Source organism: Mobula birostris, chromosome 27 (genome assembly GCF_030028105.1).
Source record: "Mobula birostris isolate sMobBir1 chromosome 27, sMobBir1.hap1, whole genome shotgun sequence".
Lineage (NCBI taxonomy): Eukaryota > Metazoa > Chordata > Chondrichthyes > Myliobatiformes > Myliobatidae > Mobula > Mobula birostris.
In genome coordinates, this window is record NC_092396.1 from 31,359,010 (window position 1) to 31,426,595 (window position 67,586).

The window sequence follows — 67,586 nt, forward strand, 5'->3', positions numbered from 1 at the left end:
TATCATTTCTTAGTTTAGTCCAAAGTAAATAATGGTACATGCTTATTGAAAACACTTAATAGATGGAGGTGGTGGAACGGTGCCAATGTTGATGTATCTTTGGCCCGAGGTTGCTATCTTCTTCTTGATCCATGGACTCGCACACTGTTTCAAGTTTGCTCTGGTCCCCAGCTCTTCACCCAAATGTTGACCTTCTTACTAGTGAAGGTTGGGGAGTATTTGACATGAGCAGGAGGAGGGGAAATTGGGTGTGCTGCGGAAGATTTCAATCTAGTTCATTTCAGCCTTTTGTACTCACAGTTTTACAGTGGAATCATCATTGGATCAATGCAACAGGTTAAATTTTATACAACACCGCTAATGCAAGGTGTCTTATGGAGCTTGAGTGACATGTACTCGTGTCATTTATCACAAAAAAAGGCCGTGCACCAACAAGCAAACAACAATTTTACACTGATCCTGTACTGTCTTCATTTTATTTTCATCCCCTTGCCTAGACTCTACAACTCAGCTATACAGTAGGGCCAATTTGGACTGCCAACTAATCTATAACACACGTTTGAGATCCTGGGACAAAATGCAAATAGTGACAGGAGGAAAATGCAAGCTTCACACAAACAGCACCAGAGGCCAGGATCAACCCCTGGTCACTGGAACTGTGAGGCTACAGCTTATACCAGCCCCTGTGACGCACAGAGCCGCAAGTGTGTGCGCAAATAGGACTACTTTGTGGAGCACCTAAGACTGCAAAGAGAGAGGGCAGAGTGACAGACGAGGGGAGTGAGAAGGGAGAGTGAAGGGGGTTGGTGAGGGGGTGCTGTAGTGTGGGGTGGGGGAGAGAACAGGGGAAGGAAAGAGGAAGAGGGGAGAGGATGGAGAGAGTGGGGAGAGGGGAGGAGGGAAAGGGGGAGGAGGGAAAGAGGGGAGGCAGGAAAGAGGGAAGAAGGAAAGAGGGGAGGAAGGAGAAGGGCATGGGAGAGAGGGGTTGGGAGAGAGTGAGAAGACCAAATCTTGGGCATCTGTGTTCAAAGTGACTCCATCAGTTCACTTACACAATGTGTAACACTATCAATTCCAGCAATGATTTGCGTTTAATCACATTGGTGATTCATCACATGCCATTGTAGGTGTTGTGCAATTTTAGAATCTCTAGCTAAATTTTATTGATCTAACCTCACAGAACTTTTGCTACTTAGGAAGCTGGTGACATCAGATGGCAGGTGCAACATGGACATCAAAAGAAGAATAGGGATGGCAAAAGACACCTTTACGAGAATGAAGAGTATACTCACCAATACTAAACTAGGCATGACAACCCGCCTTAGAGTACTAAATGTTATGTTTATCCAGTTATGTTATATGGCTCAGAATGTTGGACAATATCTAGTAACATGAGGAAACGAAGTGAAGCAGCAGAGATGTGGTTTTTCAGAAGGATGCAAAGAATATCATGGACGAAACGAATATCTAACGAGGATGCCATGAACAGAGCAAACACAAAAAGAGAAATAATGTATGAGATCATGAAAAGGCAACGTAACTTCATTGACCTTGCAATTAGGAAAGAAGAGTTAGAATGCACGGTAATTATGGGAAAGATTGAAGGGAAGAAAGCAAGAGGAAGACAAAGACAAATAATGATGGAGATAGCCATGGCAGTCAAAGCTCAAACTGGGCATGGCACCTGATAATGATAATGAACCTCACATTGGTTCTTGAACAAAACACAGAAATCAGGAATGCAAACAAGGGAAAATCTGCAGATGCTGCAGATCCAAGGCAACAGACACAAAATGCTGAAGGAACTCAGAAGGCCAGGCAGCATCTGTGGAAAAGAGTAAATAGTCGATGTTTTAGTCTAAGATCCTTCATCAGGACTGGAAAGGAATGGGATAAGTCAGCATAAGGAAGTTGGGGGAAGGGACGAAGTAGTACAAGGTAGCAGGTGATACGTGAATCGTAAACACAAAATACTCTGCAGATGCTGGGGTCAAAGCAACACTTACAACACGCTGGAGGATCTCAGCAGGTCGGGCAGAATCCATGGAAACGATGAGCCGACGTTTTGGGCCGGAACTCTTCATCAGGACTGAGGAGGGAAGGGACAGAGACCCTATAAAGAAGGTGGGGGGAGGATGGGAAGGAGAAGGCTGGTAGGTTCCAGGTGAAAAACCAGTAAGGGGAAAGATAAAGGGGTGGGGGAGGGGAAGCAGGGAGGTGATAGGCAGGAAAGGTGAAGAAAGAATAGGGGAAAGCACAATGGGTAGTAGAAGGAGGTGGAACCATGAGGGAGGTGGTAGGCAGCTGGGGGAGGGGCAGAGTGACATAAAGCCTCATCAAGGCAGTAGAGGAGGCCATGTATGGACATATCTGAATCGGAACGTGAAGCAGAGTTGAAGTGGGTGGCTACCGGGAGATCCTGTCTGTTGTGATGGACGGAGTGGAGGCGCTCGATGAAGCGGTCCCCCAATCTGCGTCGGGTTTCGCCGATGTAGAGGCGGCCGCACCGGGAGCACCGGATGCAATAGATGACCCCAACAGACTCACAAGTGAAGTGTTGCCTCACTTGGAAGGACTGTTTGGGGCCTTGAATGGTGGCAAGAGAGGTGGTGTAGGGACAGGTGTAGCACTTGCCCTTACAGGGATAAGTGCCGTGTGGGAGATCCGTGGGGAGGGACGTGTGGATCAGGGAGTCTCGGAGGGACCGATCCCTGCGGAAAGCAGAGAGGGGTGGAGGGGGAAAGATGTGCTTAGTGGTGGGGCCCTGTCGAAGGAAGCGGAAGTTGCAGAGGATAATGTGCTGGATCCGGAGGCTGGCGGGGTGGTAGGTGAGGACAAGGGGAACTCTGTCCCTGTTGTGGTGGCAGGAGGATGGGGTGAGGACCAAAGTGCGGGAAATGGAGGAGATGCAGGTGAGGGCATCATTCACCTGGAACCTACCAGTCTTCTCCTTCCCACCCTCCCTCCACCTTCTTTATAGGGCCTCTGCCCCTTCCCTCTACAGTCCTGACAAAGGGTTCCAGCCCGAAATGTCGACTCATCATTTCCACAGATGCTGCCCAACCTGCTGAGTTCCTCCAGTGTGTTGTAGGTGATACGTGAAACTGGGAGGGGAGACGGGGTGAAGAGCTGGGAAATTGATTGGGGAAAGCAATAAAGGACTGGAGGAGGGGGAATCTGATAGTGATAGGAGAGGATTGAAGGCCAAGGAAGAAAGAAAATGGGGAGGAGCACCAGAGGGAGATGATGGGCAGGTAAGGAGATAAGACGAGGGAAGATAATGGGAATGAGAAATGGTGGGAGGGTCCAATTACCAGAAGTTCAAGTAATCGATGTTCATGCCATCAGGGTGGAGGCTACTCAGGCGAAATACAAGTTGTACCAATACTCTTCCAACCTGAGTATGGCCTCATTGCGGCAGTAGAGCAGGATTGACATGTTGGAATGGGAATTGAAGTGGAATTGAAATGGGTGACTACAGGGAGATCCCGCTGGTGGACTGAGTGTGGGTGCCTGATTCACCGACATACAGGAGGCCACACCAGGAGCACCGCATAGGAATTCAACACCAGATTCAGTTCAGAGGAAATGTGGAGGAGTAAATCATGTTTTCAAGAGCAAATTGGATAGACACTCAGGGAAATATAATTTGCTGGCCTATGGGGAAGAGCAGGGCAATGCAACCAAGCGATTTCTTGACAAGCATAAGCTTGACCTGAGTGCGGAAAACAAATTTGTGTTCAGCCCCACGACTCCTTGTCAGCCAAGATCCCCCATCTGTGCCTTTCTCATCTGCTTGTGTCTGACCCACTTCTCTCTCTTCTCCCCACCACCATTGGATGGAAGATGCAGGGGATCTGGGTCCTATGCCACCAGGTTCAGGAATAGTTGTGGCCCTACAGTCATCGGGCTCACGGGCCAGTTTCCCTCGGCTCAGTGCTGAACTGACTCTTCAGCCTGCGGACTCACTTTCGGGGATTCTGCAGCTCATTATCTCAGAATTGCTTATTCACTTTTATTATTTGCACAGTTCGTCCTCTTTTACGCATTGGATATGTATTGTTCTTTGACTTTATTGTGGATTCGGTTGCATTTCTTTGCTTTGCTGTAGGTGCCTTAGATACTTATATAATAACTTTAATTTGATGGCTTGAATGATGTCCTGCAGTCCATCAGGGTTCTATAATTTTACTTCGAGAACAAAGAAATATTGAAGTTGCCAAATTGATATGTTCATGATACGTACAGCAGTTGCAGGTGAAGACACTGAAATTCTAGCAGGGTCCGCCCGTCACTTAGCAGAGAACCATCAGAAATGTGGCCACCCAAGCCTGACTGAGTGGGAAAGGGTTCAAACACTAGGAGGCACTAACCGAGGCAATGGAGAATTCAGAGCAGTAGTTCACTCAGAAGCTCATAGATACTTTAAAATACTGAGTCAGTGAGCTCAAGATGCAGATAAAGGAAGCAATAGATCAGAATTCCAGTTACATGTCATACTCATTCACCAACCCATGATATCAAGGGAAGATCATCAACAGCAACACAGCAAACTTCACTTTAGATGAGTTTATAGACAAAGGCCCAACAGGAAGGGATGGGTAATCTATCCACAAGAATTAAAGTGTGAATCACAGAATCTTTTCCTGATTCTAAAAATTCTTAAGTGCTTAATATGGCAGTGTCCAGTCAGACTAAATTCCCACTGACTTTCTTCCTACTTCTTTTGTTTAAAAAGTGTTTCATGATGAGATCATTGGGAGGATATGGTTGGAATGAGTTGTTAGGCTTGATGGTGTTTATTTCTGAAATCTCTTTTAACTTTTCTTTGGAATAGTTTCTTTAAGTGGCAAAGGCTAATTATTACCAAGCGGTGGGGGTATGAAGCAGGGACTGAAGTGTCAATATGCGAGGGGTGCACGACCCTGGCCTCCAGCCCAGCATCACCATGAAGCTCAACATATGTCCTGCTGAATTACTTCAGCAAATCTCTGCCTTGGCTCCAGTCTCTCAACCCCCAATCACCCCACCACTGCTATCTATAGCTAAGTGTGGAATCAAGCCTTAATGATCTGTATTTTTAATTATTTTTTTGTGAGTTTCACTTGCAAGGCCAGTATTTATGGCTTGTTACTGGCAGTTTGAGAGGGTAGTGGTAAATCAGATTCATGAACTATTATAGTTTGTAACATTAGAAATAGATGCCACTCAATAAGTCTATAGTCTACCTGCTGAACTGTGTCTATGCCCACCCGGACAAGCCAGCAAGCACTGTGAGGGTCATGTTTTTTGACTTCTCCAGTGCGTTCAACACCATCCGCCCTGCACTGCTGGGGAAGAAGCTGACAGTGATGCAGGTGGATGCTTCCCTGCTGTCATGGATTCTTGATTACCTGACTGGCAGACCACAGTACGTGTGCTTGCAATACTGTGTGTCCGACAGAGTGATCAGCAGCACTGGGACTCCACAGGGGACTGTCTTGTCTCCCTTTCTCTTCACCATTTACACCTCGGACTTCAATTACCGCACAGAGTCTTGTCATCTTCAGAAGTTTTCAGATGACTCTGCCATAGTTGGATGCATCAGCAAGGGAGATGAGGCTGAGTACAAGGCTACGGTAGGAAACTTTGTCACATGGTGTGAGCAGAATTATCTGCAGCTTAATGTGAAAAAGACTAAGGAGCTGGTGGTAGACCTGAGGAGAGCTAAGGTCCCGATGACCCCTGTTTCCATCCGGGGGTCAGTGTGGACATGGTGGAGGATTACAAATACCTGAGGATACAAATTGACAATAAACTGGACTGGTCAAAGAACACTGAGGCTCTCTACAAGAAGGGTCAGAGCCATCTCTATTTCCTGAGGAGACTGAGGTCCTTTAACACCTGCCGGACGATGCTGAGGATGTTCTACCAGTATGTGGTGGCCAGTGCTATCATGTTTGCTGTTGTGTGCTGGGGCAGCAGGCTGAGGGTAGCAGACACCAACAGAATCAACAAACTCATTCATAAGGCCAGTGATATTGTGGGGATGGTACTGGACTCTCTCACAGTGGTGTCTGAAAAGAGGATGCTGTCTAAGTTGCATACCATCTTGGACAATGTCTCCCATCCACTACATAATGTACTGGGTGGGCACAGGAGTACATTCAGCCAGAGATTCATTCCACCGAGATGCAACACAGAGCGTTATAGGAAGTCATTCCTGCCTGTGGCCATCAAACTTTACAACTCCTCCCTTGGAGGGTCAGACACCCTGAGGCAATAGGCTGATCCTGGACTTATTTCATAATTTACATATTACTATTTAACTATTTATGGTTTTATTACTATTTATTATTTATGGTGCAACTGTAATGAAAACCAATCACCCCCAGGATCAATGAAGTATGACTATTGCTGATCTTTCCCCTGCTCAGATCCCATTATCTCTTGATTATCTCAATGCCCAAAGATGTATCACTCTCAACATTCAAGTGAAGGTATTCCTACAGTCCAAATGATGAAGATACAGCAAAGTATTTCCAAGTCATGATCTTGTGCAACTTGGAAGGAAAGCTACAGGAGGTGGTATTCTCTCGTACCTGCTGTATTTTATTCTTGGTGGTGGATAATCATGGATTTGACAGTAAACACTATACATTCTGTAATTTCTGCACACTGTAGAAAGTGGTGTAGGTGGTGAATGCTTTAGATCATGGACCAAGCTGTCGATCTTCTGAGTGTTGTTGAAGCTCCTCTCATTCAGGTAAACGGGGAGTATTCCATCACATACTCAACTTGCGCCTTGTCAATGGGCTTTAGAAAGAGAGTGAGTAGCAAAATACACAGCCTCTGACCTGCTCTTGGCAGCATGGTATTTGTGTATTTGGTCCATTTGAGTTCTGGCCAATGGTAGTCGTAGGATGTTGATAGTCGGGAACTTGGCGATGTTATTGCTATTATGTAACAAAGACTTCCTCTCATGGAAGATCAGTAGCTAGCACTTGTAGCATGAATGTTACTTGTTACTTACCTGACCCAGGCAGCTGTTGTCTAGGTCCTGAATGCAAGTACAGGTCTTCTTGCACTGCTGATTGCAAAGTAAATTGAAAATTGGCCAATAACCAATGAACATTCTTACACCTGACCCTACCATGGAGGTAATTGATAAAATAGCCAAGGATTCCTATGCCCAGATGAATCCCCTGAGAAAGACCAGTAGTTATGTCTGTACTCCAACAACCACCTATGTTTGGGTCAGGTATAACTCCAACCTCCATTTTCTCTTTGATTTCAGGTTTTACCAGTTCTCTCTGATGTCTGTAATGCCCTCAGTCAATTTCTGCCAGGGTACTCTCACCTTTGCTTGGGACTACTCAAAGCTATGTTGAGATCTGGAGCCAAATGGTCATAATGAAATATAGCTGGGTATCAGTAAGCACATAATTGGAGAATGCTAATAAGTGCTGCTCGTACAAAACCATAACGACTAATACTGTACATTACTGATCAGCATCTTTTTTGGAACAGGAAAACTATAAGTAAATTTTAATTAGGAGGAAGGAATATAAATCAACCAAGATTTCTGCTCTTGACTGTTTCACATTGACTCAAATTGAATAGAGCATTCCCACACATGTAATGGATGGTGACTGCAGTAGTCTGGGCTGTCAGCTCCCTCCAGGGTTGAAACATTCAGTATCCTAAGATCGTACTTGAAACACATGCACTTTAAGGCAGAGGATATCTGGTAATGTTTTGGGGTCATTTAACTCAGCAGGTAACACTGTTTTCTGGAGGAGAGAAATGGCGTTGGAGTGTTTCTCCTACGATCCATGCTCCCTCCCCCAAGAAATTATTAAGGCTCATGGTTTATGCAATATTAGTCAATGCCTGGGTTTTAAGATCATACAAGATTGAACAGCTAGCAGGAAAGAAAAAGGAAAAAAATGATGAAGAAAAATATGTAGCAAATCCTCAGCATTTTCCAAACCGCAGATGTTATTGTTTGGCAGATAAACATGACAGCCAGTTGGAATGCAGCATAGTCCAATTAATAGTAAATGCATAAAAGATCAGTTAATTGGTCTGAATAAGTCTTGGATGAGAGATAGAGAACACCAGAACACACTGCTCTTTCCTTGAAAGAAAGCCATGGAAATGTAATTAAGTTTACAAATGGGCTGTGCCGAGGCCAAGTCACAATCTAGTCATAAGTTTAATCATTCTCTGTGGCATTTTTTTCCCCAACAGCAGGGAAATCTCCAGGTGGTATCTTCAATTTAATGTTACTAAGAATATGTTTAGCTTTTGTTAACAAGAATGTTACTAAGAATATGTTTAGCTTTTGTTAACAAGTATTTTACCAAAGCATAAGTGCAGTATATTTGAAATTCATACAGTTGGTAAACTTACTGATCTCCATACCACTGTTGCAATAATTTCTCAATCCATTCAGCTGAAGAGTTTACCATTACCTGACATACAAGACCCAGTGAAATACAGGAGCAGAATTAGGCCATTCGGCCCACTGTCTGCTCGGCCATTCTATCATGGCTGATATTTTTTCAATCCCATTTTCCTGCCTTCTCCCCATAACCCCTAACCCCCTTACAATCAAGAACCTTTCAATCTTTGCCTTAAAATATACCTAATGACTTGACCTCCACAGCCAACCGTGGCCCAAATTCCAGATTGTAACCCACTGGCTGAACAAATTCCGCCTTATCTCAGTTCCCTTTATTCTGAGACTATACCTTGACTTCTAAACTCTCCCACTAATGGAAACATCTTCTCCACAACCATCCAACTCAGGGTTTTCAGTATTGAGATTTCAGTGAGATCTCTCCTCACCTAGTGCAACAGCCACGAAGTCAACATTTCACTTTACACATCGGCCATTGATTAAAAGCAACAACTGAAGAACTGCAGATGCTAGAACCTCAAAATAAAAACAGAAAATGCTGCAGACATTCAGCAGGTAAGACAGCATCTGTAAGGGAAGTAAACTGCTCAGTGACTGCTCAGAGATGGAAAAGTGAGAAAACATGCGTATCAAGTTGTAGAGAAGAAAATGGGGAAAGGAGAAAGGACATACCCATGTTGGGGAAGAGACTGAACATGTCCAGGTGAGAAAATTCTTAATGCCTTTTTAGTCATTGGCCCATACTCAATAAACAACAGTGGTGTTGACTCAGAGAAAGAGGAATATCGGTAGTTGATAGAAACAAATATGTTGGAAAGATGCTACTAAATTGGAAAAAAGGTCAGACGAAATGTATGAAGATGGTGCTGGGACTATTGGAACTGAGTTTATTGAGAGAGGTTAAGCTGGCTGAGAGCTTATTCATTGGAGAGCAGGAAACTATGGGATGATCTTAAAGAAGTGTATAAGACCATAAATAGTATACTTTATTCATATAACATAGAACAGTAAGAGTGAAAGGGGGATAATTTAATAGGAACCAGAGAGGCAACTTGATTTACCCAGCTAACAAAACTGTTGAAAGTTTTGAATGCAACTGAATTTCTCTAGTGTTCAAAAAAAATTGAATACAAGCTACTTGAACAAAAAATAGAAATGACATTATTTTTTATCCTTTTGCTACCTACCTTCCTCTCCATTCAGGTGAACAGAGATGCTGCTCTTTCACAAGGTCCAGCACATTTCTTAACTTTTCCCAAATGGAACAAGATTTGCATATGCTGTTTGCCCTATTTCACACATTATACCTACTAGTACTTTTGGTGACAGGTGTTAAGTGCTTTGAGTAATGTAGGATTTGTGAAAGGTAGTTTATTAATTCTTATGTTTAATGACTTCATGTTAATTTTACTGGAATGGGATGTGCCAGGGCAAAGATGCAAAGTAAACGGAATCCTGCATCTAAGACAGATGGGAGTTTAACTGCCAATAAAGTGGGGTCCCATCTTTAGTTCAGCAGAGAAAAGCACTTTAATCTTTTAGTTCTAATCTTCTGTAGTGTTGGGTGGGGGTGGAATCACTGAATCTGTAGAGCAGCCAAGTTAATGTAACAGGTGACAGCGTTATAAATAATTGGATGATGGGATGAAAGAAATAAGGCAATAACTCATGGTCTGTATCAAGTCATATTAACAACTAATGAATTTTTAGGACATGGGGCCAGAGCACTTCAGGGAACTAAAATTGAATTAGATCACAAAACCACAAGCAAAGAGTCAGAGTACTAAATTCACTGGTGTGGGAGTGTGTTCAGTACCTCAGTATCTACTGACATCTGGTGGATACTTTGTCCACTGTATTTTCACCAATTAAAAATGGTGAACAGCATTTTGCATGGCTTGATGTTATGAGGTTCTCAGTAAAGAACACCTGCAACTATCACTGTTGGCTTATCTCAGTCTGGGCTACCTTAACTGGCCTCTGCTCCATACAGTGACACCATGTCACAATTTCAAAGCATTTTGAGGTGCTGAGGTTGTTAAAAATCCCACAGGCTCTTTCTTTCATCGTCCCTGAACACCGGATTCTGTAGACAGACATAACTGGCTCAGCCAGTGACGACAAAATCTGAAATTTCAGTAGCATGAAAAGACACTAAACCGGCATAGAGGACTAGATACACTAGTTTCCGATGAAAATCACCTCAGGCAGTTGCTCTGATGACTTGCTTCCACTCCAGTTTTGTGGGATCTGCAGTAGCTAGTGAGGCTGACATGAGAACCAGATTCTTCCTCAGATGGAGTGGGAGATTCCTGGAGGGACAGGTGTGTAGCTTGCAAGGTGATGTACTCCTTCTGTCAATAAAGCTTTGTGGGCCCTTGATGCACTGACACAAGATTCTCAATATGATCCCTAATTTGTTGTGCCTGTTTTGTACTACTGCCACAAAACAACAAACCTCATGATTAACATCAATGATAATACACCCAGTTCCAACTGTGCATTAATGCTCCATTATGACTTGTGATCTGAAGATTTAAAGGAATTGGTGGCGATGCTATTTTTTTTCCCTCAAGTACCCTTGAATGTGTGTTTCTTTCCAGTAATCACTCCCCATAACACACATTCCATTTTGAACACCGACTCATGAATCCAGTATCAGGCATTTGATCAGTGGCCTGCTCACTGTAGCCAGCTGACTATAAACCGGGCTTTCAGTGCTGGGAACGCTAGCCTAGGACTATTACATTGATTCACCTATCCTTCCTGTGAATTAGGGATGTTATGGAGACACTATTGATGACGTCTCTTCAGGTATCCATTGCCGATGTCTCAGAAAAACATAGGAGGCAGGGATAACAGCTGTGTTGTTGAAAACTGTGTTTGGTGCCAGGTCTGTTTTCTTGACCCTCATATATCCTTAGCATAGCAGTTAGTGAGATGCTACCACAGCTGGGGCCGTGAAAAGTTTGGAGTTCAATTCTGGCAACGTCTAAGAAAATTAGCACATTCTTAACAGGTACACATGGGATTCCTCTGAGGCTTTGCTTTCCTCCCCTGGTCCAAAGTTGTATCATTTGTAGGTTAATTGGTTATTGGAAATTATCCTTTGATTAGGCCAAGTTTAAATCAATGGGTTGCTGGGCAGTGCAACTCGGTGGGCCTGTATCTCTCCATAAATATCCTTTTCCACATGTTCAAGCACATTGATGGCGGTCGCAAATTTCAGTCAAGAGTATACAACATAATAACAAGCTCTCCTCATCCATGTTGACCAAGTTGTCTTTCTAGGCTACTCCTTTTGTCAATATTTAGCTGATATCCCCACTAACATTTCTTATCCATGTACCTGCCCAAGTGGCTTTTTTTTAAAAAAGGGCAATGTTAATGTAACCAGACTCTACTACCTCCTCTGGCAAGTTATTGCATTTATACACCACATTCTGAGTCAGAAACATGCCTCTTAGGTCTCCTTTAAACTCCTTAGCCTCAACTTGAACCCATGCCCTTAACTTCCATTGCCCTGGGAAGACTGTAACCATCTAATATCTATGCCTCTCATGATTCTATAAACCTCTACAAGATAACCCTTCAGGCTTCTTCACACCAGAGAAAACTGCCCCAGTTTATTTTTTCCCCCTTGTAGCTCATACCCTCCTTTCCTGGCAGCATACTCGTGAATCTATGCTGCACCCTCTCTGGCTTAATGATATCCTCCCCACAGCCTCAAACAGAACTGCACACAATATGCTAGATGCCATTTCATCACTTGCATATCCCAACTCTTGCCGTCAGTGCCCCATCTGCTGCAAGTATGACTCATGCCACTTTCAGGAAACAAATACCTGTAACCCCTATTTCTCTGATGCCCCACACTTGCCACTATCCTGTCATTTAGCACCTGTCCTGCACTGCTTTAAATTCTGAAAAATACATTACTTCACACCTATCCAAGTTAAATTTCATCATTTAGCCTTTGACCCACTTTCCCCATTGGTACAGATCCTGTTGTACACACAATGTCTGCCTTCACAAAGGATATTTATTATTTTATTTTTTGCATGGCTTGATGTCCTTTGCAGTCTTTCATTTACTATATTATAGTTATTATTCTATTATGGATTTATTGAATACACCCACTAGATGAATCTCAGGGTTGTATATGGTGTCATATGTACTTTAATAAATTTACTTTGAACGTATCAGATGAATCAGGATCTTGAATAATGCTGATTTCTGAAACAATAAGAGAGCAAGAATTTTTTTTTAATAAATAAGCCTCTGAGTCACCTTGAGAAACAGAAAATAAATATTCAAATTGTGCACACACAAGGTGAAGAGAAACTAAGGAACAATTGAAATGTTCTAACTGATCATATAGAACGTTTATTTACAAATGTATGTACTCAAACAACAATCTATAATTTAGGAATGATGATAGATGGAGTTGGAGCTTTATTCAAATACAGGGTGCTGCACTTTGGGCTGTAAGAGGAAGGTATAGTTAATAGCAGGATCCTTAACAAAACTGAAATACAGAGGAACCTTGGGTGTTGTGCAAGCCCATAGCTCACTTGATGGTGGCTACACAAGCAAATGCGCCAATTAAGACAGGCTGTTGGCCTTCACTGATCAGGAAATTGTGAGAGTAAGGATATCAGATTGCTGCTATACAAAAGTTCGGTTAGACCACACTTGAAGTATTGTGTGCTCTTCTGGGCACACCATTATAGGAAGAATATGGTGGAGCTTCTTCAGGTTTTCCAAAGAGATTTTCCAAGATGCTGCTTGGATTAGAGGGTAAGAATAGAGAGAGTTGGATAAACTCGGCTGTTTCCTCTGAAGCATGAGGCTGAGGGTTGCTATGAGGGCAGAATCTTTCTCCCAAGGTAGAAATGTTAAATACTAGCTTGTAAAGCATTTTTCTTTCCTCCTTAAAAAGTGGTAGGTACCTGGAACAGGTAGTGGTGAAAGCAGTTTGACAGTAGAAGGGGAATGGAGGGATAAAGATCCCATACAGGCAGAAGAGATTGTTTGGAGTAGACATTGTGGTTGCAAGGGCTCATTCCTGTATTGTACTGTTCTATGTTCTACAATGAGAAGGTCCTAGAGAGAGAGTGCTTAGTGAAAAATGAATGAGGGATTATATCCACAGTAAAAGTGAATTCCATGGAGTTTTTATCATTGCCAGTTAATCATTAATACTCAAGGCTATAGAAGGGATAGGAAATACAGTATTATACAGTACTAAGAGCTAAAATGTCAAAGTAGGGTATCAGTACTGCAGAAATTTAATTAACTTATTCAATTAACTTATTGCTAGTGTTGTATACATTTTCCACTTATTACTACATTACAGTGCTTGATAATGTTTGCACCTTGCTTCTAGACATGAGCAGTTGATGTTGACATGGAATATGATACATAATTGAGAAATACAGCAAGTTTTTTCATGTCTAAGCCTTTTCATAAATTTGCTTTAAATGATATGCTTATACAATGGAACACAATTAGAACTCTCTATGAATTGGTTTAGTATCACTAACACAAGTCATGAAATTTGTTGTTTTGCAGCAGCACATTGCAATACATAATGAAAACTAAGTTAGAAATAGTATATATAAAAAATAATAAGTAACACTGAAAGAGAAAATAAATTCCAGCATTTGCCTGGGATATGCTTGGCTTGTTAAATTTGTCATTGCGTTCCGCAATCTTCAACTGATGCCACGGCTTGCTCAGAAATAACATTAACTGATAAACCAAACCACCCAAAAAAACCTCAAGTGACTTCAGCATCAGAATTTGTATTCAGATTTTTCAACTTTTTCCTCCAACTTCAGTGAGTTAGCTTGGGCTTCAGTGTGCTTGAAAACATCATAGGTTTCACTAACTGGCTTGGCTTGCTTCCTTTGAAACCTTCTGAACTTTCCTTCAGGAGAAAGAATTCTCCAACGTAATGGACAACACGACTTCAAGTCCTCCTCAAATTTTGACTTCCTACAGAATTCTGTTAAATTGATCTTTGGTAGCATTTTTTAAAAAAATTAATCGACCTACATAGTTCACCAACTTCCCAGTGGAATCCTTCCCTGGACCTTTTTCATATTTTGGAGGATTTCTTCAAGCAAGTTGCATCAACTGGGAGGCAAATATGGAAACATTCTCAAATAGAATGTCTAATGCTAAAGGGCGTTTACAGAGAGAATAAGAAATTAATTCTTATTCCTTCCATCAAATATTTATTAATAGCACAACAAACATGATAAAACCAGTACAAGAACATTTCCCTGACCATCCAGGTATCATTTATTATTGCACTAGTAGATATGCAATGCCCCTGGAAGGTACCTGCTTTTGTATTTTACCAGTACTTTACCTGGTGCCTGTTACATTGGCATTTCCAAGGACAGCAAGATGATCCTCACTTACTTACAACCTTATTGGTGTTTCCTCATCCGGACCTGCAAACATAACTCTGGAGGACAATACCACTGAATGGTCGATTTGTTTGAGGAACAAACCATGCTCTAACATGGAAGAAAGTGAAAGAAACTTGCTCAAGGTGTTTGTTCCCTTCCACCCCAGCCCCCATGCCACAAGATTCTTTTGGCTATCATTACCAAAGCTAGAAACAGGAGACCTAATCATCCAAAAACTTCCAGGTTCCATTATATGAAGATAGATAATGGAGATGGAAATGATAAATTTTAGCCTTTGAGTAGCACAGATCTAAAAATTGTTGCAATTTATAAACATTTCAAACTAAACCACTTGCACAAAACCTTGTTCAAGTGCTACTTTCAGTTTTGAAGAAAATAGCCAATTGTGATAGCCTTGCTCATACCCACAGCAGCAACAAAAATTCCATTAAAGCTATGAGCTTTTATAGCAGGTTACAATTTGAATTCCTTCATCAGGGTATTCTTATTTTCACCTTTCACTGGTTTTAACTCCAATTTCTGGTCACGTAGAAGTACAACACTTCCATTTTTATCCACCCGCCCCCCCCACGAAGCCATGTCAGATGGGGGGGGGGGTGAAAATGCACACAGATGGATTTGGAAATTTTCAGAAAGTGAAGGATAAAGCAGTATTGCCATTTCGAGTGCTCTGGTTAAATGGAAACTAGACAGCAAAACTTTTGCTATAGATTAAACAAGAGACACTGAGGACTGGGGACATGCTGTCTGGAGCAAAGCAGGTTAAAACCAAGTTTGATAGGAGGATAGAAGAGCATAACTAGCTTAGATAGGTAAAGAGGAAATCTGATCCCTCTAGCAGTCAGTTAAAGAACCAGGAATATAGATTTAAAATATTAGCTTCTAATACCTCCATTATCTTTGTCTTGGGAAAAAAAAAACAATTGCTTAATACCATTTTCCTAGAAAACTTGCTTTCATATGTACAATGTGAACTTTATGCTATGTCATGTTAAATGCAAAAAGCAATTTCCTTTTATAAAAATCAGTCTCAATGTAGAAGTGTTTTCCCAACCTTTTAGCAACATTGAGCGATTAGATTTTTTTTGTGAGCTATGGGGTTACTAGTTAGAGTTGGTAATGGACAGGCAAGAGTTTTAAAAGACCTAAACCAAGCATTTTGTGCAAGGTCCCCAGAAAGTTTTTACAACCACTGAAGCTATTCCAAATGATTATTACTGTTATAATAATACAAATGAAACAACTTGTCTCCATACAAGATGACTGGGAAGAAAAATCAGCCAGAAGACCATGCTCTTCTTCAAAGAATCTGATCCATTTTCAATGGGGTAGAAAAGCTATCTTATCCCACTTGCAATTATTATTTTTTTTTAAAAAAGCAAAGTTATTAATGCAGTTCTCTACTCCTAATCACTGCCTAAGCTGTTGTGCAGTTCTTGAATTTGCTTACGGAATTCCAACAGTCACATTTTTTTTGTATGCAAGTTTCCAAAGATACTATAAATGCCTGCTGCAATCAGAGGCCCAGGCTGAACTCGCCACCAAGTGCCGAGGTGTGAAAATCCATGCAGGAAGATTTAAATTTTATAATATTGCCTTCTGCTAATACAGCAACTTGTTCTGGAATTACACTGATGTACACAATAGATGCCATATACAGAAAAATACCCCAAGGGTTAACTCAATGTAATCAGGGTAGATCACCAGCCTTTCCTGTTATCATTCAATAAAGTTATAGCCTATTTTTCACTTCAGTGCCACATTCTTACATTAATTGCATATCCCTCTATTCTACTGAATAAACCAAAAGGCTCATTTGAATCTACTAGCAACTATTGTTTAAAATCTCCAGTGAATAGACCACTTTAAAGATAGAACTTTCTGGATGAAGAATTTTCTACCCCAGAAACATCCTACTCTTTGTGATGAGAACTAATGTTCAGAGCCCCATCGAAGGAAATTATTAACCCATATCTACCCTATCAAGCCATGTAAGAATTCTGTATACTTCACCAGATTCCTGCATTCTTCTGAACTCGTGGCCAATTCTGCTTAATCTTCTCCGAAGACAAACCCACCATAGAAATCATTCTGATGAACTACTTTTACTCTCTTGTATCGCTTTGATTATCCACTGTTCAGTGTTGTCTGGTTCCTATACAATTCCGATAAGGTACCTTCATTCTTCCACTATTTCAGGATTCAAGATTAGTTTACTAGCTACCTTCATCACTTTAGCAAAGTTAACTTGATAACAAATACCTAGGCCCCTCTGAACACCACCAAAGCATTTCAAATTTGTTTAAAAACTACTTTTCTATACTTCTGATGTTTAAAAAACAGAAAAGTATTCCTTCCCGTACTTAGCTACATCACCAAAACTGGCTGATTGAAGAGCTGGAACCCCATCAAATTCCCACAGAGGACTGACCAGTTTTCAGTCTGTTAATCAATCCTGAGGTTCTCAATTCTCTGCTATAATTTTGCTTGTTTACCACATCCATTAATACACTCCTCTGCTAGTTACAACTCCAACGTTTCTCGAACAATTTCCCTTTAATAACCCCATGCCAACGTTGCCTAATCCAATTACTTTCCAAGGAACACACAATGCTGGAGAAACCAGGTTAGGCAGCACCTATGGAGTGAAGTGAGCAGCTGATGTTTTGAGCCAAGCTTTCATCAGGACTAAAGTTAAAGGGAAGGAGCCAGAATAAAGGTGGGAGAAGCACAAGCTCACAGGTGATAAGTGAATCTAGGTTAGGAGAAAAAAAAATGAGAAGCTGAGAGGAAGAAGCAAAGGTGGGGGGGGGAAGAAAGAGGAGGGAAATCCAATAGTAGAAGATGACTACTGAATAAAGGTGGAGAACCAAAAGGAGAAAGGTGATTATGGCTGGTCAGGTGGTGGCAGAGGGGAAAGAGTAAGGGCATAAAGGTACCCAAGGGATAAGAGAAAACAAGAGGTGGGAAGAGGGGATTGGTTACTGCAAGTTACAGAACTAGATGGTGATGTTGTCAGCCTGGAGATAGCTAAAATGGAATGTGAGGTGTTGGTCTTCCAATCTGCATATCCATCTTCAACATGGCAGTAAAGAAGGCAGTGGACAGAGATGCCAGTGTGGGGATAGGAAATGGAATTAAAATGGCTGGCCACTGAGGTGGCTGTAGCAAAAGTGCTGCATGTAGCCATCCCCCAATCCATACCGGGTATCACCAGTGCAGAGGAGGACATACTGGGAGCACTGGATGCAATTAGTGACACTGATAGATTCACATGCAAAGTGCTGCCTCTTGAAAGGACTGTTTGGTGGTGAGGGAGGGAGGTGTACATCACACCTAGCACAGTTACAGGGTTAAGTGCCTGGAAGGGGATTGGTGGTAACGGATGAGCAGATACCTTAAGGATACAGGGTATCCTTACACTACATTACTTAGGCTACATTTTTAAATATTTTGTTAAAGTAAGTCCAGTTTATTTTTTCCCCCAAAGTGACATGAAATAGCTTCAAGAGCATTTGTAAGAGTGAACATTTAATGCATGACTAAGTTGCAGATTCAGACTTGTTGGTTCATTGGGACATTGGGGACCTAGCACTTGTTTAGTCATGGCTGGGGTTGGCTGTACATTTGCACTTATTAAAGTTCCAAGTTTAATTCTAGATCTGCATGTGCAGTCTTGCCTGCAAGCTGCTTGTGGTTTGAACAGGATGCTTTTATTTTGCACACAACCGAGAACTGAGCTACATCATAGCAATCAAGCTAGCTAGCCACATTGGCAAGTTCTAAAGAACTGATCATTGGGGCTTGGCACCCGTGGTGTGCCAAATGTAGCAAGGGTATCATAATGTCTCCCAAAAATGGGAATAGAGTGCAAGGTACAAGGTTAAACAGCACAGAACTTCTAAATATCAGGGTTCAAAAAAATGGAAGAAATGCAACCTGCTCCTGCCAATGGATTTGGTAGCGTAACTTTTCCTCCATTGCACCAGGGAAAGAAAAGTCAACCTGTAAGCAGTTTGGAACCTTTGTCAATCCTTCAACTTCTCAGCAACAAGTACGCCTGCAATCAGGCATTTTACACTAAACCCTTAGAAACGTACCAGGTTGTGACTGGAGCAGAGGATTTCCAGCTGTCTTTGCAGCTTTATAGAACCCAGGTAACTAAGGGCTTGTGGGTAGGCTAGAACTAGAGCCAGACCCAATAGTCAATATAAAGTGAAAATTGAGCCCAATTACATGTTGGAAAAGACATTTATAAATCAGATCCAAGAAACTATTTGTATATCAATTTAAGTAGCATGGTATTGATTTCAACCAACCTTTTGGGGTCCTGCACAATATTTGCCTCTAAACCTCTCACCCTCCTGCAACAGACAAAATGTTGGAGGAACTCAGCAGGTCAGGCAGCATCTAGGGAAATGAATAAACAGTCGACATTCTAGGCCAAGATCGTTCTTCAGGACTGGAAAGGAAGGGGGAAGACCCTCCTGTTAAAATTATCCATATCTACCTGTCATCCATCTGTCACTTAGGCACAATAGTGTATACTGGAGAAATCCTGAAGTCTTGTTGTTTGCAATAATACAAAATATTATGGGAGAGGAAATAGAACTTCATCTCCATCCACCAATAAACTAGAGAAAAGTAATTAAATTGCACCCTTTGTTTCACTAGTGGAATCTGCTGTTCCAGTTCCCAAGGACTAGGAACAAGATTATTTAGAAACACTTATCGAAGAACCATTAAAGTGGCATGGCAAGTAGAACTGCTGCCTTAGCTTCAAACAATGGTTCAATCTTAACTCTGCTGCTGGGTACTATTGGGTGGGGAGGAAGGATCAAGGCAGAAAAAGGAGCAATAGACCAACAGCTGGCTGAGGATCTAAGCAAGGCCAAAGCAAATAATGGAGATATTTTATAAAAAAAGGTAAATGTAGCTACATCAAATGCTGATTAAATGGTGCCCTGCTTGCCAAAATACCAGTGTTCTGGTCTAATTTTGGACTCCTATGTAATTGGATTCATTGACTTGACATCTACTCACCAATTTTAAATATGGCTCAAGAAAAATATCTGAACTCAGTCATGGTGAGGGTTAATGAACACAGAGGTGGCTGGAGTCTTAGCATCTAGGATGCAAATGGTAGTGGACAACATTACAAAAGGAACCAGTTCCATGAACTTTCCCCAGTGAGAATGATGGCAGGACCCAGCACATAAATGCTATAGGCTAAACCTTCACAACCATGTTCAGCCTGGGATAATACAATGATCCATCTGCTTTGCCCCAAGTTTCTAGTCCACAGTCAATTCAATTAACTCCACAACATCAAGAGAGAGTTGAGGTTCAAGTCTATGACAGTAGACAACATTCTAGTCAGTGCTGAAGACATACTGCATCTCTAGTCTAATTAGTACCAGTAATATAGCTACATTCTAGATCTACCAGTACGGAAAAACTGCCATATATCCAACATTGGATAAATTGAAGACAGACTGTTGAAACTAATCTGGAGCAACAAAAAGTGCTGGAAGAACTCAGGTCAGGCTACATCTATTGAGGGAAATGCATAATTGATTATTCTGGTCATGAACTTCAGCAACCTCATCCTGTTAAATGTCCACTACCATTACATCCGAGATGTTGTAGACACCAGCCATCCAGATATTCATTAACATTGACCATGACTGCATTTCCCCTACCACCCACCAAGTTATATTATAGAATGGGAAGCAGATATTAAATAGACAAATCCAGATAACTGGTCTCAACCCAGACATTTTTCAAGGACTGACTCTTTGAAGACTCTGGTTCAACCAAGCCAGCAGTTCCAAAGGATTTTTCTCTTGAGCTATCATTTTGACATGGAGGGGAGTAGAAAATGGAAGGCTAGAAAAGCAAATGGATGCACTCAATGGTTGACACTGAAGCATCTTCAACAGCACTCTAATAATATGGGCAACTTTAAACATTTATACATTTTCAACAGAAAAACTGAAGGCAATATCCTCCACACACCTACCAAAGAGTCTGATTAAATCCGAAAGAACGGATGCAAAATACCAAAAACATAGTAATAAGACAGGAGAAAATTAAAATGTACCATTTTAATGTTGAGTAGGAAAAATACATACTTACATGCTACATTTTAAGACTAGAATTAATCACTATGCTTCATGACAACTTTTTTCGTACAGAAACCTTAAAGCTAGAATTTCCAAACTATTTCACTAGAGCTACTCAAGAGTTACAGAAACTGTCAGGTTAGGCTTGAGTGAAATTACCATGCCTTTCAATATTTTTCTGTTTTGCAAGTGTTACAGATTCAAATTACACATTGTGGTCCTGACAACTGCTAGAGTCCATGATCAAAGTGTAGTATGCAAGCACAACTACCACACTAAAATTCATAACCAAGTGAATGCACCACAATTTATCAATCTAATAAGGATACATACAATGTCATTATCAATTGATATTGTAAAACAAATGCAAGGGATAAAAAGTGGTGTCTGACTCCCATCTGTTTAAAGAAAGTTGCCACTTGCACACCATTATATGGAATATTGTGCTAATAAATGGACAGTTTAAAAATAAATACATCACAAGGCAACTTGGAAATGTTAAAGGCCTTTCAACTTTCCATATGCAGTTTACTGCCAACATCTTGCAGATTGCTGACCATTATTCTTGGGACTCCTGCAACCCCAGTTCACCAATTCAGAATATTTACCTGCTTTAAATGCAACCTTTTTTCCCTCCAGGCAGTCCATCCTAGAAATACACGTCATGGTACACTGGTTTTGCTTTGAAGATTGCATGATTATTGCTACAATAGAAGAGACCAATGCACATGTCCTAAATGAACACATCCAAATTTTCCTGAAGTTACAAACTGCTGTGTGCAATCACTACTTAAATGGATTTTACCAAGTGGGCTAATACAGTAATTACTGGAGTTTTGCATAATGTTTTATTGTTGCCCAAATTTCATTCAGTATATTCTTTTAATAGCAAGTAACTTTGAGCCACTTTTGGTAGCATTGTTAAATACAGTACGAGTTCTGAGCTACCTGAAAATGAACAGAATGTACAATTTATTCAGATTTAAGGATTGATGTTTGGATTAAGATCATTAAGATTTCACAAAAAAAAACATGAGGAAACCAAGATGATCTGTAAGTAAGCTTGCTGGTAATTTCATTTACACATAGCCAGTGCAGCAGCAGATACAGGAAAAAGCCAGTATCATTAAATTTCAAATCTGATACAGTATTGGTTTTAGGAAAAAGTGGGGAAACCAAACTGGTAATCAATTTCAGTTCATCAATAAAGAAAGACAATTAAAGGTACAAGTTTAATATTTTGAAAAAAGCATATACAAAGAACTCAACATGAAATAAAGCTCATTATAAACCAAAGTTACCAGGATAATGAAACACAGTTCAAAAATGGTAGATCAAAATTTTGGTCAAATTTTAACACTGAACTCTATGAGATCCTTAGCATCCCCACAGGAATCCAGTCTGCACATGTTTAAGTATCTCCTACATCACTCCCAAGTGCAATAAACCATCACCAGCATCTTGAAACAACCCACAATGAGCATCTAACAGCCCAGTCATTGAGCAACATCATCTTCAGATCCAATACCCAGTTTGGGCTCAGAATTTCTTGTGCCATCATCAGCACCTGTTACATTTTCACACCCTCCCCTGAAGTGTCATTGGTGTAGTTAAGGCCTTTCAAAAATTAGATTATTAATGGAGAATAACAAAACCTCATGTTGCAAGTGGCAATTATGTCAGAATTTGGCCAAAAGCTAACAGTCCCCATTAAGGGACCCAATTGCAATTCTTAAAGCCACGTGACAAGACTAGATTTAGATTGTGATACAATGTGAACCAGAGATGCTAGGTTGATGGATGTAGCATTTGGGAGTGTGGCAATATCTTACAAAAAGCCATTAGTTCATTAAACAGAAGCAATACTGTGCAAGTTTCGTGCCTGTGGCAAAGAATTTTAACAGCAGATTAAAATCTAGTTATGGACAAATAATCCAGTGGAAAATAAATTGAACAGGAAATTCATTATGTCTACTTAAATGTTACATTAGAAGGGGGGACAAATTTACCATTGGCTATTCTATTCCTCCCATCATCGCCCTCCTGGTTGTGTGCAGGGTGTTATTGCAGGATGATTTAATTTTTTTTTTAAAAAAACAAATGCTTCAATGTCAGCCTGCAGACACTGCTCATAACAGTGAACAGGGACGCCGTTTCTTCTTAGGTTCTGGTGGCTCCAGGGCTGCCAATATTGCTTCGTCAAATACATTCTTTAGTCCTTTCTGAAAAGTGGGAGAGAAAGGTGGGGTCTCATGGTTACAGATTCAAAAAAAATACAAGAACCAAACAAACAGCTGGGCAAATCTTGTTGACATAAATACCAAGATGCACAGTTCAAATTGAAGTATAAAAACGTTTATCCTGATGACATTTGTTAATATAGTTATGCTCCTTTAATAGTAAAATTTAAAGATTCAAGTGTGTATAAATCAAAAAAGGTGAATTGGGACTGAAGGAATCCTTTCCTCATTCCCTTCACTGATAATACAGTAACCCTAACCTCTCTTCTATTCTCTTTAGAAGATTGGAACTGAAGAAGCTCCAGAAGTACAGCAAAAGCTTTCAGGGGAAAAAGGCCTCGTCCACAATAACTAAGAAACAATTATGAACAGTCCTGGAAGTTTATGGAATCACTTTTGGCAACAAATTGCTTAATCAGCTAAGCCAGGAGGGTCTTCACCATCATTAACTTCCCAAACGGCAGCACTAGAATTAGTTAGACATGCATTTCCCTTGCACATATGAAATAGTAATACAATTTTAAAACTTGCATCCGGGATGTTGGCACTAACATGCTGATTTTATTGTACACAACTCTATAAAACTTACTACACAATACAACTACCACTAACATCCTTGGTCCTAGCCAGAAGGATCTATAGCTAAAATGGTTTGCAACTGTCAGATTTCATGAATATAGATTTAAAAACTGGTATTGATTCCTTGTAGTATCTAGAACAGACAACATTCACAATTTTTGACAATGTAGGAATAAGTAGATATAGAGCACCTAACATTAAAGACACCAGAACTATGTTGATTCAATTTATACAGCAGCTAAAGAGAGCTCATTTACCCTAATTTAGTAGCAGCTAGGTTTTACTATTTAAGCACACCACTGCACTCCTGTTGCAATATTACTCAAAGATCTGCCTCTAGTTATTTTGCCAACTATACAAATTGAGCAGATCAGATCTGCAGCATTGAAATTTATAAATCAGAATATTTTGCAATGAATGACAATGCAAAAGGTGGTGCAGAGGAGAAATCTATGCAGTAGAAACAAAAGTGGGGGGGGGAGGGGAAGAGAGAAAGGCAGAATTTGAAGTTACTGGTGGGTTGAGTTCTTTAACTACTGCCATGGGACTAAAGATCTGACATTACAACGCTGGCATGGAAGTTACAGTAGAGGCAGGGACAATACTGCAAAGTTATCATTAAGTGGCACTATTCAGTTGAAATAATTTTGTCAGTGACAGTTACACAGAAGGTGCCCCTTTGTTACTTTGCCATATTTGCAAAGGATAAAGCAAGACAAGGACCCACACAGAATGCCATCAGCTCCATTTACACAGCTCTCCATTATGGTGAACCAAAACACATTTGAGTCAATTTTATTTCAACCAAATTAACACCCACAAAAAGGTGCAACTGTACAATACCTAGATGTACATCACAATTACAGAGTTAAAAACTTTGGAAAGGTCCAAAATGGCATCCAGCAACTTTTACTTATCCATATGGAGAAAAGGAAACCATTTAAAAGGATTCATTTGAACAGCATCTCTATTGAACTGGATACAGAAAAACAGGGACACTTAAAATATACAGCATTTCCGCTTCCTTTGAGTTTCCGGTGGCTCGAGAGCAGCTAGGATAGCCTCATCAAAAACATTCTTCAGACCTCTCTACAAGACAAGGTATGGGGAGAAAAGAGAAGGGTGGGAGTGGAAAAATAGCATGAAGTTAGAGGAGAGATTTGGGTTAGAAAGACAGTTTTAACAACATCCATTTAACCTGGGATTAAAATATCCAACATGCACAACTGAACAAACAAGCAGGTCAGGACTGATGCCAACAACAGCAATGCACCTCAATGGACAAAAGTGACTGCTGACGAGTCTTACAGAAAGTAACCTCCTACATGGATCCCAACTAAATTAGCATTGAAGTGTGACTCAGATATAAGGGCAAGACATTAGAGCTTTGCATCCTATTGACTTGTGGTCGTTTGTAGTTCTGGATTATTTTAGTAATACTTCATATTCCCAAAATGTTTTATTAATAATTTTAAATTTAATCTACCCATCAACACTGTTTGTCCACCCACTGAATTGCAAAGCTTATTATTGAAGGCCAACATTAGAAAGCTCAATAATTTTTTTTAAAGAATTGTGTGTACATGCTGTAAGGACACTATTAGAAACATGACTGCCTAGTTGCTGGAAGTTTGAACCTGTCTTTGGTATTTGTGCAAAAAATTCAGTTCAATAATTACACAGCATTTCATTTGGGAATTTTGAAATTTAGATTTATTACTCTACTCAATGTATCATATTTAAACAGGATCTAACAAAGGTGATTCTATAATTCAGACTCAAACTGGTCTTTGTTCCAGCTGTACCAAAATTGGCAAAAACTGAATTTGCTAAACTACTTAGAGGTTCTTTTCCAGAAGACTACAAAGCATAAACATGAATCAGGTCCAGATTCTCCCACGCTGAAATAGAGAAAGGAAGGAAGGGAAAAGTAAAGAGAAATGACTGTAGAGGACATGGCAAACACTTGCCAGTGAACAACACGTGTCCTGGTTTGAATATTTAATGCTACATTTACTCACTCAACTGCCTCACGTTGCCAGTGCAATTGAATACTTAAAACTAACTTAACCATCTCTTCAAACATATCAACTGATGCAGTCTCCACATCCACGAGAAAAATCAGCATCTATTCTATTTGCAACAGCTTACCAAGGCTAGGAAGGCTGCATTAACCCCATGCATACTCCAAAAAAATCTTTAAGTTAGTAACCATGACAAGACGTAGAAGTTAAACAATAGAAAACCAGCAAGCTGAAGAATTCTCCACCATTTCAAAGGGTCATTTTCAGCAGCTGAACCTTAATGCCTTTCCCTACCACCCCAAATAAAAGCCAAGATGTGCTTCATTTTCCCTGCTTCCTCCCACTCAAACTGTCATGCTCATTTATCATATATTTGTTGCCTACAAAAACATTTCTAAGTAGAGATCCATAAACAGGTGAGTTGTGGAATTGTTCCATGGTCTAGAAAGAATGATTTGGTACTATGGGATGAAGAAAAACAAAGACTTCATCCAAATCTCATTCTGAAAAGTTTAACTGGGGGGGGGGGGGGGGGGGGGAGAGAGAAAAAATAGCTGATTGCACCCAGACCCCCTTTTCTGAGCTCAAGACAAGTTTTACATCCACCAAAATGAAATTTGGATATCATATTTTAAATGAAAACTTGTTAATTCACACTGCTAATCTGACCAAATTCAATTGCCAATTGTTCAGATACTTCAGAAGTCTAGGTCAGGTATCTTATTTTGTATTTCACAAGCATTTAGATATTAAGCTAACCAGGTGACATCTGCAATTGAAATGCTCAACTTTAATGTTTGTAATTTCAGATGACAGCCACTGTGCACTGACAAAAGTTTGACACCCAAAAATATCTGCCTGGCCAGCTTATGGTGTATACATACAACTTTTACCAAAAAAATAGAGACATCAAATGGTGGTGGTGGGGGGGGGGGGGGGAGGGGGGGGAAAGGAGAGAAGAAAATGGGAGTGTAGAGAGCAACTAGGCTTAATTCATTAGTAATGCAATAGTGCAAAGCAAGGGTAGGTGCAAACCCCTCAAGGAAAAAAAAGGTTTGTTCTTTTTAGCAGGGTATAACAGCAAATAAGTGCAAATTGAAAACTAGGGTGCCTTTAAGCCTTTATAGCATAGAGTCTGCTTATGTTGAGCCTTATAATATCTGATATACAAAGATACAGATGTGGACATTTTACCCAAAAAGTACATTAAAACCATGCTTCTTTTGGAAGGTTATATTGATTAAGCAATTATAGAGCAGAAGGACAATTTGGAAGACTTACTTGTGTCAAGGCAGAACACTCCACATATTTGACTGCTTTCAGGTCCTTGGCCAACTTTTCAGCATTATCCAGGATGATAGGCTTCTGTTTGTTCTTTGCAAGTTTTTCAATGGTTGAGGAATCATCCCTTAGATCAATTTGAGTCCCAACCAGCAAGAATGGAGTTTTTGGACAATGATGAGTTATCTCAGGTACCCACTGTATTGACAATCAGGGGAAAAGTGAACAATGATTCAGATAACACACCTATTAGCAGAGTTCATTTTGATAAAGGCAGAGTACACATTTCAGAATTAGTTAATTGTAATCGCCTTGCATACAAACCCAAGATTTAACAACGAAAGAAGACATCCTTGTACCAGTAATCCAGAGCACACCATTCACCCACATTTTGCAAGACCATGTCACGCCCACACAAAACACCAACTACAATCTGTAGCAGTATTCAATGTTATGAAATGCCCAGACTTTCTATGTCTGCAAGACTATTAGTACTTTAACGGTTCAAGTACCATAGTTGAAATTCAATTGAAGTCCCAAAAGGACATGGCACTCCAAGTTACAGATATCACTGTTCTGGAGATAACAAGACTAAAGTTTAGATGTTATGCATATTTGCCAAGAACAGAACTGCAAGAAAAAGCTGGAGATCCCTTGCCAATTAACTGGTTTTCTGCATTAATTACTCATAAAATGTGGTCTGATCTTCATCTAAGTCACCAATAAGAATCATAGTATGCCTAAACTAACAAACAATTGTACTTCTCGTCAAAACTGAGTACACCATTTAAACAATCCAGTCTAGATCCAAAAAAAAGTATGTGAACCTCTGGAGTAATATCTTCTACAAAAGCTATTTGGAGTCAGGTGTTTCAGTCAATGAGATGAGTTTGGAGGTTTGGGTTGTGTCCTGCCCTATAAAAAAGACACACAAAGTCAGGTTGCTGACTTCAAGATGGATCTGTTTACGTGCACCATTCCTCGATCAAAATAACTTTCAGAGGACCTTAGAAGAATTGTAGAGACGCATGAAGCTGGAAAGGCTACAAAAGCATTTCTAAAGACACCGAGAGCATAACATGCAATGCCGAAGGTGAAAAGGAACCCAAGCCTAACAGCAAAAGGCATGCAGAAATCTCTAGAACTTGCTGAAGTCTCTATTCCTGTGTTCACTATAAAAACACTAAACAAGAATAGTGTTCATGGAAGGGCACCAAGGAAGAAACCACTGCTACAAAAAAAAAACACAACAACATTGCTGCATGTCTTAAGTTTGCAAAAGACCATTTGAATGTTCCACAACACTTCTGAGACAATGTTCTGTGGACAGGAGAGACAAAAATTGAACTTTTTGGCAAAAATGCAAACCACTATGTTTGGAGGAAAAAGGGCATTGCACATTAACACCAAACTCTCATCCCAACTGTGAAGCATGGCAGAAGGAGCATCATGGTTTGGGGCTGCTTTGCTGCCTCAGGACCTATACAGCTTGCAATCATTGAGGGAACAATGAAATCAAAATTGTATTGACATTTTACAGGAGAATGTCAGAGTAGCAGTCCATTACCTGGTGCTTAGTAGAAATTGGATGATGCAACAAGACAATGGTCTGAAACACAGGAGTAAATGAACAGAAGAATGGTTTTAAAAGAAAATTCATGTTTTGGAATGACCAAGTCAGAGTCCAGACTTAACCCATTTAAAATGCTGTGGCATGACCTGAAGGTGGCTGCTCATGCAGGGTATCCCAAACATATTGATGAACTGAAACACTTGTGGAGAGGAATGGTCTAAAATTCCTCATCATTGTGCAAGTCTGATCAGCAGCTCCAGGAAACATTTGGTGCTGGTTATTGCTGCTAAAGAGGGTTCTACCAGTTATTAAATACAAGGGATCACATACTTTTTCTAATCTGGACTGTGAATGATTAAGCAATGTGTTCAATAAAAACCCGAAAATTGCAGATTGTATTTGTCTATTATTGTGACTTAGATGCAAATCAGAGTACATTTTGAGTAATTAATGCAGAAGACCAGGTAATTTCTTGCAACTGCACAGGACAAGTTGCTGAAAATCCAAGTTTCAGCAAGGAATTGCACCAAGTAGAACTTAAATCAAGACTGAGGTATACAAACCTTTTCTTTAACATTTTCAAATGATGATGGTGACACAACAGAAAAGCACACAAGGAAAACATCAGTCTGTGGATAACTCAGTGGTCGTAATCGGTCATAATCTTCCTGACCTGGAGACAAATTTAGATTGCCAGTCAAAACCTGAGAAAATGCCTAGACATTGCATTCAACCAAGAAAGTTAGCAAATCCCAGTGCCCAGGCAAATATCATTAAACTGTAGTCTAGCAGCTCAACAAAATTGAATGATTTTCCCCAATCTTCAGAGGCTTTTTCCCAGGGCTGAAATGGTTGCCACAAGAGGACACAGGTTTAAGGTGCTGTGGAGTAGGTACAGAGGAGATGTCAGGGGTAAGTTTTTTTTTAAACTGAGAGAGTGGTGAGTGCGTGGAATGGGCTGCCGGCAACGGTGGTGGAGGACGAGGATATGATAGGGTCTTTTAAGAGACTTTTAGATAGGTACATGGAGCTCAGCAAAATAGAGGGCTATAGGTAAGCCTAGTAATTTCTAAGGTAGGGACATGTTCAGCACAACTCTGTGGGCCAAAGGGCCTGTATTGTGCTGTAGGTTTTCTATTTTTCTTGCTGGTTCTAGGGGAATTGACAGTTCAATACCATGAAGGTACTGGATGCACATCACCCATTGCTATAAATGGTAGAAAGTTTGTTCATTATCAAACATGATCTATTTACCACTTGAAAATATTACAAGCTTCTTTCTTCACAAGCATAGATATGCCCAAGCAACATTTGTAATTCTGTGATGGGGGAACAATGGCAATTTAACCTTAAAACCAGCTGCTTCTGGCAGTTGGAGCTTGTCACCTGTGGTTGGCAGCTCATCTAGGAGAAAGAAAACTGATTACAAATTTCCACTGCCTTGCAGCTATACCCACTCATGGGGAAGGTGTGTGGGGTAAATCCAGAGGAAATATCCAAAGCTGGAGTTCCCAAGGCAGTCCTACATTGAATTCAACACTGACTAACAATTCCTGTGATGCCACTGGTGCCAAACTGCTGGTTTCTGCCATTCCTTTGGATTCATCAGCTGTGTGGAGAGAAGCCTGCAACATGTGCACCAGCTTGCTCTCCACATCACAATGCCCTGGCTAGCATATCATGTGGACAGGTAGGACACAACATCCATGATCAACTAAGACCAATGGTGTGCCTTAGCTAATGTTAAATGATTATACACTTCATTCTTATGGACCAAGGATGCAAGATTATTTTTTGCAAAGGACATCAAAATTAAAGAAACAATAGACAATTTGACGCCATTCTTCAAAATGAAACAGGAGGCCACCTTACTTACCTGCAGTGTCAAACAGTCCTAAGGTATATGGTTCACCTCCAATCATAACCGTCACAGCATAGTTATCAAATACCTGCAAAACAGTTCAAGGTTCACAAATTATCTATTTTTCAACTCCTCCATAAATAAAATTTAGGCAAGTCAAATTTATATCAAATTGTGCATGATACAATTATCTTTCAAAAAGCAATGCTCTATAATAGTAATCAATTCGTGTTGTACCTCACAAATGGAGACAAAGCAAAACTTATGCTGAAATCTCTTGCTACATATTTCTGGCAGGGGAAAACTGCTAAGTCATTATTATATGTAGTCACAATACCACTACCATGATTGACTCCTTTTGTAAGCACAATTTAATAAAATTAGCATGCCAGCTCACCTTAGGTCCCAATGACATGCCCTTGATTCACAAACACCAATTTCAACAGCACTACCAGTTTTATGAATTTATGAAACAAAGTTTAGTATTTTCATTTAAAATGTTATCTCGCATTCTCATGTAAAGGAACAAAAAAAAGGAGTTGTTCCTGCTCACCTGGCTGAGACCAACTACTTTGCTCCCATCTTAAGGAAAGCAGTAGATTTAATAGGACTGCAAATTTAAATAAGCAATTGCCTTTAGCTATAAAAATGAACCTTACTAGTACTCAGAACAGGAATTGCCTTAGGACAATGTAATGCTTCCACATTCAAATAAAAAAAGTTTGTTGAGACAATTGATGGTGATGACTGCCAAACACTACAATATGTTTAGGGATATGGTACTTGAAACATCGTCCTGTAAAGAGGTGAGGGGAGAGGGGTAGAGATGAACAGGATATACTACAGTACAATTTATTCAAGATTAACTTTTATCCAAATGGCTATTTTGCCCTGTGATACAAACCAGGCATGTTTAATTAAGTTTCAGCCTTAACCCTTACAGATATTAATTAACACAATTATCCAACTGAAATTTACATCTGATCCACTAACAAACATTTGTGCCAATTTTAGTTATCAGTTAAGATGAAACAATACTAAACAGCTAAGTTTGCTTGCATCATTTAGACAATTAGAGGGAAACCTAGCATCTAGACTCCAGCAGCTATAAAACATTCACAGAAATACCAGTCCTGAAGATGGACTCTCCTTCAAAAAGATGTCAAATGATCTATTAGACGAATTCCACAAAAAGACAAAAGTGCAGTGCAAATACCACACAAGAGGCACAAGTGGGATGTTTACCTATTACAAGGCCACACCTGCTACTGATATTGGGTGTGCAAGCAGTTGTCATGTATGACTCCAATTGTTGTGCATTTACCCAATTACATCAATTAAATTTTGATGATTGACACCATATCAGTTACATTTTAATTACAATACTTACCGTAGGAACGTACTCTGATGGAAATTTGTTTGTTGTGTAAGAGATTAAGAGACATGTTTTACCAACAGCACCATCACCAACTACAACGCATTTAATAGTCTGCATAGCTGTAGGTCACTTTCAAGTCTCCACTTTTATTATATTGAAAATATTGCTGTATCTGGAAAAGAAAAAAGGAAATATATTAAAACAAATCCATGCTTTCTGAAATTAAATTCTTTAAAAAGGTAGCAATATTGGCAAGATATCATTAACTACGCAAAATAAGGACTGAAAACAGGAGTATGCATTCAAGCTTGCTCTGCCATTCATCAAGATAATGGCTGCCTTCTACTTGTCACTTTTCACCATTTATCCCTTTAATATCCAAAAAACACCTGATTTTGGATCACTACAGAAGTTGAAGCGCCAAAGCCCTCTGGGGTAGAGAATTGCAAAGATCTCCACTCTCTGAAGAAATTCTACCAATGTACCTCTTTTCAGAAACTATGCTGATGTCCTTTACGACTTAGCCAGGGAAAACAAGCCTTCCCACATCTTTAATGTGAGACTACTTGTCTTAATATTAGAAAACAGTCTCCACCTACATAAAAGGCAATTTCCAAAAGCATGAAAATTCTCCAAGTATATCCTCATTGGGAATATTCTCCCAGAGTATGGACAAGATTCACTCAAGTTGCTTTCAAGAAGAGCGAGCAAAAACTTTGAATAGTACACGTCACTGAATTTGCAAGCCAAAAGCAATTCAGATCACAATTACAAAAGCTAGTAGTTTTTTTTTTAAAAACTCGCAGGATTGTTTAAAACTGTTTGGCCCACCAAAATACTACCTGCCATTTGAAATTACTCAGCCACACCAATATTTAGCAGGTCAAATTAAAGTGCTGCAGAAATTGAAAAAACTGAATTATATGAATGTTTATTAATTTAAAAAGATTCTGTGCAACATTGCCAACTCTAGGTAAGCAACCAATCAGCAAATACTAAGCATCAAGGAACTATAACAGCACATGAAATTAAGCACAATACAGATGCCATGCCACAATTAGTTGAAGGTATAATGGCAACAACAAATTTCATATTTCCAGTGACTGATGATCAATACCATGTGCAGGAAAGATTGCAATGAATAGGTCCATCACTTATGGAACCCTCTCAAACAGGCAACTAGACAGATCCATTCTTCAGAATCAAATTCCCACATTCTTTTTCAGTATTCTAAACAATGCTGGCTGATCTACCAACTACAAGATGATAAGCAGAAATGGCCATTTGGCCATCAAGTTTGCTCCACCCTTTGATCGTGGCTGATTTAATTCTCTCAATCTCATTCTCCTGCTCTCTCCCCACAACCTTTGACACTCTTACTAATCAAGAATGTATCAAACTCCACTTTAAATAAACCCAAAGATTCCATCGCTGTTTGTGGAAATGAATTCCAGATTCACCATCCTCTGGCTAAAGGAATTCCTCATTTCTGTTCTAAAGGGATCTTCATCTATTCCAAAGCTGTGCTTTATGGCCCTCATTCTTCCACTACTTCAAATACTCTCCCTACATCAGAATCAGCTTGTGTCATAAAATTTGTTAACTTAGCAGCAACAGTACCATGCACATGATAAATATCTATCTACTACTGAAACTCTCATGCTCTGTTTGTGACCTTCAATTAGTGCAAACATTGCATTACAGCGGCACTTTTTTCAGCTAAATCCAATTAAAATGCACTAGCTCACAGAATGCAGGCAAAGTTCAGGGTTATATATTCGTATAAAATAGCTCATTCACCAAAAGTCAACAGGCTGCCTTTCACCCGAGACCCAATCGGCCATCATGGAAATTGGGACGCCACAGCCCGACACATGTGCACGGCCAGCCTCAGCAGTGCCTCACCATGCTCACAGCAGCCACACCAACCGCAGCAAAAGGGCAGGGCTATCATGTCCATTTACGAGAGCACCAACCACATCATCAAGAAACAACAGCATCTTGGAGGCTTTGGTGTTACTGCTTCCTATCTTCTATCAAGCATTAGGGTAAAAAAAAATGAATAGCCTAATTATGTCGTGTGGAAAGAGAAAGAGGACATTATGGTCAAGAGAGGACATTATGGTCAAGAGAGGACACCAAATGTCATCAGGAAGCAGCAAGGAGAGGGAGAGAACAACAATCAGATGAGGCCAGGGCCGCACAACTCCAGGATCAAAGGGAAAAAATAAATGTTAGAAGAGATGAAGGATGAAAGGGCTGCGCGTCTCCGGAATGACAAAAACAGGCAGAGGAGGAGGAAAGAGACAGGAGAAAAGGAAAGATTAACTCGAGAATATGTGGCACAGAGTAATTATTGTGAGAGATGTGGTCATAAAAAGTGTCCATCGTTAAACAAGGAGCAGTATTTGTCTTGCTACGTGTCTTTCTTCTTTAATACACTGAGTTCTTCTTTAATTTCCAACATCACACTGCACTACCTTTCTCTCAAAAGGTGCCCCAATGGATCACCCAGTTGTCTTGTAGAATTTAAATTTTATATAATATATAAAAACATATACACACACATTAGTTAGATTAAATAGTGCAAAAATAGAAATAATAAAGTGAGGTAGTATTTATGGGTTCAACATCCATTTAGAAATCAGACGGCAGAGGGGAAGAAGCTGCTCCCAAAATCGCTGAGTGTGCCTTCAGCCTTCCTGACGGTAGCAATGAGAAAGAGGGCATGTCCTGGGTGACAGGGGTCCTTAATAATGGATGTCACCCTTCTGAGGCACCACTCCTTGAAGATGTCGTGGCTAGTACAGAATACCCTAATTTTACAACTTTCTGAAGCTTCTTTCAATCCTGTGCAGTAGCCTCCCCTCCCCATACCAGACAGTGATACAGTCTGTCAGAATGCTCACCACCATACATTTGTACAAGTTATCCACTTTTAACAAGCCTTCCAATGTTCATAGACCATTCTAAAATCTGGAAGGGAAATAATGTGTTCCATAATCAAATGTGTGGGTCTTTAAGCTCCTGTACCTCCTCCCTTATGGTATTAATAAGAGTGCATGTCCCAGTGAGTGAAGGTCTATCAGTAGAGTACTGTTGAGGCTAGTAGTAAAATTATTTTTGTAATTCTGTCTTGGATCCTAGTGATGATTTATGATTTTAGTAAAAATAGATATCCATCCTGCAACTTGGGGGAGGTTGAAATTCTTTTTATAGGAGAGAAATCCTGGCACCAATGATAAAGAAAGTTTTAGGATTAAAAGAGGTCAGATGGCAAGTAGAACATGCAGTGTCAATGGGAAAGCTGTGAGGATTTGATTGGTAGTGTATGTACATCTGCAATTTTAGATCAATTCAAGCTCGTATCCAAAGGTTGGTTGGTTTGAAACAACGCAAATACGTATCTTTGTGTGCATTTGCAGTTGTATAGAAGTATGCAGTTGAAACAATGTTTATTTTTTCAGTTGAGCACTTAAAATGGATCCACATTGACCTGTACAGCCGAAGTTAGTGAAGCATACTGATGAGGATTAGCTACACCAAATTCAAAGCTGTAACAAAGAACCAAGTTCCATTTTGGTATTTTAACTGGAATTTGGTCATCAAGATCTTGAAATGCAGTAGTCTGCGCTGATGCTTGTTGATTACAATCCTGGTTTGCGTGCTAAAAGCAGATGTTAAGATGAAGCTCAACTACACAGAGCTTTGATCCAAAAATAACCTTTGCACCTTTTCTCTGCTTTAAACTTGACAGTAATTCATTAGCTGCAAATTACAATCTTATTTGTGTATGGGAAACTAGAGCTTCCAGAAACCCAAATACAGAACAATTCATTTACTGGCAGATTACATCTTCAACCACCAGCTTTGAAATAAAACATGTTTTAATGAATTCATATGAACTCTGTTCAATATTTCCCTAGTGCCCTTCCCCAATAGCTTGTTCAAAAAACACTGGTTAACTAAGGCAGCAAAAGTTGGTATTGCACAGAGTTGATGTGAATTTGTGAAGGTATGCTTCAACTCCAAATTAGTTGGTGTTTGAGGATGTTAAATGACAAGCTGACTGGTCTCTGGTTCTACTTTCTCTCTCATTCTGTTAACAGTAGAGTTAACTTGCTACCTCTCAATTTGAGAGTATTATTCTAGCACCCTTGGAAATGTTCTCACCAGCCTAGGAAAGTTATTAGGCAAGCATACTACCAGCACTCAAGCTGATCTTTAACCAGCATCAAACAATACCATTTTCCATTACATCCCTTGTCACTCGTTCAACAGGTCACTGCAGTGTTTCATTTTGAAAAGTACCATTTGCTATCTAGATGAACTTTCCACCATCCCTCTTCCCCCACCCACTTCAAGCATCAATGTGCCCAATCTCAAACTCCAGTTCAGAACTAAAGTTTAAGTTGCACACCCTCTCATGTCAGTCTGAGCATAGCCTGTTTCTAGATGTAAAAAGAGCAAGTTCTTCTAATAGAGTAGAACTTGACAGAAGTGTTACACCAATGTTGCAGTACATAACTGAAGATCACGCTTTGCTGTTGAATATAAAAAGGAAGCAATACTGAGGCATTAAGGCTTTGATCAGACCACATTTTTGGAGTACTGTAAGCAGTTATGGGTCCTCATTATCCAAAGATGGATGCACTGGCACTGGAAGTTTACAAGAATGATCCTGATGAAAGGGTTAATGTATGAGCAGTGGTTGATGATTTTGGGCCTGCACTTGTCGGACTTTTGAAGAATGGGGAGGGGAAAATAGCATTGAAATCTAAATATCGACAGGCCTAGATGTGGAGATGGTGCCTCAAGTAGTGGGAGAGTCCAGAACCAAAGAGCATCTTTTAAACAGGAATTTCTTTAACTGGAGGATAGTGAATTTGTAGAATTCATTGCCACAGATGATTGTGGAGAATAAGCCATTGGGTATTTTTAAAGCAGAGGGTGATAAGTTCTTGTCTAGTAAGGACATGAAAGATTATGGGGAGAAGGCAGTAGAGCAGGGTTGAAGGAGAAACAAATCAACAATATTCAAATGGAGCAAACTTGATGAGCCATTTTGTCCATTCTGTTATCTCTTAGTCTTTTGTAGATTCTGTCTGCAAGTCTGACCATGGACATTCACACTCCACCCCTCTCCCATCCTTCAAACTGCTCACATTCCCCAAATAAGCACCGTTTTCCTTGTCCCTAAGCTCACTTCGCTTTTTTCTCTAACCCCAACTCTCCAGGTACTCTTTCTCAAGAGGCTACTTTTAAACTACATCCTGCCTTCTGCAGGCCTGCTTCCCACTGCCAATCTCACCCAAAGCTGGCACACTAACACAGGTTACTCCAATAGTTTACCATTGTTTGGTTCTAAACTTTTAGTTCTTTAATTCATCAATAGAAGTTTGAGCTAGTAATCATCATTGCATTAATGATTGACTCCAAAAAAAAAATTAAAGCCCATATGGCGATGAGGATATTAGGACTGTACAGAACATTGAATGGGCAAAAGCTTGGCAAAGGAATGTAATAAGACCGTAAGATATAGGAGCAGAAGTAAGCCATTTGGCCCAGAGTCTGCTCCGCCAGTCAATCATAGGCTGATCCAATTCTTCCAGTCATCCCCACTCCCCTTTCACCCCGTACCCCTTGATGCCCTGGCTAATCAAGAACCTATCTCTGCCTTAAATACATCCAATGACTTGGCCTCCACAGCCACTTGCGGCAACAAATTTCACAGATTTACCAACCTCTGACTAAAGTAATTTCTCTGCATCTCAGTTCAAAAGGACGTCCTTCAATCCTGAAGTTGTGCCCTCCTGTGCTAGGATCCCCTACCTACCATGGGAAGTAACTTTGCCATATCTAATCTGTTCAGGCCTTTTAACATTCTGAATGTTTCTATGAGATCACTCCTCATTCTCCTGAACTCCAGGGAATACAGCCCAAGAGCTGCCAGACATTCCTCATATGATAACCCTTTCATTCCCGGAATCATTCTGTTGAATCTTCTTTGAACTCCCTCCAATGTCAGTAACGTAAGGAGTGAAGCTGTTCACTTTGAATCTGAAGGCATCATTGCCAAAATGGGGAAAAAAAACAGTATTCTATATTAAAGTGAGATTATTCATGTTGAAGTGCAAGATACTAAGGAGGCACAGCAGGGTAAATGTTCACTCTTCCACTTGTGGAATTCCTCAAGGGGTCATAGTTACAAGAGTAGGGAGTGATTTTTTAAAATGTGCATCTGAAAGTGAATCTCCAGAATACTCTATGGTAGAAAGTTGTGGAAGTTAAATCACTGGGGTATTTGGAACAAAAGTTAAAATAAGTTGTAGAAGACTGGTCATGATACTTAATGGCAGGGACAGCTTAAAGGATTGAGTGCTTTGCTCCTATTTTGTGTTCCTTCATAAATTGGCTGCATGCATATGTTGATTTGAAGCTTGTTATCAATAAAGCAGTGTTAATACATTTTAAGGGAGCAAAAAAATAGCTCACTGATCAATCCCTCCTCATCCCAACCCACTTATGGCCAACTTTTGTTCCGCCACTTTTTATATTGCCCATTTCCCCACTACTTTCTGTCTAGGAGATAAATGGCCTCAACCCAACCTCTTCTACAGATGCTGCCTGACCTGTTGAGTTTCTCCAGCGTAGCTTTTTTTTTGCTGCTCCACATTCTAGCATCTGAAAACTCTTGTCTCGAGCTTAGAGTATTTGTTTTCTAACATTCTAACAGCAACTCTAGTGCTTTTATTTTCAGCTATAGGTTTCAGAATGCTGAAAGCTGTTTAATAAATACTGAAACCGAGTTGCTGCAGGAATTGGACTGCAGCATCTGGTGAATGTGGACCTGAAATATATGTCATGACACTTTCTGGAATTGTAGAATGCTGCTTATTGATGACCCCACCACCACCTGCACTCAGCGAAGGTTGACTTTTTGTCATTGGCAACATGAATATTGTCCATAAAAATCAAACTATACAGTTACATTTATCAACCCAGCTTCAAAATTTAATACATCTTGTCAGTTTCTTTTGAATTTCATAGTATGGCAGTTAACGCAATGCTTTACAGTGTCACTGGTCACTGGGGTTCAATTCCTGCTGTTGTCTGCAAGGAGTTTGTACGTTCTCCCTGTGACCATGTGGACTTCTTCTTGCATTCCCAAGGTGCATAGGTTAGGGCTAGTGTTGTGGACATCCTGTGTTGGTGCTGGATGCATGATGATATGGGCCAGCTTCTGACTGTGGTCATTGATGCAAAGTGACACATTTCACTGCTTTGGTATACGTGACATTACTAATCTTTAATCTTTTTATAACCAGGTAGCATCATTTTTAATTTTTATATGGAGGTACAGTGCAGAATAGCGCCTTCCGGCTTTAAAAAACTGCACCATCCAGCAACCCACCTAATTAACATAGCCTAATCACAGGACACTTCTGAATGACCAGTTAACCTACTAATCAGTACGTCTTCAGACTGTCGGAGGGAAACTAGAGCACCTGGAGGAAACCCATGCGTTCATGGGGAGAACATCCTTATGTACAGGGGCAGGAATTGAACCACAATTGATGATAGCTGGCCTTACAAAGCATTGTGTTAACTGCTACACTACCATACCACTCTTGGAAACTGAAAATAAACTATCTAATCTGGGTATACTTGTATTAAATTTTGAAGCTGATTTGATTTAAAGAGCTGAAATTTTAAGGGCCTTAGCTGCAGAAATGTAGTCTGTACTTGCTGACCACCTTTCCTCTACTCCCATGGTCTGCCAATTGCTTAAGTCTTAACTTAAAATAGTTCTTGGATTTGAAAATACTTCCATGGCCCCTGCATTGGCTGTCTAAGCTTTACTTGTTTTACCTTTATAAACAAATATGTTCCTCCAAACTGGTCCGGTCTGCATAGTTCTCTTTAAACTGTTGAACAACAGCTGTGTGAACCAAGTCCCGTAAATTTCTCTCCCTTTTGTTTCGGATTTATTTGGACTCCAGTTTTTGGCCAATCTCATAGTGATCAAATCAAATTGTAACACTTCAGTGGAGTATTTTGCAACAGATGTGAAAGCCCTATTCAAGTAAGCTGTTCCCCAGATATGCTCTTCATTTGTCAACCAACAATGAAGTTATTAGTATGAAAACATCCAATTTGAAAATTATAAATGCTTTGAGCAATAGCTATTAAAACTAACATGAGCTGTATTTAAGCTGCCTTATGAGATAACCTGCAGTATCATTCACGTGCTACAGTGTGCAAAGCTTCAGCATTCCTATTTGTTCTTAAACTAAAATGTTTGTATTCAAGAAAAAATAGCAGTTAAAGGCCTTGGGGCTGAATTGTAAGTAATTGGCTCACAATTGAAATATGCTGCTTCAACTATACAGAATTTGGTTGAACATAAATCAGCCAATATCTAATATTGTTGGTGAGGAACCACCTGAATTCTAGACTGCAGGTTACATTTGTACTGAAAATTGGTATTTCAAGCTTGATCACGTTTAAGTACTGCATGACATTTCTCACTCATTTTTCCGCCGCCTTAACAATGATGGAGTTCCTCTTGACCCTGCCACCAGCCCAACAGCCTCAACATCCAACACATTATTCTCCACAACTCCCACCATATTCAATGAGATCCTAACACCAAACATGGTTTTACCTCCCCAACTCCCATCCACTTTCTGCAGCTATCACTCGCTCCATGATTCCCTTGTCCATTCGTCCTTGCCCACTAATATTCCTCTCGGCACTTATCCCTGCAAGTGGAAAGTGCTACACCTGCCCATTCACCACCTCCTTCACTTCCATTCAGGACCTCAAACAGTCCTTCCAGGTGAGGCAACATTTCACCTGCAAATCAATTATGTCAGGTGCTCCTGATGCAGCCTCTTTGTTGGTGAGGCCCATCATCAATTGGGGTACTGCTTGTCGAGCATCTCTGCTCCATATGCCAAAAGTGGAAACTACTGGTGGCCAAACATTTTAATTCCCATTCCGAATTGTCAGTCCACTGTCTCTTCTTGTGCCAAGATGAGGCCACCCTTGGTGGAAAAGCAACACCTTGTATTCTGTTAGGGTAGTAACCTGATGGCATGAAAATCAATTTCTTCTTCCGGTTTAAAAAAAATTTCGTCCCCTCTTCTGTTCCCCACTCTGTCCCCTTACCTCTTCTCACTTTCCCTTGGTGCTCCTCCTTTCCTTTCTCCTCTGGTCCACCCTCTTCTCCTATCCTTTACCTTTCTCACCCACCTGGCTTTACCCATAATACAGCTATCCGCCTTCCCCTCTGTCCACTTTTTATTCAGGCACTTTGCCCCCTCCTTTTCCAGTCCTGAAGAAGGGTCTCGGCTTGAAACATCGACTGTTCATTCATTTCCATAGATGCTGCCTGACCTGCTGAGTTCCTCCACCATTATGTGTTGCATAATATTTCTGCATGTTTAACTTCCACCTCTTACTCCACATTTTCTTAGTGTACAAATGGCTTATTTTAATTGTGGATGTTTTCATGAGATTAGTGCACTTTACCGTTGCTGCAGTCCTACAGAGATCGTAGAGAAAACTTGCAAGTCTACAGTTGCTACCGGTACTAGTTTGTGGGTGGAACTACAATATGAAGCTAGTAGCAGTTGTATCTCACCATCTCTTCTGATGCCTTTAGGGTTATTGCCTGTCAACTAACACTAGCTCTTAGTATTATTCTTGAAGCTTTATGTCAGTTGTGTACTTTTGTCACTGAATTGAAGGTATCTGATGTAGTTACTGATGATTTTAAACTTATCGTGCCTCCATGCTGCAGTGTTGACTGAATTTTGCTTCCTTTTCCCATTGCATTTGTATAAGACAGCTGTTTGCACATTAACTTTTGGGCAAGATGGGATGTTTACAGGGATGGTATGTAAAGCATGTTTCATGTTTGTGCCTTTTTCAGTTGATATTTACAGTGAGATATCCAATTCCTTGTTCATGTCAAAGCTTGTCAACTAGCATCACTAGCTTCAACAAATATTTGCCAGAGTGCACCATAGCAGAGACAAGATAGTGACCTGAGATCTTATCTTTGTTTTGTGTACTTGGCCAGGGATGCAGATAGCAGACACTTTATTTACATTAAACCAGATATTTGACGAATTTTGGCTGTCTAATAATGTTATCATGTTTTAAAGATAATAAAAACAATGACATGGATTTCAGAACAAGTTGAGCTTGACTTTTTAAATATTTATGATTCTGCAGAAAATGGGGTTTCAATGAGTACTATGCCGTCAACTGTGCTGCACTTCAACCTTACTACAAAGGTGAAGAGTAGGCATTAATATTTTGCATACAGGATTGAACTGTATTCTAACGGGATCATTGGGACCCAAGTTTGTAATTTGCAGTCTTATTTGACTGTAAAGTTCTTATTGATTCCAGTGTCATTAAATAAGATGGAAAACTTAGAAGTAAGCCTACTTGATCACTTCAATTTGGATGCACAAATGGAGAAAGTCAATTTCGCTGTTGTTCGAGGTCATTTATTTGTTTCAAAAGAATAAAGGCAGTTTATTCAATAAAAAAATTAAACCCAAATTTTAATTGCCTGGTAGTTTTAATACATTCCAATAGAGTGGCAGGATAAACTACCTGGAGTAATTCTTAATTCTGGGTATATTTTATTAAATCAACTCCATGAAAACCTGCAGACCATCAGGGAAATAACCTTGTATGTTTGATGCAGCAACAGGAAACAATACTATACACACATTTCAATCCATTGATCTATTAAATGCTCCTCCAAAAGGAATTTTTCAAGTTTATAATAGACGTATGCAAAGTTGACCAAGCTTGTTATACAGAAACTAATATCCAAATGTTATTTTAAATATCTTTGGTTTTCTGCAATATTTGAACTTCCACTTTTGCTTACTGCATTAAAATTCAAATTTCATACAAGCATAGAGATGCTCATCTGTAGCAAACTCATCTGAACTACTGACCAATAGAAATGTAATAACAAAATGTAGCAAGTAAAGCTAGACCAAGGTTTCTTAACTTGGGTTCTGCAAAAGGCTGTGATATATAAAAAATATTTTTTTTTGAACTTCACGCTACTCGCGATGATACTGCTCACAGTGGTGGGCAGTGACTGAACAGCCCCATTAGCAAACTTATTAGAGGTTTCTCAACTCAGCATGGTGTACACAGTAGGACTGTTTATTTGGTGAGTCCATTCTCAGTTTTTGACACGAGATGGGGAGGCCATTGATAATTGATGAGCGCTGTATTGCACAGAGGGGAGGATGGTAGGCTGATGAGGAGCATTGTGTTTTCCAATCATTGAATGGACTTGCCCAACTTGGGCTGTGACATCAGTCTAACCCTCCCAAATTACCTCCTGCAACTTCCCCTTTCATCATATGAACCAGTTGAACAAGTCTGTGCAATGCCCTGGAGAAGATGTTATGACTTCAAGTGACAAGATTCTTGGATTTAAAAGGAAATAATCTTTGCCCGGGGGGGGGGGGGGGGGGGGGGGGGAGGAGTCATGTTGTAGTAGGAAATCCTGAAATGTTTCTACTGCTGCTTGGGCTTGAGAGTGAAGGAGGATATCAATACGTCTTGTGTCTTATTGAAAACCAACTGGAAGAAATGCAGAACAAAATTGGAAAGCATTTTTCCTCTTTTAACATAAGTGTATGACTGGGTGAGGGACCCTTTCTCCAAATCTTCTGCTCAGCCTAAGACCTTCCCTTTGAGAGAAGAGGAAAAACTTCTGAGCTGCAGTCTGAGCGTGCACTCAAGATTGAGATTTACTGATCTACCCATGGACAAGTCACGATTTCTGTGAGAATATTCTGCCATTAATAGGAAAGCAATGCTGCAGTTTTCAACTTCTTACATCTGTGAGCAAGCTTTTTCTTGTTTAACAAGCATAAGAGCAAGGATAGGAATAGTATCATTTCAGTTGAAGGTGAAATCTGTGAGCTTATCTCAAGTTCGACCCAGAATTGAGTACTTGTGCAGCAAAAAAAAAACAAGCACTGGTTTCACAAGCTAGGCCTGTATTTGAGCCGGATCATGTTACTTAGTAAATGTTTTCCCCTAAAGTCCTGAATAAAATTGTACCTTGCTATATTCTTATTCATATAGCTTTGGCTTATGGTTTTTAGTAACAATGTCAATAAAATCTTCATGCTGTAAATAGTGTTAACTAGATCAATTTACAATCTTTATTCAAATCAAATCTACCAAGCCTACTTTCAGAAAAATTAAATCCCATTTTGCTTAAGCCAGTTATTTAACAGAAGTTTATTATGTTTGCTACAGGAGTTCTCTAAAATTTATGAAAGGGAAAATTTTCAAGGTAAGCTAAGCTTGACTACTTGTTTCCACCCCCACCCAAAGAAAATTCATTCTCTACTCAAGAGCATTGACAATTGTTTTTAGATCGTTTTTCTACAACTTACTGATCACACTACTGTAATGCCAGCTGTAGATAAAATAATTTCTACACCGGTGGTCCCTCAGACCTAAAAATTATTTCAAGGGTTCCTCCAGGGCAAAAAGGAGAAAGGCTGTGCAAGACTTAAATTGCTCGCTTTGACCGTCAAAGCATGGAGGACCCATCACAAACTCCCCCAGCCCCCAATGATCCTGCGATTTCAGTGAAGCCGATGTGTGAACATCCTTTGGGAGGGTGAACCCACAAAAAGAATCCAGCCCAGATGGGAGTACCAAAGCCTTCTGATCAACTGGATAGACTGCTCACTGAATCTTTAACCTCTCGCTTCAGCAATCTGAGGTACCCACATGCTTCAATTACACAGGTGCCTACGAACATGGCAACCTGCCTCAATGACTATTGCCTAGTACTTTCAAAACACATCATCACCGTAGACGTGAGGTTGGTGTTGAAACACAAATCCTGCGTGAGAAGAGATCTGCTCCAATTTACCCATCTGCGCAACAGCAGATGGCATTTCATTGGCTCTTCACTCAACCCTGGAGCATCTGGACAGCAAAGGCACATACATCAGGATGCTCCTTACTGACTACAGCTTGGCATTCAATACCATCATCCCCTCAAAATTAAACAACAAGCTTCAAGAGCTTGACATCAATACCTCCTCACTTGCAAATCCCAATCAGCTTGGATTGGCCACAACATCATCTTCACAATCTCCAATAGCACAGGTACACCACAAGGCCATGTGCTTAGCCCCCTGCTCTACACTTATGACATGGCTAAGCAGAACTCCAATACCATATTCAAGTGCACTGATGACACCACTGTCATAGGCCGAATCAAAGGTGGTGATGAATTAGCATAGGAGGGAGACTGAAAATCTTGCTGAGTGGTGCCACAACAACCTCCTACTCAATAAGATGAAGGAACTGACTTTTGACTTCATTAGGAAACCAGGAGGTCCATGAATCAGTTCTCATTGGAAAAAATCCAGAGGTGGAGAGGGTCAGCAACTTTAAAATACTCAATGTTATGTCAGAGGACCTGTCCTGGACACAGCAATTATGAACTTCCTTCGGATTTGACATGCCATCTTTGATGGAGCTCAATGGAAGTATGGAGGAGAGTACACTTATTGGATGCATCCCGGCCTGATATGGAAACACATTCAATGGAAAAATCTTACAAAAAAGTAGTGGATACTGCCCAGTCTATCACGGGTAAAGCTCTCACCACCATTGAGCACATCTATACATAGTGTTCTTGTAAGAAAGCAACATCCGTTATCAGGGACACCTACTAACCTGGCCGTGCTCTCTTCTCACTGCTGCCATCAGGAAGGTAGTAGGAGCCTCAGGACTCACACCACTAGGTTCAGGAACAGTTATTACCCCTCAACCATCGGAGATAACTTCACTTGCCCACTGTAGAAATATTCCCACACCCTATCGACTCACTTTCAAGGACTTTTTTCCCCATCTCATGTTCAATATTTATTGCTTATTTATGATTGTTATTTCTTCATTCTTTGCATTTGCAGTTTATTGTCTTTTACACACTGGTTCTTTGTCGGGTTGGCGCGGTCATTATTGGATTTATTAAATATGCCTACAAGAAAATGAATCTCAGGGCTGCATGTTGTTACATATACTTTGATAATAAATTTACTTTAAACTTGGCACTTTTAACATTTGCAGCCACAACTACACTTAGTTATGTATTGTGTCCACAAGCAATAATGGGTATCAAATTATTGAAATCTTTGGTTAAAAAAATAGCAGTTCAAACAATGCTTGTCCTTACTACAACAGCCAAACATGGCATTCTTTGGAGTAACATGTATAGTCGCAATCTATTAAATTGCATCAAAAGTGCAATTTCTTCCAAAGTGCATTGCCTCTGACAATAAAAAAAATGTTCCAACATAATTACTCATATGATGTTAGTGCAAAACTTCCTACTTGCATATTTAATTTTTCTAGTCTACTCAAAACTGATTAAATATTTGATGGTTTGCATACAGGAACCATGTCTGGCAAAGTAGTCAATGACAAAAGCACACAAAAATTAAGCATGTGGTTTCACCTAAACCTAGTAATTTAGCAATTTACTTTAATCTCCATGTAACAATTCACTCAGTACAAAATTACAGTATCAGGGGGGCCTGACTTTTTTTAAAAAAACGATACTAAGAACATCAGTATAATGTCTCACTTATTAACCACTGAGTACAACTATCTAACATGTACAAACATAGTAAATACCAAGATACAGATTATCAATTCACAGAACAGATGGCAGGACTCTAGTCAATTATGATTCAGTACATGAAAGCCAGAGTCTTTTGTCCAGAATCACACATCACTACTGGTATACTATAGTGATTTTCAAACCACCTTAAGAAACTCACCCAAGCAATCCAATACAGCTCTGCAATACAGCCTTTATTCAAATCAAAAAATAGTGACTTCTTTTAAGAAACATTGCAACTTACCCCCAAGGGCATAGCCCTCCTCTGAAAGCCTGTGATTCAGGGTACAAAACAAACCTCTACACCCCCAACCCCCAAGTTTCACCCGCCTTCCACTTACTCCATGTATCCACTCTCTCCCTGCCCCTCCTCCAATGATATTTGCCCACCCTACCTCTTTTACCACCTTCCTCTATGTTCCAATTCATCATTCCTCACGTGGATACATCTATCAATTTCCAGCCATTGCCTATCTCTTAACTTTAGACTGGTCATTACCCCTATTCTTTCAATGCAGATGAAGGATCTCAACAAAACCTTGAATGTCCATTTCCTGTACAGATGCTGCCTGATCTAGTTTCATCTAGCAGCCATTCTTTGCTAAAGGTTCCAGCACCTACAACCTCTTGTATCTAATAACCTCTTAGATTTCCTTTTAAATTTCTCTTCTACGCCTTCTAACCAATTCTAATGTTCTTAGCATCTGTCACACGTTCCATCATCTCCTGAACTAGTCATTAAGGTTTCACATTTGGTAGTCCCATTTATTTGACAAAAATATTCATTGTGAACCACTCATTGCTTCAATATTATCTGCCATCCAGTATCTGGTACAAGTTCGCTTGCTGAAAAAAACAAGAAAAATTGAAACTTCACTCCAGTCCTTTGTATTAACACTAGAATTAACTGCTAATTTGATGGTGACACTGTTCTCCCACTGAACCACATTTCATCTTCCCATTTCATTCACACATACAATCCAGAATCACCCTTACCCACATCCCACCACCACTACTGTTGCTGCTTCCTCACCCAACATGTTGGGTTTGGTATAACAAAACTAGAGCTGCAAATGCACTCCCAGTGCAAAACAACTGCCCAAATAATTCACGCATGCTTATATTTAATAGCCACATTGCCTCAGTTGACAATTCCATTTCTTCTTACGGTTAGAATAGTTCATAGAGGATAATGCAAGTATGAAGGAATAGCCAGCAGGCTTGAACATCCAAGTCACCTGAAAAGGGCGAGACAGGAAGTCACAGATTGTATTATTAGATAACTTGTAGATTACAAGAGCAGAAGAGCTTTCACCAGATACTTGCACATCTACAGCTAGAGTAATGTGTTCAGTTCTGGTCACATTATAGGAATGATGCGATTTCACTGTAAAGAGAGGACAACAGCATACTGCCTGGAAGGTTTAGCCAAATTCGGATTAGGTCAGAACTTATGGCCTATTTCACTCACATAGATCAAAAACCAGGAGACAAATTTTTAAAGAAAATGCAGTACAATAACATTTAAGCCAGCAGGTTGCTAAAGAATGGAACTCTGCTTGTAAAGAATGGCAGATCCAGAAACTTCCACATTTACATGTATTTGAAGCACTGTGCCTGTGGGACTCTGAATAAAATGCCAGAGGCTGGACCAGATCCAACAGATTTCTCAGGTAATTGCCATGATCCCAATGGCCAGAGTATTTTACTATTTTTATAATTTCACCCCTCCCAAAGAGACATTAATCTAGGAGATCAAGACCCAGAGGATGTGTGGATCCAATGGGCTGAAAAAAAAGGTAGTACAACCAGTTGAACCACTGCCTCCCATCCCAACCTGGGGTGCTGTGTCCATGGAGCTTCTGCATTTGCTCCATGACCACTCAAAATCCCTTCCACATTCTAAAGACATGCCAAATCTGTTAATTGGTCACAAAACTGCTTTTAGCATATAGAGTTGGTAGAACCTGAGTGTGCTGGAAAACGCATTTTTTAAAATTTCGCCCCACGATTAGTGCAAAATCTATGGTTAATAAACATTGGGCTGAAAAAAAAACCATTTCATACAGTATCTTCTCATGAAGAATTAACAGCAAGTGCAATTCTTCATCTTGCAATCATCTAGAGAGCAGAGTCAGAAATTATATTCTTCATTCGGGATAGGGCTTCCATTTCGGTGAGTAACGACGCAGAATTGCTGAGGCAAGCTAGATTAGCACTTTCCCACAAGCGTGCAAAGACAAAGTGGCACAAATATCAGAAATCAGGTCAATTCCTTTTAAATTTCTACTCCTATTCCCTCCAACCTACACAACTGCCTGTGATAATTTAAAAATAAATCCTTTGGACACCATACATACTTGCTTAAAGCAAGATCACACAAATTGATTAATCACAGTACAAGTCTTAAAAAGAAAATGAACCATTTAACAAGACCTGAACTGCCCAGATGGAACTTACTCAAGGTGTGGATGCTATTTATATTTTTTCCTTAAATGCAATCATGTAATACACCTTGGTAATTGGACTACACATTTTATGTTAAGGGAATTGGGAAAATACAAAATTAGTCCAGAAGAATAACTCAAGGGGTGAATAATTAATGGAGGGGTGCAGCAGTTAGGGAGCCCAATGGCCTCCTGTTTCTACTTCTCATTCCAATTTTGCACATTTCTTGTAAACTTCATAATTTCCCATTCATGAAAGCATTGCACCAAAATTTGCTAAAGCAGACAAAAAAAAGCACTCAAATGCAAGATAGTTCATGGACGAGCAGGAAAAAGGTCACTACAGTCAATAAAAACATTTATGGAGCAAAAGGGCTTCATGAAACTCAGGCCTGCTTAACACTGTAGGCCTCGACATCAAATTGTCTGTGATGAGGTTATGTGTAAGTAAAGTAACAAATAAAAAGGCTGTATTTGGACAAAATTGCAGCCTCAGTGCACATAAGGCAACTAGAGAAAACTCTATGGATTTAAATTCCAAATATAATGGTAAAGGCAATTTTACATTATGTCAAATTAGTCATAAACAAGAGATTTTGCAAATGCTGGTAAAGTAGAACAATACACAGAAAATGCTGGAGGAACTCAGGTCATGTTAGTTGTGGTCCAAGATCACCAGGCTGTTGATTTCAGCAAGGGCTACAAATATGAAGCTGGGAGTACAATAATTCCTTCTCTTGGAAGAAAGTTTATATTGCATGGCAAACTTAGCCATAAGCATTGCTTTGAAGAGTGCAATAGCTGTAAAGCAATATTTTTTTAAAATATTTACTGAAAGGTAACAGAGTTTACCTGCTAATTTTGAGTATTTCTGTTAATAACTGAAAACCAGTTAGAAAAATAATTACAAACTACAACAATAGAGGTGGTGCAGTACTTGTATTATGGTCCAAAACCCAGCCAGTGATCCAAGAAACGCTGATGCAACTTTATAACCAGTCACACTGAAGGTTACTAACCACAGCATCAAGTGCAAAGTTTCCTCACAGGAAGTGAGACTTGAAAGAACAATGTTGCATTTTTCTTTCATATTTTATGAAATGCATCAGAACCAACTGGGCACATTGCACTGTTCACCCAGCTAGAACAATCCTTATAAATGTTCTCACCTTCTATTGGCCCAGAAGATTCATAAACCAAAGTCTTCACCTTCAAAGTAGGCACACTGAATAAAGTACTTCAGTGTACACTGCAACTTAGTAACTTTAAAGTGAAGTTATGAACTGAACAAATTTGTTCTTGGGAAGCTGAACTATCTGACGGGTTCAAGACTTCACATTGGTCCAAACCAATTAAACAACTCCCTTTAATATTCTGCCTTAGGAAACTAAGGAAATTTATTACATAGGACATACAAGAATTCAGTATAGCACAGCAACAGGTATCTTCAGCACTAACTATGACAACTAACAAAACTAATCTCACTTATCTGCGCAGAATCCATGGTCTATTCCCTTCACGTCTTAAAAAGGCCACTGTCATGTTTACTTCCATCACTATCCTGGCAGCATGTTCCAGGCATCTACCACTCCAAAAAAAAACACAAAACAACCACCTCCTCCTTGCTCATCCTCAAATCCATGACTTCTACTACTTGACCTTGGGAAAAAGATTCTCAAATCATGTCAGGCTTTCCCTCAGCCTCAAACACTCCAGAGAATGTAACTGAAATGGGTCCAACTTTGTATAGCCAATACTCCCCAGTAAAGGCAACTTCCTAGTTAACCTCACCCACCCTCACCATTCTTTCTGTAATGAGGCAACCTGAACCGAATATAATACACTAAATAATCAACTTCAAGGAGGATTTAGGTGATATCTCAAGATCAGTGTTTAAGATTTATGCCCTTCTTTCAAAGATTATTTACCACATTCACGTTATATGCAATAAAATACTGAATTCTAATGAGATGAAGTGTTACCTTCTGGAAGTTTTAAAATCTAACTTGACCAATGTTTATACAACTAGCAAAAAAAAAATCCCTCCTGTACTTAACTTCCCAAAGTGAAAGCACCTAGAAATTCATGCAATGGAAGATACTCTGACGCCAATTAGATCTTCCTTCCATATGAAAATTAAAAATGAACTAAAGACATTAAAACCAAACAAGTCTCAGAAGCCCTTAAACAAGGCTAACTTACAAAGCATTCTACTGACTTCCTGTGACTGCAATACAACCTTCAACTCATTACCAAATCCAAGATGAGTCCTATATAGGTCTCAAAAGCAAACAAAAATATAGGCCCTGAATGATTCAAATCATAGTCAAAAGACAGGAATGAAGACAATCAGTGCTATTGAACTATGTACAAAAAATGACATATTTATGCTTTCCTGACAATGTCACAATCCTTGAAAAGATTACCTTCTGAATCAGTAAATTGGGAAAACTAAACTCCATGGAATTATATTTCCTACTGTAGGATTTCAAGGACGAGGAAAAAAAACAATCAAGTAGATACTGTTCATCATGCATCAATACTGGAAGTGGAACACATGATCCACTTTGAAAACTGCCATATTAAATTGATCAAGATGACTTTCACACTAAAAATCAGAATCACAACTGAGCAAAAACGTACTTAAATGCAAGCCTTTGAAAAAAAAGGCCTACTGAAATCTTCCAACAATAGAATCAGTGTTTTTATATACCTTGCAGCAGCCGGTGGAAATTCTGATCATCCTACCCATTTTACACAACTATGCTTTCAATCTCAAAGACAAGTGCCATTTTCACCTCAAAAACGCTGATTTGCTCAAAACCCCGTCCAAATATAACTGCACTCCAGAGTTTGCAAACCCTTAACCCAAAATGACAAAATAGCACCCAGTTGCATCGCTCGAACTTCCTCTTCGATTCCTTGTAATGCGAGAGCAACCTTAAAACAGGAAACCCGTTTATAAAATGACAGCAGCTTCAAATGCAGTTAAATTGTCCACAACCAGGGATGTTGCTGGTGTCAGCTAGAATTAAGGAGGAAGACGCCTACAAACTGCGGCATTTAGCGAGATGTGAATAAATAAAATGCAGCAAACACACCCCTCCCCCTTTGCACTGAATATAAAGCAGTTTGCCGAATCTCCGCTGCCGCAATAAGGCCGAAAGAGCGCACCGCCCCACCCAGTCAACTCTCTGCCGTATCCGGGCTCCATTCGGAAGGGGAACGCATATTTGGTGGGGGGGCGTAAAGAGACAGACGAGGCAATGTCCCCAAGCCGGGTGACAAGACGAACCGGGCGGAGGAGCCGCCGAACCTCCAGGCACTACCGACCTTCATCCCTCTTTCAATACACTGAGAAGAGGGGAAAGAGGCCCAGAGAGGCAAGCTGAGCTTCTGCCGGCCCACGCCCAATGTCTCCCGGCGTGTACCGAACCCAGAGCTCGGGGCCAGGAAGCGAGGGCCCAGGCGTTGTATGGAGCCGCGGTGGCAGCCGCGCCGCCGCCGCCTACCTGCTTCCCTCGCTCGCCCCATCTCCCTAGACCGACACAACCGTACAGACAGCGGGACGAGGGGGCCCGCAACCGGAATAGTTCCCGAAGCTCGTACCCCCAGCCCGTCACTTACCCCAACAAGACACCGACTGCACCGGGCGTTGGCGACTGCACGGGGTTTCCTGCACAGCTTTAAACCGCTGCAGGGGCACGCCACGATGACGTTATCGCGCTGCCTCCTCAAGCCGACCGGAACGTCACTGTGCGTCATCACGCTGCGATTCTAAAGTTTATACTGTAGATAACTGGCCCAGGCATTGGGATTGCTTCTTCCCGAGTCTGCAACGTGCCTTGGGGATTGACACCATCCATGAGGCACTCCTCTGAAATGACCTGAGTGAAGCACTTGCCATTACCCACAATCCGTATGTTCGAGGCATCAACCTCCCCTTTTTTTTGGTCCCCCACCCCATCCCTCCCCACTGATCTCCTTCCTGGCACTTATCCTTGTAAGCGGAACAAGTGCTACACATGCCCTTACACTTCCTCCCTTACCACCATTCAGGGCCCCAGACAGTCCTTCCAGGTGAGGCGACACTTCACCTGTGAGTCGGCTGGGGTGATATACTGCGTCCGGTACTCCCAATGCAGCCTTTTATATATTGGCGAGACCCGACGCAGACTGGGAAATCGTTTCGCTGAACACCTACGCTCTGTCCGCCAGAGAAAGCAGGATCTCCCAGTGGCCACACATTTTAATTCCACATCCCATTCCCATTCTGACATGTCTATCCACGGCCTCCTCTGCTGTAAAGATGAAGCCACCCTCTGGTTGGAGAAACAACACCTTATATTCCATCCAGGTAGCCTCCAACCTGATGGCATGAACATTGACTTCTCTAACTTCCGCTAATGCCCCAACTCCTCCTCGTACCCCATCCGTTATTTATTTTTATACATACATTCTTTCTCTCCCTCTGTCCCTCTGACTATACCCCTTGCCCATCCTCTGGATCCCCCCCACCTTGTCTTTCTCCCCAGACCTCCTGTCCCGTGATCCTCTCATATCCCCTTTGCCAATCACCTGTCCAGCTCTTGGCTCCAACCCTCCCCCTCCTGTATTCTCCTATCATTTTGGATCTCCCCTTCCCCCTCCCATTTTCAAATCTCTTACTAACTCTTCCTTCAGTTAGTCCTGACGAAGGGTATCAGCCTGAAACGTCGACTGTACCTCTTTCTAGAGATGCTGCCTGGCCTGCTGCGTTCACCAGCAACTTTGATGTGTGTTCCTTTTTTTTGGTGATTAGTTTCTCACACACCACAGGAAAATACAAAACAGGACTAAGGCATCTACTCCACTGTTCGATAACATCCTACTAATCTTCCACAGCATCGTTTTCCTATTCAGTATATATATCCCTGATTCCTAAAATATACGGAAATGTACAGTATTCCTATCTGTTTTTAATGTGATTAATGTCTGACCCCCCCCACACAAAACTCTTTGTTAAAGAAATTCCTCGTCTCTTTATTCCTCAATCACATCTTCCTTTCATCAAGACTGTAAACCCTAGTTACCATCTTGCTATCATCTGTCCTGTTGAGTCTTATAAGCATTTTATTGTTTCAATCTAGTCACTTCTGAAATACGGGCTGATCTCATCCTGCGCAACCTCACCTCATACAGTAGAAATGCCTTCAGGAAAAGTCCTGGCATGCTTTTGCCAAACTCCCTGAATAGCAAATGCATCATTTCTTTCTAGAAGAGATTGAAACTGAACTCCTATCAAAATGCAGTAAGACAGATTCAACCTCGTATGCATATCCTCTTAAAATAAAGACAAATTACTGTTTATCTCTGAAAATACTTGTTACACCTGCATATTCTACCCATCAAGATCTCTTTGTGCATCTCAACGTTGATAAAGTACGCAATATTTCTACTTCTTTCCAACAAATTGGCAAGCAGTTTCAAACACCTGGGATTGCACATCTCGCATAACCTCTAATGTTCCCAAAACACCTTCTACACAATCAAGAAAGCACACCAATGCTTCTACTTTCTGAGGAAGCTTAAGCGAGCTGGACTATGCAGATCAATGCACATGTGCATCTACATATGCACAGTAGAGAGCATCCTAACATGCTGCATCACTGCACTGCAGCGGCCTGGAAGGTTCTACAACGGGCTGGTGCCAGTGATGCCCAATGCATCACCTGCATCAGCCTACCTGCCATCAAGGACATGAATATAGAAAGGTGCCAGAAAAGGGTCAGCAATAGCATGAAGGATCCTACCCACCCTGATCATGGACCCATCAGGGAGGAGGCCACAATGCAAACATGGTAGCACCACCGAGCTCAAAAACAGTTACGTTCGCAAAGCAGTAAGTCTGATTAACACTTCCACCCACTAACCCACCCCTCCATAACCCCCACCAACACCACTTTATCATTTCTGACAAGAGTCACCATAAGTACAGACGTTCCTGTGCCTAGTGTCACTTTATGATGTACCATCTATGTACATAAATACCAATGTATTTATATTTATTGTTTTTTATATTACTGTGTTTTTTGTGCAGTATCGGATCTGGAGTAACAATTAATTTGTTCTCCTTTACACTTGTTTACTGGAAATGGCATTAAACAATCTTGAATCTTAACATTTTCCACATTATATTCTATGAGTTGCGTTGTTGCCAACTTACCTGGCCTGTCCATATTATCTTGGAGCTTCTTTGTATCTTTATCACTATTCATGCTCCCATGTCCAATTGACCAACAACTATCCAAAGTAATGGAGGAAGATATGTCTTCATGGGTGTTAAAACAAATGTTTGCATTTGCCTAAGTGTTAAACTTGCTTTGCTGATAGCTGAGGACAGCTGTGATTGATCCATAGACAGACAACCAAGAGAACAAACAAGCAATGTTGCTCATGTCCAATCATCAACTGAGTGATTGGTTTAATGTAAAGAGCAATGTATTTATATAACACTGCCATGTCTCCCTTAAGACATTCCAAAATCAGAGTTCAGGTTTATTATCGCTTACGTATGTCATGAAATTTGTTGTTTTGCAGCTGCAGTACAGTGCAAGATGTGAAAATTACTGTAAGTGACAATAAAAAATCATGCAAAATACAAATAACAAGGAAGGTGTTCATGGGTGCATGGACTATTCAAAAATCAGATGGTAGAGGGGAAGAACCTGTTCCTTAAACATTAAATCTGGGTCTTCAGACTCCTGTACTTCCTTTCCAATGGTAGTAAAATGGTAGTAAATGGATCCTTCATGCTATTGCTGACCCTTTTCTGGCACCTTTCTGTATTCATGTCCCAGATGGTAAGGATCCTTAATGATTGATATCCCCTTCTTGAAACAATGGCTCTTTAAGATGTCCTTGTTGGTGGGAGGGTTATGCCTGGCTGAGTCCACAATGGTCTGCATCCTCTTGTGATCCTGTGCACTGCAGCCTCCACACCAGCCTGTCATTCAACCAGTCAGAATGCTCTCAACATTACATCTGTATACATTCGATAACATATTTGGTGACGTACCAAATCTCTTCAAACTCTTAACGAAGTAGAGCTATGGCTGTGCTTTCTTCATAGTTGCATCCATGTGTTGGGCTCAGGACAGATCTCTGAGATGCTGACACCAGGAACTTGAAGATGCTTGCTCCTTCCACTCAGCTCCCAATGAGGACTGGTGTATGTGTGTTCTCTCCCTGAAGTCCACAATCAACTCCTTTGTCTTGCTGACGCTGAAAGTTGTTGAGACATCACTCGACCAGCCGATCTATCTCACTCCTGTACACCTCATCACCACCTGAGATTCTGCCAACAACAGTGGTGTCATTAGCAAATTTAGATGGTATTTTAACTTTGCCGAGCCATGCAGTCACGAGTGTAGGGAGTGTAGAGGAGTGAGCTTAGCACGCATCCTAGAAGTACAACCGTGTTGACTGTCAGCGAGGCAATGTTATTACTGATCCGCACTGACCATGGTTTCCTAATAAGTCGAGGATCCAGTAGTAGAGGAAGATACAATGGCCCAGGTTTAGAAGTTAGTTGCTTCTAGCCAATGAAATACTTCTACAACAGGAATTCTGCAGATGCTGGAAATTCAAGCAACACACATAAAAGTTGCTGGTGAACGCAGCAGGCCAGGCAGCATCTCTAGGAAGAGGTGCAGTCGATGTTTCAGGCCGAGACCCTTCGTCAGGACGAACTGAAGGAAGAGTGAGTAAGGGATTTGAAAGTTGGAGGGGGAGGGGGAGATCCAAAATGATAGGAGAAGACAGGAGGGGGAGGGATGGAGCCAAGAGCTGGACAGGTGATAGGCAAAAGGGATACGAGAGGATCATGGGACAGGAGGTCCGGGAAGAAAGACAAGGGGGGGTGGACCCAGAGGATGGGCAAGGGGTATATTCAGAGGGACAGAGGGAGAAAAAGGAGAGTGAGAGAAAGAATGTGTGCATAAAAATAAGTAACAGATGGGGAACGAGGGGGAGGTGGGGTATTAGTGGAAGCTAGAGAAGTCGATGTTCATGCCATCAGGTTGGAGGCTACCCAGACGGAATTTAAGGTGTTGTTCCTCCAACCTGAGGGTGGCTTCATCTTTACAGTAGAGGAGGTCGTGGATAGACATGTCAGAATAGGAATGGGATGTGGAATTAAAATGTGTGGCCACTGGGAGATCCTGCTTTCTCTGGCGGACAGAGCATAGGTGTTCAGCAAAGCAGTCTCCTAGTCTGTGTCGGGTCTCGCCAATATATAAAAGGCCACATCGGGAGCACCGGACACAGTTTATCACCCCAGCCGACTCACAGGTGAAGTGATGCCTCACCTGGAAGGACTGTCTGGGGCCCTGAATGGTGGTAAGGGAGGAAGTGTAAGGGCATGTGTAGCACTTGTTCCGCTTACACGGATAAGTGCCAGGAGGGAGATCAGTGGGGAGGGATGGGGGGAACGAATGAACAAGGGAGTCGCGTAGGGAGCGATCCCTGCGGAATGCAGAAGGGGGGGGGGGAGGGAAAGATGTGCTTAGTGGTGGCTGGTGGGGTGGTATGTGAGGACCAGGGAAACCCTATTCCTAGTGGGGTGGCGGGAGGACGGAGTGAGAGCCATTCCCTTCTCGCAATTCGTCCGTCTCCGCCGCATCTGCTCTCAGGATGAGGCTTTTCATTCCAGGACGAGGGAGATGTCTTCCTTTTTTAAAGAAAGGGGCTTCCCTTCCTCCACTATCAACTCTGCTCTTAAACGCATCTCCCCCATTTCACGTACATCTGCTCTCACTCCATCCTCCCGCCACCCCACTAGGAATAGGGTTCCCCTGGTCCTCACCTACCACCCCACCAGCCTCCGGGTCCGACATATTATTCTCCGTAACTTCCGCCACCTCCAACGGGATCCCACCACTAAACACATCTTTCCCTCCCCCCCCCCCTCTGCATTCCGCAGGGATCGCTCCCTACACAACTCCCTTGTCCATTCGTCCCCCCCATCCCTCCCCACTGATCTCCCTCCCGGCACTTATCCGTGTAAGCGGAACAAGTGCTACATATGCCCTTACACTTCCTCCCTTACCACCATTCAGGGCCCCAAACAGTCCTTCCAGGTGAGGCAACACTTCACCTGTGAGTCGCCTGGGTGATATACTGTGTCCGGTGCTCCCGATGTGGCCTTTTATATATTGGCGAGACCCGACGCAGACTGGGAGACCGCTTTGCTGAACACCTACGCTCTGTCCGCCAGAGAAAGCAGGATCTCCCAGTGGCCATACATTTTAATTCCACATCCCATTCCCATTCTGACATGTCTGTCCATGGCCTCCTCTACTGTAAAGATGAAGCCACCCTCAGGTTGGAGGAACAACACCTTATATTCCGTCTGGGTAGCCTCCAACCTGATGGCATGAACATCGACTTCTCTAGCTTCTGCTAATACCCCACCTCCCCCTCATACCCCATCTGTTACTTATTTTTATACACACATTCTTTCTCTCACTCTCCTTTTTCTCCCTCTGTCCCTCTGAATATACCCCTTGCCCATCCTCTGGGTCCACCCCCCCCTCCTTGTCTTTCTTCCCGGACCTCCTGTCCCATGATCCTCTCGTATCCCCTTTTGCCAATCACCTGTCCAGCTCTTGGCTCCATCCCTCCCCCTCCTGTCTTCTCCTATCATTTTGGATCTCCCCCTCCCACTCTCAAATCCCTTACTCACTCTTCCTTCAGTTAGTCCTGACGAAGGGTCTCGGCCTGAAACGTTGACTGTACCTCTTCCTAGAGATGCTGCCTGGCCTGCTGCATTCACCAGCAACTTTTATGTGAAATACTTCTAAAATTCAGTTTCTGTTGTGGAAAGAAATGTGGGAACTAATTTATTCACAACAGTTCCCATACGTATTAATTAAATAATAGCAGGATCTTCTAATTAGGAGGAATGAGTAGTCATCAAGCTACTAAAAATAATGGCACCTTATATAGAACAATGCCATGGAAGCTCTTGTGCGCAACTGAGAGAGCAGAGAGGATCTTAGATCTATGTTTTGTCAAATAGTCTATTGTATTTCTGATGTTATACTACTCCCAGGGTAATGTACAGTGGCATCAACCTGGATTTGTTGTGTTTGCATCTCTGGAATGCCACAACATTCTGACTCAGACTGGAGGCCTACCGACAGAACCACACCTAACATGAGGGCACTTCATTCTGGTATTGTGGTATGTTTGGAAATGCGTCCAAGCTTACAGGGATGAGAAAGGCTGGTTTCCTTCCTGAAGAACATGAATAATGTTGAATGATATCATTCCCAATGCATCCCACCACCTTGCTCCTACTTCAAACAAATTTCTCAGTTTTCCAGTTCAGATGAAATGTTATCAGTCCACAACTTTCATAAATGCTACCTGATTTGCTGAGTACCCATGGAATTTTCTGTCTTTATTTCAGATTTACAGAAACTTTAGTATTCAAGTTCAAGTTTATTGACATTCATTCAACTGTAGACATGTGTACTGCCAAATGAGACAACCTTCCTCTGGAACAAGGTACACAACGCAGTACATATAACTCACACACATTAATTAATATCACCACAAATAATAAGGTGCACAAACAAGCTAAAAAGTAAACAGTATAATGCTACTGACACTTCATATGTAATAAAACCGGGGTGTGGAAGGCAGTTCAGTAGTCTTACAGCCTAGGGGAAGAAGCTGTTTCCATCCTAACAGCTTTTGTCCTAATGCTATGGTACAGTACTTCCTGCTTGATAATAGGGGGTCAAAAAGGTTGTTGGGCTTTTGCTTCCTACCTTCAATCACATATGGGAGTTGAGAGGGTAGAATTAGAGTTGATGTGTCCCCTCCCTGGGATGTCTGGAATCAGGAACACAGCAGTGGTCTGGCCAGTTAGAATAGAGACAGAAGTTTGTCCTGGGTAGTAAATCTTCGGAACTCTCTACTAAAAGGGAGGTACTATGGCCATAACCCAAAACAACCCATTCCCCTGTCTGCCACTCCAACAAGCTGCTGACTGCAGTGAACTTTTGGCAACTGTGTGGGGTTTACTGCAAACCTTTAAACTGCTAGACCATGATGAAATTATCCTGGGAACTTCTACTGGAGCTGAACATGCTCAGCATTTTGCTCTGCATCATCGAGCTGAGTGATGTATAATAAATAACAAGATCATTAATAACCAGTGAAGCTTCAATATGTGAAAGGGATAAAAAGAATACATGCAAATAATAAAATTGTGAAATAAAACCAAAAATCTAATAATGCAGAGTAGATATATCAGCACTGAAAAGAATGTGTTTCAGTAACATTCATCAAGACATTATAAATAAAATGCCATTCTAGATAATTTTAAATGTTGATGCCTTAAAATGCACAGACCAAAAGACACCAAATCTAATTTGCATAGGTCTGGTCAGTGGTGGGGTGGGAACGTGCAGAAGATAAGCTGCAGAAAGTTGTAAACCCAATCAGCTCCATCATGGGCACCAGACTCCACAGCATCCAGGACATCTTCAAGGCGTGATACCTCAAAAAGGCGGCATCCATCACCCGGGCATGCCTTGTTCTCATTGTTACCATCAGGGAGGAGGTACGGGGGTCTGAAGGCACACACGCAGTTAAATAGGAGCAACTTTCTCCCATCTGCCATTTGTGATTTCTGAATGGACATTGAACCCATGAACACTACCTCACTACTTTTTGTGCACAGCTCATTTAACTTTTTAATATATATATTTCTTACTGTAATTCACAGTTTTTATCATTATGTATTGCAATGTCCTTCTGCCACGTAACAACAAATTTCATGACATATGCATGTGATACTAAACCTGATTCTGACTTTGACATTTACGACAATCTGTACATTTTCTAATATCAAATAACAGATAAACAAGGACAGGTCACCACTTAACATCAGAAAAAGTACAAAAGCAACTGGTTACCTTCAACCCAGGATTGCATGTTCCATCCCGCTCCTCTTACACAGTTCTAGAACATTGAACAGTACAGCACAGAAAGAGGCCGTTCAGCCCTCCATGTCTGTCCAACCCTTGACGCCAATCTAAACTAATTCCAGTTGCCTGCACATGATCTACAGCCCTCCATCCCCTTACTGTTTACATGCCTGTCCAAACACCTCAAAAACATTGCTACTGTATTTGTTTCCACCACTTCACCTGGCAGAGCGTCCCAGGCATCTCCCCCTCTCCTCTGTGTAAAAAAAAAGTGCCTCACAAATCTCCTTTAAACTTTCCCCCTCTTCCCTGTAGAGCTATATCCATTCTGGGATATCAACTCTGACTATATACGTTACCTGTGCCTCTCAGAATTTTATGAACATCTATCAGATCAGGTTGGATTCAAGTTGGGTTCAGTGGTGTCAACATCAGTAATCTGGTTCATTCATTCAAAGCACAACCTATCCATTAACATGCATCGATTTCCACTTTGAGACATCTCTGCCCATCCCTGGCTTTACTTCATTTCCATTGCCACTGTAACGGTCATTACGTCTTTGTTGCCTAAATGTCCTCATTTCTGCAACACATCCCACACCAGCCTTCTAAACTCAAGCTCACCACTAACTCTACTGATCCAGAACTGCTCAGAGAAGGCGAGGTGAGAAATTCAGCCAGGATTGCTAATTAATTGGTACATAATGATTTCACCAATAAGTACATGTGGCCAGATTCAATGGGTGAGAATAGGACTGTAAGCTTCATTGTTATTTGTTTTCAAGGACATATTCTTTTGTACAAGGTATAGGAGGGTGCTGACCAGTATTCTCTTCAAGAGAGGACCAGAAGTTATCAGTACAAATTTCAAAACCAGCAATAAGCCAGACATTGTTCCTGTTTATTTCTGGAAATGTAAACAAACACAGTGACTTGGACTTCAGTTTTAGGATCCCCTTGCCAAGGGTCTTCTATTAGTGGAATGGGGGTTTTAGAGATTAAACCAAATGTTTTCTGTATTTAGAATAAAACCTTAAGCATTGAAATAATGAATTTCCAGCATTTGCAGTTTTTCATTTACTGTACTATACATTTGTTTTCAGTAACTGTGTACAAGAATAACATTTACACCTTTTAAATAATATCCTGCCTGTCTGTTTTTCTAGTTGGTGAATAACTTCATAATTGTCTACATTATACTGCAACTACCATGGCTTTGTTCACTCATTTGCCTTGAAGTCTTTTTACTTGCTCTTCACAATTCACAATCCCATCCAGTTTCATATGATAGTAACTTTGAATTATTACATTATGTTCCTTCAATCAAATCATAGATATTTATTATGAATACATATCACCATCCGGATCATGCTCTTTTCTCACTGCTGCCATCAGGTAGAAGGTACGAGAACATCAGGACTCGATCCACCAGGATCAAGAATAGTTCTACCCCTCATCAGACTTTTGAACAAAAGGAGATAACTACACTCACCTGCCCATCCACTGAGATGTTCCCACAACCAATGATATCACTCCATGGACTCTTTATTTCATTATCTCATGTTAATGTTAATTATTTCTATTTATTTATATTTGCATTTGCCCAGTCTGTTGTCTTCTGCACTCTGGTTGATCTTTCATTGATCTTGTTATAGTTACTATTCTGTAGATTTGCTGAGTATGACCGCAAGAAAACCAATCTCATGGTTGTATATGGCAACATGTAAGTACCTTGATAATAAAATTTACTTTAAACTTTGAAAAGTGGAGATCCAAACACTAATCCATGCCGCACCTTACTGCTTACCATGTGACACCCTAAGAAAGCGCATGTTTTCCATGTTTCCTATCCATCAACCAAATAGCCAACATTTTGATCCATTGTATAACATTAACTGAATGAGGAAATCCTCTGCTTATCTTCCTCCTTAGATCTCCACCAGCACAGAAAGAAATCTTCAGACAATTTCAAGAAATGGCCACGAGTACAGGATATTACATCAGAATGGAATTGGACAACAGTCAGTCTGTGGTACAGAAGTCTTGAACTCCAGAACCAGCCGTGCCTTAGCCCAGATATTTCGGTTCAGTTATAGCATGGGCAGCTCCCCAACAGTGTAGAAAACTTCCTGGGTTTAGCCCGTTTACAAAAGGTAAGACAGATTCAATCCAGCACAATGAGTTTACCTCTTTATGTTCTTGAACTTTACCCGCACTGCACTTTTTTCCCAGTAGCTTTTACACTTTATTCTGCATTGTTTTTGCTTTATCTTATTCTGGCTCAACGCACTGTAAAATGATTTGATCTGCACAAGCAAGACAAGCTTTTCACTCTATCTTGGAACATGATAATAATAAACCAATACCGATACCAATCTGTTCTCAGTCATCTAAGGAAAGCTATCATTGATGGTGTTTTCAAACTGTATTGCTTCTGTAATAACCCGTTCACAGATAGCTGGAGTCAACTTTACCAGGACCCTTCAGCTCCAGAACTCATGAACAGCAATAAAAAAAACTGAATTCCACGGGTGAATAGAAGCAGTTGTTAACTATGCCACCACAGTGCCTGGTAAATCTGGAGTCAATGAGCATCAAAGGAAAAGGCATTTCCAAAGGTTGGAGACATACCTTACATGAGAGAAGATAGCTGTGGTTGCTGAAGCTCTAGCACCGCTGCAGGAGGTCATCAGGGCAGTGTCCTTGGCCTAACGATCCTCAGCTACTTCATCAATGATTTTCTCTTGTCATGAGGTTAGAAGTGATGAAGTTTTCTTATACTTATATTTCCATTTGCAACTCCTCAGCAAATAAAGCAGTCTTTACCTGGATGTAGTAAGATCTGGATGACATTTAGGCATTGATTGATGTGTGGGAAATTCATGTTACAAAACTAGCAGGCTATGATCATCCTCAACAAAAGAAAAGTTGCCCAGTTTGACATTCAGTGACATACCTATTGATAAGCTTCCCACTATCATATCACTATGGATGCTGTCCAAGTTGCATGCCACCTTGCACAATGTCTCCCATCCATTACATAATGTACTGGTTGAGCACAGGAGTACATTCAGCCAGACTCATTCCACCGAGATGCAACACAGAGCGTCATAGGAAGTCATTCCTGCCTGTGGCCAACAAACTTTACAACTCCTCCCTTGGAGGGTCAGACATCCTGAGCCAATAGGCTGGTCCTGGACTTATTTTCTGGCGTAATTTACATTTAACTATTTATGGTTTTATTACTATTTATTATTTATGGTGCAACTGTAATGAAAACCAATTTCCCCGGGATGAATAAAGTATGACTATGCCTAATTCTGGGGTTCGCCATTGTCGAGAAATTTAGTAGAACCAGCAATTTACATCCTGTAACTAAGAGGCCAAATCTCCTGTAAAAATTACTCACCTTATGCTACTCTGAAAGCATCTTCAAACCAACAAACTCTCCTACCAGGAAGGACAAGGACAGCAGCACAAGGCAACATTAGCACCACCAGTTTCCTCTCTAAGTTGCACTCTATCCTCTCTTGGAAATATATTGCCATTCCTTCAGCATCATTGGACGTCCCTACCAAATACTGGTGGTGTTGAAGTATCTTCACTAGAAGTACTACAGGGGTCCAAAAATTGCTTGCCACCATGTTTTCAAGGGCACATAAAGGCTGGCATTACTAGTGACTCCTTTATTCAGGAAAATGAATAAAGACGGAAGTATAAAGTTTCATATTTCCTGAAGCAAAACACATCTCAGTTTAACAGTTCCTTCTAATGATAGGTTACATGGCAGCAATCTCTCTGCTCAGCAACTTAAATAAATTGGCTCAACTGTAAGTATGAACTCACCATCTTTGACCTTTGTGGTTAAGCATTACCTGTGGTGCAGCAGTAGGAGATGCTAATAGTTAGAGCCGCCAGCACTGGTGACTTTCAAAAATCATTCAAATTCTGAACATTCACAGTAAGTTCCAGGGCAGCCTTATATTTCCATTTTCAAAACAGTGTTGACACTAAAGTAAGGGATTGCCCAACCAAGAGGAATATCACCAAAGTGAAGCATTATGAAACTACCGATTTTATTGGCCTGGTGAGCATATTGGCATAGATTTTTTTTTACTGCTTCAGTAAATGCAACTTCACTGGCAAAATTATAACCCCATATAACATATTTCAGCATGTTTTTTTATCAAGCTTACAGAATATGGGCACCTCTGGCAGTATTTACTGCTCCACCTAATGAGAAGGTTTTGGCAAGTTGCCATCTCAACCAGTAAGGAACTTGTAAAGAACACACTCCACAGTAGTGTTGGTAGAGACTTTCAACATTTGAATGCAGTGATAATGAAGAAATGCCACAGCAATGAGTCATAATAGTAAATGGTTTGTAGGTGAATCTATAGGTGATGGTGTTCCCTATCTTGTTTTTCTTGGTGACAGAGGTCATGGGTTTGGGAAATGCTACCTGAATAACCTTGGTGACCGGGCATAGCATTAATGATGGCACATATTTTAGTCACGGTGCAGAAATGGTAGAGACAAATGAATATTTAGCAAGAAAATGTTAGTGTTGGGACAGCTGGGGTATCCCAGGAGGGGTAGTATCTCTGGTGAAAGGGCTTGCCATGTCACTCCCCACCGGACACTCAGCTCTCACCTGTGGCTCCAACTAGCTGTTTGCATGCGATGGCAGCCACCCCGGTACATTGGTTCAACAGGCGGGCTAAACCAGGTGAGGGTAGCTGGCAGCCTCATATCCTGGTGAGATGGGGGCATGCCTGTCCTAGCTTGCGAAGTCAGCTCTGGTGGACTGAAATCTACTGTGAGATCCAACAGCTAGGCAGGCAGCACTGCAATACTCCGTGGAGAGTGTAGGGCATGACGTGACACGGAAGACATCATGGTCATCTACTGCAACCAAGGAAGACCCCTATTTGTGACACTTGTTCGCACCACTGGACCCGGACTTCTGAAGTTGAGAGTGGAACTGCCCCAGTCCAACGGTCTTTTCCACTTTAAAAACTCTCCCCCACAGGTTTCCTGTCACCATTGGACACAATGGAAAACCAACAAATATCAGCACGATATTATAATATAACAGATTTTTTTTCCTTTCGGAGGAAAAATAATTATTCTAGAGCTTTGGAAAATGCATCGAACCTTTTATCACCAGTGGTAAATTCCAATCTTTCATTCTTTTTCCTGATTGATTTATTTGAGTTATCTTTGAGTGGAAGAACCTCTGAACTTTAACTTTTAAATTCAATTTTAATATTATGACAGAAAAGTCTAAGAGTTTGTATTCATTTAGTGGTCTTTACAGGGTGTTTTTAAAGCAGTTTGCAAGTAACTGAAAATGCTGGAAGCTGCAGCAAAAATCAAACTGAAGGGTCTCAATCTGAAATACCAATAATTTCCCTCCCTCCAAAGAAGCTGCTTGACCCACTGAGTTTCTCCATCAATTCGTTAATTGCAACTGTAAAGATACTTTTCACTGAACACAATGAGGTATGCTTGCATGAAGCTCCTCTGTCAATGTAAGAACTTAACAATAGCAGTATCCCAAGTTCAGCTTTGGTAATATTACAATTAATGACAAGATGATTTAGAAATAACTGAAAATGTTTTTAACATTTATGGAGTAAAATTGGCAAAAAAATGTAAATGCAGGTTGGATAAATGCATTATGTGCCAATCCAAGGGTCTGATCAAACCAGGTAAGGGGTATTCCAGTTAGCTGTTTCTCACAATGGACCAGCAACACTCATTTTTAAAGCTGTCCCAATCATTTTTAAAGCAAAAATAAAGCATGGAGAACAATGCAAATCTGCAAAATATGAGGAAGAGACTGAAAGTGAGAGTGCACATGCTTTTGCTGTGAAACACTTACATCAGGCAAAGAAGGATGATGGCTGTTCAAACCACAAGCAGACTTCATAGGCAGCTTGGGGTTGAGTAACACGGCATCTTGAACCTTCACTCTCCTCATCCCACAACCTTTATACTCACTTTCAAGGACTCTTCATCTCATGTTCTTGATAGTTATTACTTTTTTTTGTATTTGCACGTTTGGTTATCTTTTGCATATTGGTTGCCCATCCTGTTGGGTGCTGTCTTCCAATGATTCTATTGTGTTTCTTAGATTCACTGTGTATTCCCACAAGAAAATGAATCTCAGGGTGACATATATGTCGCTTAGGTAATAAATTTACTTTGAACATTGATGGAAAACGTTAGAGATGCAGGTTGATACAGCTTCAGGATGACCATGATGCATATGACTAACAGTTCAGTCAGACAGTATGTGCGTCTCAAGATTTATTCAGGGCAAGGTTGAAAGAGTTTGGATAAGCATTAGTTTGAAGTTCATTGTCAGCGAATTTATGTATTGCTGAATATTGAAAGAGAACTGAAGTGAGTTGCGTACATGTGTACAAAATGGTAGTAATCCTACCTAAAACAATATTATGGCCATGTCCACCACCGAAACAAGTTCACAGTGCTCTTATCAAATGGATTACAATAACTTTCTTGTGCTTGTGGGCA

At 40.8% G+C, this 67,586-nt stretch overlaps 1 protein-coding gene across 2 annotated transcripts; it reads right to left on the minus strand.

Moving 5' to 3' along the window:
- Positions 1 to 22,190: 22,190 nt before the first annotated feature.
- cdc42 (cell division cycle 42) lies at positions 22,191 to 52,782 on the minus strand. Of its 2 annotated transcripts, none has more exons than XM_072245294.1 (6): positions 52,690 to 52,781; positions 31,921 to 32,080; positions 30,546 to 30,618; positions 29,233 to 29,342; positions 27,097 to 27,294; positions 22,191 to 23,194 (listed from the first exon to the last, which is right to left on the minus strand). In XM_072245294.1, the coding sequence occupies exons 2-6, from the start codon at positions 32,023 to 32,025 to the stop codon at positions 23,102 to 23,104; spliced, it is 579 nt and encodes a 192-aa protein (XP_072101395.1). In that variant the 5' UTR covers positions 32,026 to 32,080; positions 52,690 to 52,781; the 3' UTR covers positions 22,191 to 23,101. The 2 variants fall into 2 exon arrangements, with proteins under 2 accessions (XP_072101395.1, XP_072101396.1); XM_072245295.1 differs by lacking the exon at positions 22,191 to 23,194 and adding an exon at positions 24,571 to 24,880 and having other exon boundaries at positions 52,690 to 52,782.
- Between the last annotated feature and the right edge of the window lie 14,804 nt (positions 52,783 to 67,586).

Excerpts from the sequence above, each read along its gene's own strand:
- cdc42 (XM_072245294.1), bottom strand. The coding sequence starts at position 32,025 with ATGCAGACTATTAAATGCGTTGTAGTTGGTGATGGTGCTGTTGGTAAA. Across the intron at positions 30,619-31,920 it reads CATCAGAGTACGTTCCTACG|GTATTTGATAACTATGCTGT; the intron begins GTAAGTATTGTA and ends ACTGTTTTGCAG. Across the intron at positions 23,195-27,096 it reads AGTGTTCTGCCTTGACACAA|AAAGGACTAAAGAATGTATT; the intron begins GTAAGTCTTCCA and ends CCCACTTTTCAG.